General features: G+C 36.7%; 1 protein-coding gene across 2 annotated transcripts; it reads left to right on the plus strand.

The window, feature by feature from the left end:
- The first annotated feature begins 23,640 nt into the window (after positions 1–23,640).
- On the plus strand, positions 23,641–30,067 carry LOC103932721 (homeobox-leucine zipper protein ANTHOCYANINLESS 2). 2 transcript variants are annotated; one of them, XM_048576242.1, is made up of 9 exons: positions 23,641–24,086; positions 24,227–24,450; positions 24,578–24,695; positions 24,824–25,507; positions 25,664–25,765; positions 25,837–26,049; positions 27,894–28,068; positions 28,155–28,522; positions 29,101–30,067. In XM_048576242.1, the coding sequence occupies exons 1-9, from the start codon at positions 23,904–23,906 to the stop codon at positions 29,509–29,511; spliced, it is 2,478 nt and encodes an 825-aa protein (XP_048432199.1). In that variant the 5' UTR covers positions 23,641–23,903; the 3' UTR covers positions 29,512–30,067. The 2 variants fall into 2 exon arrangements, with proteins under 2 accessions (XP_048432199.1, XP_048432200.1); XM_048576243.1 differs by having other exon boundaries at positions 24,230–24,450.
- The last annotated feature ends 42,022 nt before the right edge of the window (positions 30,068–72,089 follow it).

The raw sequence follows: 72,089 nt of genomic DNA on the forward strand, positions 1-72,089 counted from the left end.
CATCCAAAAATTCCCTAAACCATCTCTGCCGCAGCAAGGAGAAGAAGAAAGAGGAGCTTAGACGCGCAGAAATTCAAGTGGATTCGTTGGGCGTTCTAGGTGTAATCAATCCTTTGTTCTCTATGTTTAAATTCAATTTTATTTCTCTTTCTGTGAACATGAGAGGCTAAATCCCTAGTTAGCTAGGGGGTGATTCGAAACCATGTTTATGCTTGCAATATGAATTGATTACCTTTGGTTGGAATTTCATGAATTGTGGATTCAATTTGTTTAACTGCTTGATTGATAACTTATTTGTGTATGTTTATTGAGAGTGCACGCTTAATTTTCATGCATGAATATGATGCTAGAATATAAGTAAGTTTCACCTAATAGTCACAAACTTATATTCACAAGTAGTGGAGGTTGCTTATAAACAATCGCGTTAAATGAATTCTTGGCACTAGTTTCATGCTCATCATAGTAACGAATGCCTCGTCAACACTTATAGTTTTCATGATGCTTAATGATCTTTGATTGTATCTTTTTTGTGCTTTTCACGTAAAGGACTTTTGGAGAATGTTTTGAATTGCGTATGCGCTGTCCCATCCAATTCATTAACTTAAGGAGAACTTGACGGTTAATTTAAGCGGACCTAATTAACCCGGGGTGTTGAGTTTCATAATTTATCGAAAGACCAACTGAAAATCATCTTGTATGCAAGTGTGACATGTGTGGAGAAGAACCTTCTAGTTAGCATTTCATCCATATTTTCATCACATTCGTATTTACATTCTGCCCTTAATTACAATCTGTGCATTTAGTTTAATTTCGTCAAAACCTCAATCCCCCTTTACTTTAGTGTCCAATTTAGTTAGAAAGTGTCTTAGTTTGTGTCTTTAAGTGTTTTGATTCAATTTATTACCCAAATTCGTCCAAATTCACCAAAGTGCTCAAAACTGCCCAGATTGTGTTTTTAAGGCAGTTTTGAGTGTTTTGGGTGCTGTTTGAGTCTTTTGGTGTGTTTTAGTGTTTTAATTGTTTAGTTTTGCATTCTTTGAGTCTAGTTTAGTGTTTTAACCTTTGTTTTACGTTTTTGAGTCAGTTTCCAAGTGATTTTGCAATCCCTCCTAATCCCCAGTTAAGAACGATCCCTACTTATACATATACTACAATTGTCACCAGAGGGTTTTAATTTGTGTGCTTATTTAGTTCGCATCACTAAACTACTTAGGAAATATGTTTGGCAGAATTATTGTTAATCAATTCACAACCCTAGTACCATTTTGAGTTTTATTTCCTCATTTTTTGGTAGATTCGTTTTCTAAATAAATTGATGTGTCATACTCTAATACTAATTATTTTATTTTAGTATTTATTGTAATTAAGAGAATTTTGAACTTGATAGCTTTTTTAATGTGAATGTGATCGTGTAACCCCCAAATATAAAATTTTGGGAGATGCTTTATGGAAGGTGATATAGCTAGTCTTTTAGAGATGCTTTACTAATGCAAAAAAACATTGGTTGTCGTGTTGCCATATTATTACAGTTAGGGTTATTATACAAAATGATCCTTGAGATTTGCATGATCAACAGAAATGGTCCCTGAGATTGTCCACCATCCATGATTTTGGTCATTCTGTTAAAAACTTTTTGGCAATTTTCAAAATTTCGTAACTCAATCGATTCTTAACCAAATTCGACCCATAATATATCAAAATGATGATAAAAAAGTGTAGAACAAGATTATACCTATTTGGAAGCCCAATGATTGCCGGAGATGGCTGGAAAATATCCTGAAAGGTGACTGGTCCGCGGGAAAACTAGAAAACTCGCCGGAAACTAGGTAAATTTTAAACGTTCATAACTTCTTCAATACTCAACGAAATCGAGTGATTCAAAAACGAAAATCATACTTCTCAACGAGACGAAGAGAATGATATCTTTATTTATGCTAACTCGCCATGGTTTGGCTGAAAAACGGCTTGAAAGTGGCTAACTCGAAAATGATTAGCCACTTTCGAGCTGTTGTCCGACCAAACCACGGCGAGTTAGCCTTCAAAAAAGGTACCATTCTCTTCGTCTCGTTAAGAATTATTATTTTTGTTTTTGAATCACTCAATTTGGTTAAGTATTGAAGAAGTTATGAACGTTTAAAGTTTACCCAGTTTCCGGCGAGTTTTCCAGTTTTCCCTCGGATCAGTCACCTTTCAGGCTATTTTCTAACCATCTTTGGCAACTATTGGGCTTTTAAATAGGTATAATATTATTCTACACTTTCCTATCTTCATTTTGATATATTATGGGTCGAATGTGGTTAAGAAACGATTGAGTTACAAAGCTTTCAAAATTGCCCAAAATCGTTTTTAACACAAGGACCAAAATCATGGATGATGGACAATCTCATGGACCATTTCTATTGACTTTCAATCTCATAGATCATTTCTATTGATTATGCAAATCTCAGAGACCATTTTGTATAATAACCCTTACAGTTAAGCTCATGGTACTCATCGTCTAGCTTGAAGCTTTTACTTATTGTGCTGACCGTTATACATATAAATTGAGAGTTTATTAAATATTTATGCATAAACAGTTTAGCCAACTAGTTAATGATATTTCTTTGCCAGCTAGTCAATGATATTTATATTTAAACTAGATTAATTTTTTTTTTAATAAGGAACCGTTATTAACATTAAAAAAAATCTCATTTCACACTCATCAATAGTGTATTTTTCTTTCTAATTATAGAAAGTTAGGAGTGTAAAATAAGATTTTTGGAATGCTAAGAACAATTCTCCTTTAATAAAGTTATTTTCTGAGAAAAAAATAAAATCAACATTAAAAAAATATGGACATAAAAAGAAATTAAAGTTTGTGGGTATTTAAAAGAGAGCCTTACATATAGAGAAAAAAAAACATATAATATACTTCTAGGAACTTTACCAGTTTTTAAACATTTTAAGGAGAGACAAAGACAATAAAATCACTAAAGGCCAACCCAAAACATGGAAACAATTTTTTAAAATACCAGCTATACCTCTAACAATTTTGTTTATTAAAAGACCTCAGCCCACAAAAGTTAATGAGATTAATGTGTGGCACCAACTAATTCCTCCTTGATCATTTTTGTAGAATCACTTTTGAAACTATATGTAGAATCAGTTTGTATCCTTTATTACTAGAATCAGCCCAACCGTCCTTGACCATTTTTGCGGAACCAGTTTCAAATATATATATATATATATAGAATTAGTTTTGTATACTTTTTAGTAAAACCAATCTATAAAATTTTAGTAGAATTAGTTTTGGCTACTTCCAACAAAACTACATATATGTCATCACTCCAACACCTCATCGACCATTTTTGCTGAATCAGTTTTAAATATATGTAGATTCAGTTTCGTAAACTTTTTAGTAGAACCAATTTGTATAGTTTTATAGGATCGATTTTTATAGTTTCAACAAAATTACATACATGCCATCAATCTAACCCTTCATTGACCATTTTTGCAGAATCAGTTTCAAATATATGTAGAATCCGTTTTGTATACATTTTAGTATAACCAATTTGTATAGTTTTAGTAAAATCAATTTTGTATATTTTCAACAAAACTATATACATGCCATCAGTCCCACCCCTCATTGACTATTTTTGCAAAAGCAATTTCATAATATGTAGATTCATTTTTGTATACTTTTTAATAGAACCAATTTGTATAGTTTTAGCATAAACAGTTTGTATACTCCCAACAAAACAACATATATGCCATCCGTCCAACCTGATAGGAGCATATTTAGGCGACTTAGTTAGCTTGTTTTCGTACATTTATGTTGTTAGTTCATAGTTATTTTAGTCGTTTAAGCTATTTTCGTGTGTTTTTAGGTTCATATGCCTAAGGAAGCAAAAAGGTGCATTTTGGAGCATTTTGGAGCAAAATTGGACTTGGAATGGATAGCATATGCTTGGAGCAAAAAGAATGGACGAAATTGAAGACCTAAAGGTGTTAGGATTCCTAATCATAAGAGGATTCCTAATCACAAGAGGAATCCTAGTCAAAGAAGGTTTCCTACTTGAAGTAGGAAAGTTAAGCCAAGGTTTCCTATTTTGGTTTAACCTTTCCTAATCCTTAAAGACCCCATGTTTCAGCAACATTGAAGACTTCTATGCACTCTAGGACACAAACCAAGCCTTCCTTGCAACTTAACATTCCTTGCCGTGCAACCCATTAACTTTTCCTTCCTTACCGTGAAAGGGGAGGTCCTTGTTTCCTATTTTATGTCATAAGACCACATTCCTTTTCACCCCAATCTCAGCCACACCTCACATACCTTTTCTATCCCAAATCCTTGCCTAAAATCCATGCCATTAAATCACATTCTTCTTCATATAATTTCTGTCGCAAGTTACTTCCCTTTTCCCTTTGATTTCTGATTTCATATCTCCTTTTCCTTATGGATTTGGGGTTAAATCCTTTCCTAAACTATGTAATAAACTTTTAGGATTCTTTCTCTCAAATAAATACCAAAGCCGCACCCCTCATTCAACCCTAATCACTCTCATACACAATCTGCCATCTTTCACAGAAACAAACCTCTTTGCCGAAGCCTTCAACCCATCTTTCCACCATTCTCTTACTTCCATACCTTCACCCAAACATCCATACACCATCCCCAACCTTTGCCGCACTACCCTACCAACCTAAATCCATTCATAACCCAGAAATCCATCCAAAATCACCCTAGAACTCTTGTGCCGCAACCTTGCAAGGAAGAAGAGAAGAAGAAGAAGAAGCCTTGGACGTTTGTGCATTCAAGTTGGAGTGTTGGAACGTTCTTAGGTGTAATCTATCTTTTGTTTTCAATATTTAATTCAATTTTCCTTTGTTTTGTTGTGAACATGAGAGGCTAAACTCGTTTTAGCTAGGGGAGGCTTTGAAACCATGATTATATTTATGATATGAATTGATTAAGTCCAGTTGTGATTTCATAAATTGTGAATGCAATTTACTTAACCGTTTGATGGATAACTTAATCTTGTATGTTGATTAGGGAGGCCTACTTAATTTGCATGCTTGAATTTGGTGCTAGAATATAAGGGAGTTTCACATAATCGTCACAAACTTATATTCACAAGTAGTTAATGTTGTTTTCACAATCATGTTCAGTAAATTCCTAACATGAGTATCATGATGTCATAGTTACAAGTGCTTTGTCAATACTTATGATTTTCATTGAACGTAATGATCTTTGATTGTATCTCTATTATGATGTCATGTAGGGAACTTTTGAAGAATGCTTTGGGTTGTCGTATGATGTCATCCAATCCAATAACTTAAGGAAAATCTGAGGGTTAATTAGTGATGTCACTGTTAATCTGGGGTGTTGAGGTTCATGGTTTATCGGAAAAGCAACTAGAAATCAATTTGTGTTTGAATATGTCATGTGTGGAAAAGTGTTCCCCAGCTATCTAAACATCCATTGGTTTTCCCAAATTCATCCAAATCTCTTCTAAGTCTTTTAATTACTTGTTTTTCTCTTAAATTTGTTCAAAACCCAATCCCCTTTACTTACTTATTTCAAATCTGTCTTAAAGTGTGTTTTTGAGTCTTTTGAGTCAAAACCAATTCTATTTTCGTCCAAATTAAGTCCTAGAGTCTAAATTGAGTCTTTTTTATTGTTTTGAGTTGTCTTGAGTCTTTTAAGTTTGTTTCAAGTCATATAAGTTTAGTTTAGAGTCTTTGAGTTTGCTTAAGTGTTTTTAAGCATGTTTTTGTGTCATTGAGTCAGTTTCATTAGATTAGCAAGCCCTCCTAATCCCCGGACTAGAACGATCCCTACTTATATCTATACTACAATTGTCAAAAACAGGCTTTAATTTGAGTGCTATTATTTATCACATCAAATTTTGGGCGCCGTTGCCTGGGATTAGCAACTTTGCTAATCCCCCGTTGTTTCTTTTTGTTTCTTTTTCATATCTCTTTGTTTTAGCTACTGACCTTGTTTCTTTTCTTGTTTGTAGGTACTAGTTTATGACTCGTAGTTCTCAACCTATTCGTGCAAACATCTTGGATTTTGATGACGATTTTGAGCGCACTTTGAGAAGGAAGAAGAAGGACCCAGAACTTCACCCATCAAGTTCCAGTTCGGCCTCTAACTTTGAGGAGGAAGAGGAGCCCACGGCAAGGGAGGAAGAAGAGGTCCACGCCATGGCAGCGGACAATCGTACAATCAAGGAGCTTTCCGCCTCGGGAATGGACAATGCCGCACCATTATGTATCCAATACCCAAGGGCGGCTCAAGATAAAACCTATGAATTTGAATTGAAGTCAAGTTTGTTGCACTACATTCCGAAGTTCCATGGGCTGTCCATGGAGGATCCCAACAAGCATTTAAAAGAGTTCGAGGTGGTGTCTTCAAGCATGACTCCAATTAATGTCGATAGCAATATTTTGAAGATGAAGGCCTTTGCATTCTCACTATTGGAGAAGGCCAAAGATTGGTTATACGAACTAGCACCCGGAATGGTCACTTCTTGGGAGAGCATGAAGAGGGCGTTTCTTGAGAAGTTCTTCCCTACTTCAAGAGTCATTCTCTTGAGGAAGAAAATTAACGGAATCCAACAAAGTCAAGGGGAGTCTTTTCTGGCGTACTATGAGCGTTTTAAAGCCCTTGTTGCATCATGTCCTCAAAATCAAATGAAGGAGGAGCTTCTACTTCAATACTTCTATGAAGGCCTTCTTCCCATTAAAAGGCAAATGCTCGATGCTTTGGCGGGAGGTGCATCGGTGGACAAAACTCCCATGGCAGCCAAGACCTTAATTGCAAACCGTGCTCTCAATGCACAACAATATGAAGGAATTGGGCAAAGGGGCCCCCCACGGCAACAAGTTCATGAGGTAAGTTCTCAATTCGACATTCAAACTTAATTAGCTAATCTTACTTCTATTGTGTCTCAGATGGCCGAAGGAATGAAGATACAAGGACCAATTGTATGTGGCGTATGTTCTATCCAAGGACACCTTTCGGAAAAATGCCCTCAATTGATTGAGAATGGGGGATGGGAGAGTGCAAAGCCATTGGATTTCCAAGCCAAAATCAGCCAAAGAATGATCCATATTCCAACACATAAAATCCGGGTTGGAGAGACCATCCAAACTTCAAGTGGAGGGAGCCTCAACAACCTCAACAACAAGGAGGCTTTAGGCAACAACCCCTGGGGTTCTACACCAAGCCATACGGCTCCAATCCAAACCCAACCCAATTTGCCCAAAACAATCAAGGTACGTCTTTGGACAATGATACACTTCTTAAGTTACTTACCAATTTGTCTCAAGGGCAAGAGAATCAAAACAAAGCCATGCAAAACCAAGACAAAAGGGTGGACCACTTGGAGAAGCAAATTGGGTAGATTGCGGAGTTTGTAGGGTAATTCCGAGACCAAGGTAAGCTCCCGAGCTCAACCATTGTTAATCTAAAGGGAGGGTTTGAATCTGCCAAAGCAATCACCTTGAGAAGTGGAAAAGAAGTTGGCACTACATCCAAACCATCCAAAACAGGTCCTAATGAAGAAGGGAAGCTGCAATTGGAAGAGGATGAGGCAAGCAAGGCCACGGCAAGGGAAGAAACACCTTTACCGCAACCACCTAGGGACCCTAATGCATCCAATTCCTCCAATTCGCCCACTAGAGGTAAGTTGGGTTCAAATTTGATTAATTCTAACCCCATTCCACCCAATGTTCCTTTTCCTCACAGATTTTTGCAAGCAAAGAAGGAGGAGCATGAGAATGACATTCTTGAGACGTTTAGGAAAGTTTAAGTCAATATCCCTCTCCTAGATGCCATCAAGCAAGTGCCCAAATATGCCAAATTCTTGAAGGAACTTTGCACCACAAGGAAAAGGGCTTCACATAAAGAGGTGGTTAGGGTAAGTGAAAACGTTTCCGCTGTTTTACAAAGAAAATTACCACCAAAGTGCAAAGATCCAGGTAGCTTTACAATTCCTTGTATTATTGGTCAAACTAAGTTCGAACATGCTATGTTAGACTTAGGAGCTTCAATTAACGTCATGCCATACTCTATTTATGCATCCATGAACCTTGGTGAATTGAAAAATGATGGTGTGATTATTCAATTGGCCGATAGATCTAACGCCTATCCAATGGGCGTCTTGGAAGATGTTTTAGTGCAGGTGAATAACTTGATCTTCCCGGTGGATTTCTACGTTCTTGAGATGGAAGAAACCACCCATACTCCATCCTCGCCGCTCCATCTTGGGAGGCCATTCATGAAGATGGCCCGAACTAAGATCGATGTGTTTAAAGGCACTTTAACGATGGAATTTGATGGGGAAGTGATTGATTTTAATATTTTTGAAACCATGAGATTTCCTAACGAAGATCATTCATGTTTCTCTATTGATATTTTTTATTCATTGGCGCAGGCACATCTTGATCAATTACATGAAGATGCACTTGAAATGGTCCTTACGAATGGCATAGAAATGATGGATTAAGTGGCTGCCACCATAGCACCCCATGGCACCAATTTGCACTACCATGCCGTGCCCTTTGATGATGAGGTGATTGAGACCGTGGCTGCCCTAGAGTCCTTGCCACGGCTCAATGGTAAGTCCCCTATTCAAATGTCAATTCCAATTTCAACTAACAAGTTGCTTCCTTCTATAGAACAACCACCTACCCTTGAGCTTAAACCGTTACCAAACCACTTGAAGTACGTGTTCTTGGGCGAGCAAGACACATTGCCCGTCATTGTGGCATCATCACTCATGGCACAAGAAGAGGAGAAATTGGTGAGGGTTCTCAAAGAGCACAAAACGGCCATTGGGTGAACTTTAGCCGATATTAAGGGCATAAGCCCTACCACATGCATGCACCGAATTCTCATGGAAGAAGGAGCCAAACCATCAAAGGAAGCACAACGCCAACTCAACCCTCCAATGATGGAAGTCGTGAAGAAGGAAATCATCAAACTACTTGATTGTGGTGTCATCTATCCTATCTCGGATAGTTGTTGGGTTTCACCGGTCCAAGTAGTTCCCAAGAAGTCCGGAGTCACGGTGGTGAAGAATGAAGAGGAAGAACTTGTGCCCACACGCATTCAAACCGGTTGGAGAGTTTGCATTGACTATAGGAAGCTAAATGCCGCAACAAGGAAAAATCACTTTCCTTTGCTATTCATTGATCAAATGCTTGAAAGGTTAGCCGGTCATTCTTTTTATTGCTTTCTTGATGGTTATTCGGGTTATAATCAAATTGTCATAGCGCCGGATGATCAAGAAAAGACCACTTTTACTTGTCCATTTGGTACTTTTGCTTATCGTCGTATGCCATTTGGTTTATGCAATGCACCGACCACTTTCCAACGATGCATGGTAAGTATATTCTCGAGTTATGTTGAGAAAATTATTGAGGCCTTTATGGACAACTTTAGTGTGTTTGGGGACTCATTTGATGATTGTTTGCATAATCTCACTCTAATTTTGAAAAGATGCATGGAAACTAACCTTGTTTTAAATTGGGAAAAGTGTCATTTTATGGTCAAACAAGGCATAGTTTTGGGTCATATCATCTCTGAAAAAGGAATTGAAGTTGATAAGTCTAAAATAGATCTTGTACGTTACTTACCCTCTCCTACTTTGGTTAGAGAGGTTTGTTCTTTTCTTGGACATGCAGGATTCTATAGGCGATTTATCAAAGATTTTTCCAAGATTACACAACCCCTATGCCGTCTCCTACAAAAAGAAGTGGCTTTTGAGTTCAACGAGGAGTGTGAGAAGGCATTCAAGCATCTCAAGGACATGCTTACCACGGCACCAATTATCATCCCACCTGATTGGAGCTTGCCCTTTGAGCTAATGTGTGATGCATCCAATTATGCAATAGGGGTTGTTTTGGGCCAAAGGAAGAACAAGCAACCGCATGTCATCTATTATGCATCTCAGACCTTGAATGATGCTCAATTAAACTACTCTACCACTGAAAAAGAACTTCTTATCGTTGTGTTTGCTTTAGATAAGTTTCGTTCATATTTACTTGGCACTAAAGTGATTGTCTATTCTGACCATGTAGCTTTGAAGTACTTATTTACCAAAAAGGAGGCCAAACCAAGGCTCATTCGATGGATGCTCCTTCTCCAAGAGTTTGACATTGAAATTCGAGACAAGAAAGGGAGTGAAAACGTGGTGGCTGACCATTTAAGCCGTTTGGTGTGCAATGAAGACTCCTTACCCATCCTAGAGACATTCCCCGATGAGCAATTGCTGTCCATTAAAGTAAGTGAACCTTGGTATGCCGATTTGGTGAACTTTTTGGTGTCAAAACGTGTTCCAAACACCATAGCCAAGCACCAACGTGATAAACTTAAGAAGGAGGCACGGTTTTATGTATGGGATGACCCATATTTGTGGAAATTTTGTGCGGATCAGATTGTTCGTCGTTGTGTGCATGATTGTGAATTTAATTCAATTCTAACCTTTTGTCACACTTATGCATGTGGAGGGCACTTTGGCACACAACGCACTGCCCTTAAGGTGCTAGAATGTGGTTTTTATTGGCCTACAATCTTCAAAGATGCTAGAACTTTTTGTTTAACTTGTGATCGTTGTCAACGCATGGGAAATATAGGTGTAAGGGACCAAATGCCGCAAACACCCATCTTTAATGTTGAAATTTTTGATGTTTGGGGCATTGATTTCATGGGTCCTTTCCATTCTTCGTTTGGTTTCACTTACATTTTGCTTGCGGTTGATTATGTTTCAAAATGGGTGGAAGCCAAGGCCACCCGTACTAATGATTCTAAAGTTGTTGCAGATTTTATCAAAACTAACATCTTTGCTAGATTTGGGATGCCTAGAGTGCTTATTAGTGATGGAGAGTCTTATTTTTGCAATCGTACCATTGAGGCGTTGCTCAAGAAGTATCAAGTCACACATAAGGTTTCAACACCTTATCATCCTCAAACCAATGGCCAAGCCGAGGTGTCCAATAGAGAAATCAAGCAAATCTTGGAGAAGACCGTTGGGCCAACAAGAAAAGATTGGAGCTTGCGTTTGGAGGATGCATTGTGGGCTTATCGAACGGCCTACAAAACACCCATAGGGATGTCACCATTTCGGCTAGTCTATGGCAAGCCATGCCATCTCCCCGTGGAGTTAGAACACAAGGCTCATTGGGCGATCAAGACATTCAATATGGACATAGATGCGGCTGGAATTCATAGGAAGCTTCAATTGAATGAACTTGAGGAGATTAGGCTTGAAGCATATGAGAATGCTTGCATTTACAAGGAAAAGACCAAGGCTTTTCATGACAAGATGATCCGTGGCAAAACATTGTCCATAGGGCAAAAAGTTTTACTTTTTAATTCTCGCCTTCGTTTATTTCCGGGTAAGTTACGTTCTAAGTGGATTGGCCCTTTTGTTGTTACTAATGTTTTTTCGTATGGTGCAGTTCAAATCCAAAGCTTGAGGAATGGCCAAGAATTCAAGGTGAATGGACATCAATTGAAGCTTTATTATGCAAATATTGAAGGGCAGGTTGTGGAGGACATTACCCTCCATGCCGTGGGGTCCAATTGATGCTAAGAAAAGAATTCGTCCGGCTGCAAGACGTTAAAGCAAGCACTTCTTGGGAGACAACCCATGCATTCAACTAGAGAGGATTTGGGCAATTCAACAATTCATTCCACAAAATCAGATTTGCGTTCCTAACTCTCTCTCTCTCTCTCTCTTTATTGTTTTTATTTTGTCAAGTTCATTAAGTTTATGTTGCTTGTTTGCATGTGAGTCTTTGTTTGAAACATTGAGGACAATGTTTGATTTAAGTGTGGGGGGGGGGGGGGGTAAACAAGTTGTTTTTGCATGATTTTCGTGGGATTTTATCACCTATCACTTCTAATGTTGTTTCTCACTGTTTTTAAGTGTTTTTAGTGTGTTTTGAAGTGTTTTCATGTGTTTGGATCAGAAAATACGAAAATTTACAAAAACGTTGCAAAATAGTTTTGAAAAACCCAAAAAGAGTTGTTTTAAAGTTGTTTTTGTGTGTTTGTTGTGTCTTAGGGTACCTTCCAACACAATGATGAGGATTTGGTTTTTAATTGCATGACTATTAAAGAATGTTGAAAACATGGATGGAAGTTTGATTTATGCTTGGTTATGGTTATAGCTTATGAATTCACATGTAATTACAGAGAGAAAATTAGTTTTTGTAACATGCTTGAAGGAAGGAACTCAAACTAAAGCTACATCCCTAAGAGACTTGAGCCTATAGCATTCTTTGGAGAGTATAAATCTGTGATTTCTTGTTTTCTAAAGTCGTTGCATGATCTCATCATTCTTTGCTTGGTTGCTACTTAGAATGCATTTCATCATTATAGTTCCAAATACTAGAACTCATGCCCATTTCATTTAAAGCATGATATTGATTGCATAACATACAATAAGTTGAAGTTGTTTAGTTAAGCCAAAGCCAAAAAGCCTTATCCTTTTGCATTTGTATTGTAGGATTAACCCTTTTGAGCCGTTTCAAGCCTATTTTCTTTGTTAGCCACATTATCCTCACCTAGCCTAGATTAGGACTTTCCATACCCTTGTTCTTAGAGGATAGTGAAGCATGACTTAGAATGAATTCCTTTTTATCAACATATTGCAGAAAACAAGTGTGGGGGAAGGTAATAGGGCACGGCAAAGAAGAAAATAAAGAAAAAAATTCGTGGAAAAATAAAAAGAAAATAGAAAGTGGTGAGAAGAAAGAAAAAGAGTTGAAAAATAAGTGAGAATGGTCTTACAAATGTTGGTTATTGAAGAAATGGTCCAAAAGTGTGAATTTGACCCTAAATGTTGCATGAATCTTCCCTTGTATTTAAGTTAGTTTCTGCCATCAAAGTGAATTCCATGTTTTGATTTCATTACTTTGCTTCCTATTGCTTTAAGAACCTTTGTTTATCCCTTACCTTTCTTTGTTAACCAATACCCTTAGCCTCGTTACAATCCTCAACTTCTATCTTGATGTTATGTGTTCAATATGTGGAGTTTGAATTTGGTATGAGCATATGGAATCACTGGTTCTCATTCTAAGTAGTAGCATTCCATTCATGAGATCATATACATGTCATTGTCGTAAATCCAGAAAATGCTTTCTTTGTTATAACATATGTGAGTGTTAGTCTCCATGTTTAAATCAATCTTCTCACATATACCTAGTGTAGGGTGTGTAGTTAGAAAATCTGTGTGAAAATAGAGAGCATTCTAGTAAGGAATTGAGGGAATTCTCTAAGGCATGTTACTACATTCAAAATGTTGTTTTAATTGATTAAATGTGAACTAGTAAGTGGTAACTATGGTTAAGTGTTTGCTAAAGTGTAAAGAAAGCCAAATACCGTGGGAATGATGTTCTTTAATGTGTCATGTTCGTTGGAAATCCCTGAGGTACATGTTGGAAGGTTTAGAATGTGTTTTGTTTTGTTTGTTGTTTCTTTTATTTTGTTTTGCTCGAGGACTAGCAAAAGCTAAGTGTGGGGGAATTTGATAGGAGCATATTTAGACGACTTAGTTATCTTGTTTTCGTACATTTATGTTGTTAGCTCATAGTTATTTTAGTAGTTTAAGCTATTTTCGTGTGGTTTTAGGTTCATATGGCTAAGGAAGCAAAAAGGTGCATTTTGGAGCAAAATTGGACTTGGAATGGATAGCATATGCTTGGAGCAAAAGGAATGGACGAAATTGAAGACCTAAAGGTGTTAGGATTACTAATCACAAGAGGATTCCTAGTCAAAGAAGGTTTCCTACTTGAAGTAGGAAAGTTAAGCCAAGGTTTCCTATTTTGGTTTAACCTTTGCTAATCCTTAAAGACCCCATGTTTGACACAAACCAAGCCTTCCTTGCAACTTAACATTCCTTGGCGTGCAACCCATTGGCTTTTCCTTCCTTGCCGTGAAAGGGGAGGTCCTTGTTTCCTATTTTATGTCATAAAACCACATTCCTTTTCACCCCAACCTCAGCCACACCTCACATACCTTTTCTATCCCAAATCCTTGCCTAAAATCCATGCCATTAAATCACATTCCTCTTCATATAATTTATGCCGCAAGTTACTTCCCTTTTCCCTTTGATTTCTGATTTCATATCTCCTTTTCCTTATGGATTTGGGGTTAAATCCTTTCCTAAACTATGTAATAAACTTTTAGGATTCTTTCTCTCAAATAAATACCAAAGCCGCACCCCTCATTCAACCCTAATCACTCTCATACACAATCTGCCATCTTTCACAAAAATAAACCTCTTTGCCGCAGCCTTCAACCCATCTTTCCACCATTCTCCTACTTCCATACCTTCACCCAAACATCCATACACCATCCCCAACCTTTGCCGCACCACCCTACCAACCTAAATCCATTCACAACCCAGAAATCCATCCAAAATCACCCTAGAACTCTTGTGCCGCAACCTTGCAAGGAAGAAGAGAAAAAGAAGAAGCCTTGGACGTTTGTGCATTCAAGTTGGAGTGTTGGAACATTCTTAGGTGTAATCTATCTTTTGTTTTCAATGTTTAATTCAATTTTCCTTTGATTTGTTGTGAACATGAGAGGCTAAACTCGTTTTAGCTAGGGGAGGCTTTGAAACCATGATTATATTTATGATATGAATTGATTAAGTCCAGTTGTGATTTCATAAATTGTGAATGCAATTTACTTAACCGTTTGATGGATAACTTATTCTTGTATGTTGATTAGGGAGGCCTACTTAATTTGCATGCTTGAATTTGGTGCTAGAATATAAGGGAGTTTCACATAATCGTCACAAACTTATATTCACAAGTAGTTAATGTTGTTTTCACAATCATGTTAAGTAAATTCCTAGCATGAGTATCATGATGTCATAGTTACAAGTGCTTTGTCAATACTTATGATTTTCATTGAACGTAATGATCTTTAATTGTATCTCTATTATGATGTCATGTAGGGAACTTTTGAAGAATGTTTTGGGTTGTCGTATGATGTCATCCAATCCAATAACTTAAAGAAAATCTGAGGGTTAATTAGTGATGTCACTGTTAATCTGGGGTGTTGAGGTTCATGGTTTATCGGAAAAGCAACTAGAAATCAATTTGTGTTTGAATATGTCATGTGTGGAAAAGTGTTCCCAGCTATCTAATCATCCATTGGTTTTCCCAAATTCGTCCAAATCTCTTCTAAGTCTTTTAATTACTTGTTTTTCTCTTAAATTTGTTCAAAACCCAATCCCCTTTACTTACTTATTTCAAATTTGTCCTAAAGTGTGTTTTTGAGTCTTTTGAGTCAAAACCAATTCTACTTTCGTCCAAATTAAGTCCTAGAGTCTAAATTGAGTCTTTTTGATTGTTTTGAGTTGTCTTGAGTCTTTTAAGTTTGTTTCAAGTCATATAAGTTTAGTTTAGAGTCTTTGAGTTTGCTTAAGTGTTTTTAAGCATGTTTTTGTGTCATTGAGTTAGTTTTCATTAGATTAGCAATCCCTCCTAATCCCCGGCCTAGAACGATCCCTACTTATATCTATACTACAATTGTCAAAAAGAGACTTTAATTTGAGTGCTATTATTTATCACATCACAACCCCTCCTCAACTATTTTTGCATGAGCAATTTCATTTATATGTAGAATCATTTTTGTATACTTTTAATAGAACCAATTTTTATAGTTTTTAGTACAATCAGTTTGCATATTTTCAACAAAATTATATAAATGTCATCAACTCAACCCCTTCTTCACTGTATATCGTTGCAAAAATATTTTAAACTATATTTAAATCAATCTTTACTTTTTAATAAATTCAGTTTGCTTACCTCTTAATGTCATTGTTGGGGCTCTGATATACCTAGAATGTAATCCACCATAGCTGAATACCACCCCAAAAATTCACAAATGCAAAACCAAATCTTCAAACTTTACACATTCAAGTGAAAAAAAAAAACTGGTAAAATAATAAAAAAGAATTACAGAAGCAAAAGCAAGAACACATAATTTCTTTAGACACTCTTGCCTTTTTCCTTTGACATCGACATTCGACATTTGAACTAATAAATTCCCCTTTCCTTTCTTGTTGATCTTAAGCTAAACCCAGAATGGAAATCTTCCATATTTTTTCCCCTGATAATAAAAAAATTGTTAGCAAGTCCTAACCCATAAAATTATTAAAATCTAAGCAAAACCCAACATCTAAAACCCACTCCAAACTTTCATTTTATCATCTAAATAGTCATATCACTGATTTTCTCCAAACTAAAATCCACCACTAATTAAATAATAATACAATTTTCTTAAAACAAACCAACCAATAGATATAATCAAAACCAGATCATCAAATTCAACTGGAAAATAAACAATGACTAACATACCAAGAAAATTCCCCTCCGCAACAAAACATTGGATGAAAAGCCATGTGTGGGACCATGATTTTTCAGGACTAGAGTAAGGCTGATCTGAATATAGTTACCTCAGAAGTCCAGTTATGAACCTACGAGCTCCAAACGACGCTGTATCAGACGAAGTGGAGGTGCCACCATCCACAATACTCCGGGGCAATAAGTGGAGTCCTTGCAACTCTGTTGGATGATTATACTTGTTCCGCAAGACACGCGATCTGATCTGATCTTGATACTGACCCAATCAAATCCTTATAAGTACCATTTAGGAATTGACGTGCACCATAAGTAATCACGACTACCACGAGGGTACAGTATCTACTTCTAAATATCTTCTAAGATTCTCCTGGCTTAGAATGAGGATTCTATGCTAAAAATGTATCTCTCCCACGGTATAAATACACCCATCTAGGGTTCATCTATGGTAACGCAATCTAAACACTTCAATTTTATTGCTCAATGCTTGAGTCTAAAATCATTCACTAACTTGACCGTTGGAGAGTCTTTGGCCAGCAGCCCCCAAGGGCCGCCTTAAGCTTGCTCATAATTGTTTATTGTTTTGCATGTTGCTCGAGTATGTGCACAATTACCATTCACAGTGATGCGCAAATTTAGGGCCAACAATTGGTGCTTTTATTAAGAATGAACTCCTATTCCTCTCTGCAATATCAATCTACCCTATGGAAGTTATGCCCAAGCGATAGCTTGATGGTCAAGCCATTAACCAGAACGTTGAAGATGCCTCTTTCATGAATCAGGTCTGGGATGCCTTACTGAAGATATACACATCAGTGAAGGATCTCCAGAAGAATCTACAAGCTAGGGAATGGGCAAGACTCATGAAACTAGACGAAAGGATGAGAACTATCGAAGACACCATCACCCGTTTCGAAGACTCCACCGCTCAAGCTCCTCCTCGAAAGGTGACATGTCTAAATCCAAGCAAGATGGTCCAAGAACTTGTTCCAAAGGTACGCCATGGGAAATCACAGAAAGCCTAAGGTTTACCCTCGATTCGGTATCCAGGAAGGAGGTTGTTCCTCGGCATCAATCGCATAGGAAAGAGGCATGAGTACTTCCAAAAGACATGGAAGGGAAGAAAGACAACGCGCGAAGGAAATCAACCCAAGATCACTGCGATGTCTAGACTAGAAACGACCCAATTTCCCCTCAATGGCCCTCTTATTGTCAGTCACGCTTAAGAAGGAATGACAATAAGGTCACTTACACAAAACGTCCATGACGTCAACTTACATGTGTATTAAAATTTGTCTCTTCTTCAAATAATTTTAAAACCTTGTCTCAATTCAAAATTAAAAACTAAATGTACACTTTGTGTGTAATTTCTCCTTTCAATTAATGAGAATGTAAAATGAGGGATGAGAACCTTATTTATTCTTATTTTAAAGTTGGATGGAATAAATTAAAGATAATTAAAGAACAAAAATGATAGGGGTATGTATGTGGTGGCATTAGTCTTGGCTTTAAATTTTGATTTTTACATTTTTTTAATGTTTACGTGGGCTAGATTGACACGTGGGGGTATAGTCATTGTCCACGTGGGTGTCACGTCATGGGTTAATGAACTTATGAACATTCTGACTAAAAGGCTAACAGATGTAAGAAAGTGTCCCACAATGTTCACTTTAGGTATGACACTGGGACGAAAAAAACTTAATGTAAGTTTGAAAACCACGATACTTCAAGATAGTAAATTGAAAACTACCTTTATTTTTATATGGTTTTATGTGTTGGTCAACCTGTGTGATAACACAAATATAAATGATAAATCTGAATACGTTAGGTCATCTCCAACCGAGCCGATCAAAGGGCTATAGGTTAAACCATGACCTGTTTTGACACAAAATTCATCTCTAATGGAGGGTTGGGCCAATAAAATTTGGGATCCACCAAGCCAAAATATAACCAAATGGCTAGAGGGCTGGGCAAACATAGCTAGCCAGCCCTAAAAGTTAGGCCCAGTTGTGCTGCTAGCTGACATCATGCAGCTTTTTTTTCTTTTTCTTTTTTCTTCAATATTTTTTTCAATATTTTTTTTTAATTTTTAAGACAAAATTTAAAAAATCTATTTTTTTTTCTAAAAATACCTAAGTCATTTCTACACTATTTTTCACATCATTTTCACCCTTCCATACTATCTTACCTAAATGTCTAAATTGTTAACATGTAAGTAAAATTAAAATATTTAATAACATGAAACTTAAAACAACATTTAGCGACAAGTGACCCTCAAAATATGTACGACAACCTTATTTTACTATGGTAGTTTAATTCAATTAACCGATAAAATTAAAGAACAAACTTAAAATAATAAATTATTGAGGGGACTTAAAAATAGCCCCTTCGGTTGGAGATTGTATATATATGTCCTGACACTGTTCATTAAAAAATAATTTCTGGTAGGGCTATAATCTGATCAGGAGTTAAACATATTCTCTTTGGTTGAAGATGGCCTTATTGCCAGTCCCTAAATGTGACCAAAGCTTTTATTAATAAAAACTGCTAACTATAAGATTTGAACTTCATGTGACGACACAAGTAAAACTCTAGTTAAAAAAGGTGGTGGAAAAATTTTGGAGGACTTATTTGTAAATTTTCCTTTTCTCTCTGCCAGTCAAGTATATATACAAATTATTTACATGCATCATTTGGTTGAGAGATTTTTCAATGTGATTGAAATATGGAGTGGTACATCATGTGTCACTATAGAAATAGTGGGACATATGTGTTAAAATGTTAATAACTTAAAAAATAAAATTTCTCACCGCTTATATAAAAACACGTGATGTACCACTCATGTTCCGATTACAATAAAAAATTCTCCCATTTGAGAACAAGTCAAATGAATGTTCAACCAGTTACATACTAACTTGGAGTTTCAATTGGTCGTGAAAATATGCAATGCATGGTTCAAATTTGACATATTTCTTGTGATTTTTTTTATGTAAAACGACACACTTCTCTGTGGATACTTTATTATAATGTCGTTTATTGTCAACATCTTTTGCTGGCAGTGGGCAGTTTTGTGTGGTTTTGGGAAGCCTTTGTGGGCTGTGGAGGTAAAACCATTGCAGGAAGAACGATGCAGTGAATTTTACTGGTGCGAGCTAAATGGGTAATTATTGGTAGTGGGGAATGAGGGGATTCAAGTATAACGACTGTGATTGAGAAATGAATAGTGGATATAATTGTAAGTTGACCAAACCCCATTTAGTATAAGAGTGTTTAAGGAGAAAGAGACGCCAGACAGAGCAAACAAGTGGAATTTGCAATTTTGAGACTTAAAATAATTATATTTCATTTTACAACAATAAGCGAATTCGAATTTAAAGCATCTTTTTGGATAATAGATAATAAACTTTTATGTGTGACTATAAAGACGATTTATTATCTAAGTGAGTTAGGACGCTACGGATATAAATGAATTAAAATGATAGATAGAATGGATAGGTATGGACTACTATCTCCTAGTGCGAGGAGAGGCTTGAAAACCCTATAAATTTTGGTTCTAGTACTAGCTTACAACGTAGACACTAGAAAGAATAAAGCAGCAGACTCTTACGAAGAGAAAGACACATAAAAACGAGTTTACAACTCAAATATCAATATGATAATTCAAACAACTTCTCCCCTTCTTTTTTACAAATACAAGTATTTATAGGCTTACAACTTAAAGTGAAAAATATGAAAAGACATAAAAAATAAAGGCTTACAATATAACTCCCAACAAACTAAATGATTTCATAAAATGCCATTAACCTAGGAATTTCATAAGCCACAAATTTAAAGCTAGATACATGCATTATAACTCTAAAAATGCATGTATTATATTATAAAATTTAAATCCCAGCTACTAGTAATTTTATGTAATAACGCATTCAGTCCTTGGCCTGCATCATTCTAGTGGGGTTGGAGAGAATTCGTCCTCGAATTCGGATCATCATCTGATTTGGAGCGATAAAATTGAACTATGCCGGTCCAAACAAATAGATATTTGGAGCATTTAATATTGATTGTTGAAGTGTGAAAAGCACCCTTAATAGCATACCTTGCAACCTTGACATTCTCTTTCATTTGATTTATAATGTCAACCAAAACTTTGGAAATTGTGAAGTAGAAGACATCAACCCCAATTAAATCAACATCTCCAGAAGTTTCCAATGAACTCATTAAATCATGAAACTCCAACTTCAAAAATTCTTTTTAATCAGTATTTTTCATAATTAGACAAGATTCCATATCAACATTTCGTTGAACCACACAAGAACTTTGACAACAACCGTGATAAGGGAGAACGATCAAACTCGGGAGGAATCACTTGAATAATGTTCACAACATATTGGACATGAACTATCCAAGCAACGATCAAATACTGGAGGAAGGTCCAAATTAAGATCTTCATCTAATGGCATCTGCGACATGCTGAATATAGCGTCACCCTTGGATTGAGTTGACGCTCTAATACCAACTGATGCAGAGCGTAGCAGACAAAAACAAATTAAAATGATAGATAGAATGGATAAGTAGGGTCCATTATCTCCTAGTGCGAGTAGAGGCCTGAAAACCCTATAAACTTTGGTTCTAATAACAGCCTACAACTTAGACAATAGAAAGAACAAAGTAGCAGACTCTTACAAAGAGAAAGCAACATAAAAACGAGTTTACAACTCAAATATCAATATGATAATTCAAACAACTTCTCCCCTTCTTCTTTACAAATACAAGTATTTATAGGCTTACAACTTAAAGTGAAAAATATGAAAAGACATAAAAAATAAAGGCTTACAATATAACTCCTAAAAAACTACAAATGATTTCATAAAATGTCATTAACCTAGGAATTCCATAAGCCACAAATTTAAAGCTAGATACATGCATTATAACTCTAAAAATGCATGTATTATATATAAAACTTAAATCCCAGCTGCCAGTAATTTTATGTAATAACGTCTTTAGTCCTTGGCCTGCATCAGTCACTAAGATTATCAAATAATTTTGTTTCTACTTGTAAGTGAGAGGTTAGGTTTAACTCTTGTGAATGACGAGTTTAATACCAAATTATTATGACTGTCTTATTTTGTTGTTTATAAAAATATTTCATTTATTAGTGTAAATATATCGTTGTATTGAAAAGAAAAATCTAACACTTTTACACACTTAAGAAAAAAGAATCGAAATGGAAAAGAGTTCATTAATTGAATCTGTGTTCATAATTCTTCCCTTTCAAACAATTAAAACGTTATACAGATATTTTCTTCATTTTCTCTTGAACAAAATTAATGATGTTAATTAAAAAAACTTACAACACATTAAATACGTGTACAAAATTCGAGTCTTAGCAAGACTGCAAGAACAATAACCCGTAAGGCAAAAATAAGAGCATCTATAAAGGAGATATCAAATTTTAAACATCAAAATGATAATTAATAGCTTATGTGGCAATTTGACATTTTGTACAATATTTTACTTCACCCGATATGTTAAATAATAATATCATTTAATAATTTTTTTTATCATTTTGTGGAGTTCAATTAATATGGCAACCAATCAAATATTTCAAAAACACAACAACATTTATTATGTATTATATTAATCTATTAAAAAATCATTTAATAAATTTGACATTTACTGTCAAATTTGACAACAAAAAGCTTTGTCTTCAAATGACTCAGCGCCAGGTAAGAAACTGAAGGCTCGGTTGGAGAGAGTTTGCTGTTATTTTTTACTGTTGTATGCCTACGTGACAATTTTGACATCTCCTTTAGAGATGCTCTAAAACATACAAAATCTGCAAAAACAACTAAATTGTATGTAATTTATTTATAATCAATCATTTTTCAAAAATATTCAACGAGATATTACAATAAAGCATCACTAATCGCAAAGCAATGAGTAATCTTCAAACACTAGTTCGAGCTCATCGGGATCCGCACGATTACACAGATAAATAAAACTGTTAAACTATGTGTTACAAGGAGATGATGTGAGAACAAAATCTCAAACCATAAATTGGGATTAAGAGTACGATGCCCATGAGTTTATCGCATCACCTAATCACCGCCACGATCCCAGAACACCAAATAAAGTAGATCCAGCAAATCAAACAGCTCCACCAAATTTTCCACGTCAAATTTTGAACATGGGCAACCACGCTTTAGCAGTTAGATTATCTCAACGATTCAAATTGATTCTTGATTAGATACGGTTTAGATTCGATCCAACTACTTAAACAATACGAATGTTTAAGCGCTCGCTCCTACAAGGTTCCGTAACTAACTGTCAAAAATATATTATGTCTATTTATTTCCTTCTCAACAAAATTTCTTAGCAGGGAAGTTAATTAACCCTCATTTAGGACGTGTAGATTTTAGATTGGGCTAAATCTAAATTGGACCAGATTGTTAAGATATTCTTCCATAATTTAATTGCATACCATATTTCTTTACCAAAACTACATACCATATCAAATGAACTTTTATTTATTTATTTAAGGAACTATAAATCATCTTTGTATTGTCTGAACAAAGGGACAGTAAGAAAGTTCAAATCACAGCAAATATCTTAGATTTTAGCTGGAAAATCCAGACCTCTTGTAAAGAAATAAACTTTTGTACAAGATCCCATTTACCAGTACCAAAGCTGAGACAGAGTCATAAATCCGAACCTCCCAGTCCCAGAAGAAAAAAGTATGAAAAAGTTACAAATGTTGGACTGTTTTTTCACAGACTTTCAGAGAGAGTGAGAGAGTCAACCGGCCTTTTTGGAGCTTTGTGTTTGTAAGGCTTCGAAGTGTCCACATGGTGCGTTTTATCTTCACCTCTCGCTCTCTCTCTCTCTCTCTTCGTCTTCTCTCTCTTGCTTTTTTCTTTTTTTTTTTTTGCTTTTCCTTTCTCTCTCTGCAACAAATCTTGGAAAAAAATTAAGCCTTTTCCTTTCCTTTCTCTCATTTTTTTTTAAATTTTCTCAGGCCCTTTTGGAATAGTCAAGCATGCAGTGGAAGCAGCGATAAACACTCTCACCTAAAAAACTAGGGTTCCCCCATTTAGTTTTCCTCCAAACCAAACAGCAGTCATTTGAGGCCCCCTTCTGGTGCTTAGCTGTTTTCGTGAGTTTTTAGAGAGAGAAAGTTTGAGAGAGGGATAGAGAATGAAGAGCTAAGCAGCTGGAGATACCCAAAAAGGGCTTGCTTGCCTTCTTTCTCTTTCTTTCTCTCCAAAACCAAACCCTCCCCAAACTGTGCAAGAGAGGGAGTTGGAGACACTTGGGTTATCCCTGAAACGTTTGTCTCCTTTGCCTCTCTGTGCTTTCCTTTTTCTTCCAATTTATTTTCCGTCCAAATATTTTTGAGAGAGAGAGCAAATTAAGTGGCTGTAAATTTGTTAAGAAATAGGAGCAAAATCTGGAGTGAGAGACGACAGGAGTTTGGTTTGATAGGGTTGAAGAACAAAAGAAAAAAGAGTCTGGGGTTTTTATTTTTTTATTTTTTGATGAGTTTTGGGGGTTTTCTGGACAACAGTGCCGGCAGTGGTGTCGGTGCAAGAATCGTGGCTGACATTCCGTACACAAACAACAGCAACAACATGCCCTCCAGTGCAATCGCTCAGCCACGCCTTGTCACTCAGTCTCTCACTAAATCCATGTTCAACTCTCCGGGACTCTCACTTGCCCTAGTAAACATCTCTCATTTTTTCATTTTTTTTGATCGATTTTTCTTTGTTTCTGATGAAATGGCCTGAAATCTGATCTGGGTTTTTGTTATTTTTTGGTTCTGATTGTGTATTTATTTTATTTTTTGGTTATATATTATCAGCAGACAAATGTGGATGGGCAAGGAGATGTGACGAGAGTGGCTGAGAATTATGAGGCAAACAACGGCGGGAGAAGGAGCAGAGAGGAAGAGCACGAGAGCAGATCTGGGAGTGACAACATGGATGGTGCTTCTGGGGACGATCAAGATGCCGCTGACAACCACCACCCTCGTAAGAAGAAGCGTTACCACCGACACACCCCTCAGCAAATCCAAGAACTTGAAGCGTATGATAATAAAACCCCCATTTTTTTTCGTATTTATTTATTTATTGTTGTTGCATAAACTGATTAACTTTTTGAGTTCTTGTTTAATTATTTTTTATTATCTGTTCGGTTTTTGGTGGGTTTTTAGGCTGTTCAAAGAGTGCCCTCATCCTGATGAGAAGCAAAGATTAGAGCTGAGCAGAAGGCTTAACTTGGAGACTAGACAAGTCAAATTCTGGTTCCAAAATCGCCGAACCCAAATGAAGGTAAAATATATACATCTCCTTTTCCCCCTTTTTTTTTATTTTTTATTGTTTTATCGCTTTCAGTCTCATTTTTTTATTTATATTTTGCTTTGATGTTGATGGAGTTTTGATTGTGCTGGACTTTCTAGACGCAACTGGAACGCCACGAGAACTCGTTGCTGAGGCAAGAGAACGATAAGCTCCGAGCGGAGAACATGTCGATTCGTGAGGCTATGAGGAACCCAATTTGCTCAAACTGTGGTGGTCCGGCGATTATTGGAGATATATCACTAGAAGAGCAGCACCTCAGGATCGAAAATGCTCGATTGAAGGATGATTTGGACCGAGTTTGTGCACTCGCCGGAAAGTTTCTAGGCCGACCCATTTCATCCCTGGCTGCATCCATGGGGCCTCCGCTCCCGAGCTCCACTTTGGAGCTCGGAGTTGGGAGCAATGGGTTTGGTGGGATGAGCAATGTGGCTACATCGATGTCCATGGGAAATGATTTTGGAGGTGGGATTGGGAGTGCTATGTCAGTTGTGTCTCATGGCAGGCCTAGTGTGACGGGGCTAGACCGGTCGATGGAGAGATCAATCTTTCTAGAGCTTGCCTTGGCTGCCATGGATGAATTGGTTAAGATGGCTCAGACGGATGAGCCCCTTTGGCTTAGGAGCTTAGAAGGTGCAAGGGAGGTTTTGAACCATGAGGAATACATGAGAAATTTCACTCCTTGCATTGGATTGAAACCGAATGGTTTCGTCTCCGAGGCTTCTAGGGAGTCTGGAATGGTCATCATCAACAGCTTAATTCTTGTTGAAACTTTGATGGATTCGGTAATAATCCAAACACTTTGTGTTGAAAGTGTTGTAGCAATGAATGAAGATGCTTTTCTGATTTGGTACTTGTTGGTGCTTCCGATGCTTGTTTAATTTTTTGCTTACTTTATGTTCAAACTTAATTCTCGTTTTGTTTGATTTGTTCTTTCACAGAATCGATGGTTGGAGATGTTTCCTGGTGTGATTGCAAGAACCTCAACCACTGATGTGATTTCCAGTGGCATGGGAGGAACTAGAAATGGTGCACTTCAACTCGTAAGTACTTTATTGTCAGTCGGTCCTAAAGAAAAAAAATAAAAAATTTATCTGAATTATTCACATTTCAGATGCACGCTGAACTGCAAATCCTATCGCCTTTGGTTCCGGTTCGTGAGGTCAATTTCCTCCGTTTCTGCAAGCAGCACGCAGAGGGCGTGTGGGCTGTGGTTGACGTGTCGGTTGACGCCATCCGTGACACCTCCGGGGTACCGACATTTATGAACTGTAGGAGGCTCCCTTCTGGCTGTGTTGTGCAAGACATGCCCAATGGGTACTCTAAGGTAAAATTAGTACTAATGTCCTTATCAGTCTATTAAATTAATGTACTTTCTCTTCTAATAAAATAGAAATCAAACTTACTAGCCTAAACATGCAATTTAGCGGTCAGAAATCACGCAAAAATCATCCATGCCCTCGTGATGCGGGCATGGATGATTAACCGCGGCACAACTCAAGTACACAGTTTCAGTTACATTACATGGTTCTTATTTGTTTGGTTCAAATTTATTGTGCTTTTCCCAAGTGGTTGTGTTCTTCCCCTTTGCTCTTTAATGAGTCTGTTGAAGTAACTGCAACATTGTGGCTTAGTTATTTATGTCAAATATCATGCAATTTTCTTCGTTCTCCAAAGCCACCACTTAATTAATTTAATTAATTAAGAAAAGCTCATGCATCAAAGAACTTTCTTTGTCTAGTGATTACTCACTAGATCACCACACTGTCTCAGTTTCTTTGATGGTTTTTTTTTTCACCAACCTAATAATTAATGCCCTCTCCAAGAATCGGAACCTTCCTCAAAATCTTATCATCTGGTCTCAAATCTTATTCTAATAATTTTAAACAATTCCGATCCCATTTTTTAATCAACCCTAAAATATTATTATTAATTTATTTATTACACTCCCTAGGATTTGAGCCCCCAATTTTTTATTCATGAGAAGCCTCCATTACCAAATTTTTGAACACATTAATTTCATATAATCCTCAATAACCCCAATTGCCTTGCAATCAACCATCGCGGGGTGGCTCAGTGGTTGGAGACGAATTTCAAGCTTGTATTTTACATGGCATGTCTTGGTTCGAATTTTGATGTTAGTGAATTACACGATGGTGACCAGGAGGAGGCTAAAATACCTCTGTAAGTTTTCACGGTCACCATAAAATGGATTGCCGTGGTGAAACCAGTAGCTGGTCCATGTTTTTTAAAAAGAACTGCCTTGCAATCCTCAAATCAGGTCAAATTAATTATCCATTTGATGTTTCTATTCCAATCTTTGATGCTTGTCATTTGGCCTTGTATTCCAGCCCTTTCTTAATCCAAGACTTCCTATTGAAACTCCCAAGACTGCCTTTCTTTTGTTTCTACATGGCTCCTTTTCCCTCTCCCCACACTCCTCTCTATGGTTCTGTGTATAGTTGTCACACACACACACACGCACACATATATGCAATTTATAATATACATATTTGTATTATAGACAACAACGTCATTTACAAATCTCGATGTCACCCTCTCTTCCTTTAAATGTTGCGCAACTATATCTTCGCCCAAATATTTTAACTCACTTTTTGCTCGATGGCCGTGTGATTGATTCCATGTCTCTGACTATTGTTATTATTATTTGGTCGACTTGCTGTATTTGTATTTTCTCACATTCCGCAACTATCCTGCATGATTTCTTCCACATCAGAGAAAACTGCTATGTATGTGTCATGTGTCACTGACCCCACAATGCTGCAACTACTAACCATATTGGAAACAACTTGAATTTTGATAGCTGGCGTCGGCCTACCTTAGCCATAAACTATTATTGCTTTGTAATTAAATTTGCCACATTTTGGTTTTTGTTAGGTGGGTTGGGTTCAAGTTTTTTTATGTCAAACGATAGATTTGTTAGATAAGATGTTAGATTAGGAAGTCGACGGGGTTCAAACCCACACCATGGTGCAAGGGCATCAATTTTCTTCACCACTATGGTAGAGGGCCACTTGCGGGTTCAAGTTTTCTAACTCTGCAAATATTTACCACATTAATATTGTGATTATGTTAAGCTAATTAAGATAATTACTAATAATCAAGGTAATTAAGATAATTACTAATGTGATTTATAATATAATGTTGCAGGTTACATGGGTTGAGCATGCAGAGTACGATGAGAGCCAAGTCCACCACCTATACCGACCCTTGTTAAGTTCCGGCATGGGCTTCGGCGCCCAACGGTGGGTTGCCACCCTTCAACGCCAATCCGAGTGCCAGGCCATTCTCATGTCCTCCTCGGTCCCCTCCCGCGACCACACTGGTAATTTATCAATCTAACATTTTTAATGAATTGATTAATGTGGATAATGTTTGTTGATATAATTAGTTGTGTATTTTTTGTAATAGCTATCACTGCCAGCGGAAGGAGGAGCATGCTGAAGCTGGCGCATCGGATGACGGACAACTTCTGTGCCGGGGTGTGTGCGTCGACGGTGCACAAATGGACCAAGCTGAACGCCGGGAATGTCGACGAGGACGTCAGGGTCATGACTCGGGAAAGCCTAGACGACCCTGGTGAGCCGCCCGGTGTCGTGCTCAGCGCTGCCACTTCGGTCTGGCTGCCAGTCTCCCCACAGAGGCTATTTGATTTCTTGCGCGATGAGCGACTAAGGAGCGAGTGGGACATACTCTCCAACGGTGGGCCTATGCAGGAGATGGCCCACATCGCCAAGGGCCAGGACCCCGGCAACTGCGTCTCCCTCCTGCGCGCCAGAGTACGTTTCATTTTCTCTACAAAATCGAATTATTTATTTTTCAAAAATGTTATTTTTACCGTCTAGTTATACTATTACTTGTACTATATTTCTAATAGTGATAAGACCTACATAAGATGGTGAGTATAAATGATAGTACAACTAGATGGTAACTGTAGCATTACTCTTTGTTATTTATAATGACGAATGTGTCCTTGCTGGGGAAGGGGTGAGTGAGGCAATGTGTTTATGGGTGGGGGTGTAAAAAGGTGAATGTGGAAAGGACAAGGTTGGAATTTGGCAGTATGTATAGGGACGTTTTGGGGTGGCAGAGAGCAGACAATGGAGACGGTGTTTGTTTCGGTAGTATCCAAAAAAAGTCAAAATTCAAGGACGGGGATTGTCAACTTCTTGTGTCGTTACTTTCTGACCTCACCTTTTACCATTTATTTATTTAATTTTATTTAATTTGAAAAAAAATAAATAAATAAAAAGTAAAAAAGTACGGCTAGTGAGGTCAGGGTTTGACTCTTAAATCATAAAGTGGCATACGTGTAAAATAATGGGATACTGAGGGTATTGTGTTTGTGATGGTACAGGCAAACGCAAACCAAGGTAGCATGCTGATCCTACAAGAGACATGCATAGACGCGGCAGGGTCTCTTGTTGTGTACGCGCCTGTTGACATTCCGGCCATGCACGTGGTTATGAACGGCGGGGACTCCGCCTATGTGGCGCTCCTGCCATCCGGGTTCGCAATTGTCCCTGATGGCCCGGGCTCGCGCGGGCCCATGTTTGGCAAAGGTGGCAGTCACGGCAGCGGCAACAGTGGCGGTGGCGTTGACGACGGTGTCCATAGAGTGAGCGGGTCCCTCCTGACGATGACGTTTCAGATCCTGGTGAACAGCCTGCCGACGGCCAAGCTGACCGTGGAGTCGGTGGAGACGGTGAACCACCTCATATCCTGTACCGTCCAGAAGATCAAGGCCGCCCTCCATTGTGAGAGCTGATCATCTATCCGATCGTATATCCTGTGTGGGGTCACGTGGGCATCACGTGATCCAACCTCACCCTGTAGCTTTTGTGTTTTTGTTAGGAGACTTTTATTAATGTGGTTGTGCATGTGCTGGTGGCGGTGGCGGTGGCGGTGTAAGTTATATTAGGCGGCGGTGCATGATGAGTGAATGTGGTGGGGGTATTGAGTCAAGAACGAACCGCACTGGAGAGTCCTTGCATGGTGATAAGGATACATGAAACTTGCACGCACGTGTGATGACTTGCACACGTGTTTGGGGAGTGCGTTCTTAGCACAAGGCAAGGCTGGTGGTTCGGGTATTGACTCGGGTCCACCCCTGGTTTTAAATCCAGAAAATGAGTCTGGCTCGACATGGATTGTGAAAAGCTAAATAGTGTTGGAGAAATTGACCCTTTTTGGAGTTATATATTTTAGTTGTTTTGTGAATTTAATTTTTGGGGTAAATTACATTTTACATTCTTAGGTTTGGGATGAATTTCAATTCCTTACAACATTTGTAAAACATTTCAATTTTATACATTTATTTATCATTTTATTTCAATTTTATGCATTCGTTAGAAAATCTGTTAGGTAAATCGTTAAATGATGATGTGGCAAATATGAGATCTACATTTGTTTTAACGTAGTTGTCAAAATTGTGCTACATGGCAAAAAAATTAATTTTTTATGCATTTAAAATATAATAATATTTACCCTATTTAAATTTAAAAAAAAAAAAAAAAACCAAACAAACTTGGAAAACCCAAAAACCCATCTTCTCCTTCCCTTCCTCACTTTCACCGAGCCCAAACCCCTCCACCTCCGATGCTCTTCACCACCACCATGTCCAACCCTTTCCTTCTCACACTCCTCCACCTAGTTGTCGTAATCAGGGCCCACTCCGACCATCCTCCCTTCTCTTTCCCCAGAGACCCACTATCTTCACTACTTGTTCAAGCCCAATCGGGACTCGCAAACCCCTTCACATCAAATCTGAAACAAACCCACCAACCCACCAACCAAATCAGAAAGAATCACAAAAAAAACAATGAAAAAATTGCAAGTAAATGCAAAATAACAAGAGAGAGAGAGAGATGTCAGAGATAGTGAAGGAAAGGGAGGTGAGGGGTTGAGTGGCGGTGGGGGGAGGGGGCTAAGGGAAGGGAAGGAGTTGGAAGTGGGGCTCCATAAATGGTTCGGATAGAAGGATTTGGGTTCCGGTTTGGCGTCGTCTTCGGCGGTGGGGCTTGGCCAAGGAAGGGGAGATGGAGAGAGTGGAGGAGGGAGAAGGTGGGTCAGGAAGGTGAAGAGGGAGGAGTGGTCTAGGGGCTGCGATGGTGATGGGGAAGGGCTGCGGTGGTGATGGGAGGAGAGGGAGGTGGGTCGGGGGGGGGGGGGGGTTGGGGAAGGGGGGAGGTGTAGGTTTCTAGGTGGGAAGGTGGGTTTCAATTTGGTTTTCATTTTTTTAAAATTTTTTTAGGGTAAATTATTATAATATTTTAAATGAATAAAAAAAATTTGCCACATGGCACAAATTTGGCAGCCACATGGCACAAATGTGGTCTCCACGTCAGCTCTTAACAGATCAATAGATGGAAAATGTAATGGATGTATTCTATTGAAATAAAATAGTACGTGAGGTATAAAAGTGAAATGTTTTGAAGATGTTGTATGAAATTGTAATAGATTTCAAACCTAAGATGGTAAAGTGTAATGTAATTTACCCTAATTTCTATGTTAATATGTGATCATTTTGATGTTGATGACACACAGTTCATGTTATCAGATTCGGTTTTGCAATTTGTGTTAATCAAAGTAATTTAAAATATCGTAATTATTCTCTCACTTTCTAAGTTTGAACAAAAGAATTAAGGGCAAAAATAAATTCAGTCTATGCAAAAGTAATGTGCAGAAATTATTTGCTACTTGTTACATTTTTTTTTTTTTTTTTATGTTGACAAAAATTGGTGACTATTGTTATTTAGTAGTATTGTTTAGTAATATTTTTCTTTATATATAAATGAGAACTCCTTAGTTTGAATTTTTTTAGATGACGGGTTTGATATTAAGTTTTTTTTTCCTCTTCTAATGTAAACACCTCAATGTATAAAAATGTAATTATCTACTATTTTTACTTTTGTACCATCTTTTAGGGAAAAAGTTAAAATTTAAGTGGTCATGGTGGGTGAGTGAATGTGGTGGAGGCAATAAAATAAGGGCAAGAGGAAAGATTATTCGATGTGTTGTGAACACGGTCTGGTACAACATGTGTAATAATATAATTGGCTCGAAACTTGAAAAAAGAATTCAATTAATTGTATTATGACATTTGACATATCAGGTCGTGTTTATGGCATATTGAAATGTTTCTCCAAAAGAAGGTAAGGCGAAGAAATGGGGAGGCAAATTGTCTGCCCTCTTGTTTGGGTGCCCTTTCCATCTTCTCCTATTTTTTGCGGTCACGGTTAAGCCACGTCAATATTTTATATTGATTTTTTTTTTTATAGAGATAATAAGACAAAAAACAATAAGAATATAAAATGTTGACGTGGCTTAACCGTGATCGCACAAATAGGAGGGGATGGAAAGGGCATCTAAACAGGAGGGCAGACAATCTGCCTCCAAGAAATGGTGCTTTCAATTAATGCCCAGTTTTTTGTGTTGTTGCCTATTACATAAGTAGGCATCAACTATTTCAGATGTTGACACATGCGTACATTTGTGAAGCGTTATCTGATCATCTCACAACTACTCATAATTCACGTATGATAGTTGACAGAGAGTATGGTACCGTTTTGGTATCAGAGAGAGAGAGAGAGAGAGCACTGTTAAGCAGAATAAGCATGAATTGTTGTTGCTTTGATTGGATACAATCAATAGATATGATGGATAAGCCAGATGGATCAGATCCTGTAAAGTTTGGTCAGTTGGAAGTTGGACGGTGAATATATTCTGTGTGATTTGATGAGTTATTTTCCTTTTTGCAAATTATAGTTCAACGCATACGTAGTAAATTCGCATAAAATACATATTAAAACTAGATTTGCGCATCATTGTGGAGAGAAAGTATGCACAAACTTGACTATCTGTAAAACAGAAGATAACCGTAAAGTAACCTTGGCACCCGTAGGGTGCTGTCAAAGTCACTCTAATGGTCAAGTTAGTATGCAAATTATGAGACTCAAGCAGTAGGCAAGAAAATAAAGTATGCGATAATTGCATAACCAGTGATAAACCCCAGAATGGTGTTATAGTCGTCGAGAGAGATGGATAGAAAATATATGTTAACTAGGAGAGTCTCAGAGGATATATGAGAGTAGATATTGCATCCTCTTAGAAGCTTAATTACTTGCAGTCCACACCAAATCCCTAAATTGTTGGAATCTCCAATAATATAGGAGACTTGGTTGATTTCGTACTTGATCAAGTATCCCTATCCACTTCTCTCCCTCTCTTTCCTTTTTCATGAAAAACACTTAATTGTTTGTTAATTAAAAAAAAAATATATATATATATATATATATAATTTCATAACTTATTTTCACAGATATAGTGTCAATTCTAGAAATCGTGATCACTGCTAGATGCAATGTTACTTCAAGAAATCGTGACTACTATTTCTAAAAAATCGGGATTACTATTTCTAAAAAAAGTGAACTATTTGTATAAATAATGTCATTGTCTATAAATGGTGACTACTGTTTCTTTAAATAGTGACGACTATTTTCTAGAAATTTATTATTTTGAAGAAAAAAATATTTTTTTATTAAAAATTTGTTGATAAAAAATGATAAATAATTCATATTATTATGTCTTGAAAATTATGATTAAGTATTCAATTTTATACATAACAAAAAAAAAAAACAAAAAAGCGAGGGACGGAAGGAGTGACATGAGAAAGAGAGAGGAGAGAGATGTTGGTGTTCCGGTGCAAGAGAAGATAATGATGAATGAAGAGAGAGGGGTGGGGACATGCAAATCTTGCATGTCAGGTTTTTTTTATCCCTCTTTTTTTTTTTTTTTTTTTTTCATTTTCATTAAAGTTCCAGTCTTTTTCATTAAATAAAGTTATTAAGTTATTTTTTGTTAAAAAATGGTTTAAAGAAACCCTTTTCATTAAACTCCTTAAAAAAAAGGGTACTAAAACAGGTAACGTGGCTTATATTCAGTTATAAGATAACATTAGCTTTGTAGTTACGGTGAGGAAAGGTGGGGAAGAAAGAGGGGCAGGGACATGCGGGTCCCATGCGTCAGGTTTTTTTTCCTTATTATGTTAAAGTTTTGTCATTTTCATTAAAGTTCAAACCATTTTCATGAAATAAAGTTATTAAGTTATTTTTTATTAATAAAAAGTTTAAAGAAACCCTATTCATTAAAACTTCCTAAAAAGGTAATAAAACAGATAACATGGCTTACATTAGCTTTGTAGTTAATTAAGGGTATTTTTTTAGTTTTAGGGGAGTGTATCCAATTGAGATTTTGATGGGTTTTAAAAGAATTTAGAAATCTAGGTTATTCAATTAAGATTATAAATGAATATGTCAAACTCTATATTCAATCTTGATTTTTAGAGAGTCTGTCAAAATCTAGTGGTATTCAATTTCCAGTTTTTTAAATGTTCCATAATCTAGTTGTATTCAAAATTTAGGAGTTGGAGGATTTTAGTGGATTCTAGAGTGAAAATTATAAATACCAAAAGCCCTCATAAATCATGCCTCTACCCCTAAGATTTCATCATGATTTCTCCCTCTACAAAATATGAGCAAGCAGGTGAAGGTAACACACCCAGAAATCTTCAAACTTTTTTTTTTTTCTTTCAATTTTTCTATCTTCTATGTATAGCCAAGTCTTTATCTCATTTCACTTCAAGGAAGACAACCAGTAATCGATAATTTTCTTATCTTCCCCTCATGGCCAATTTTGTTTATTATTTGGTTTAAAGAACTCTAAATCTCAATTCAATTCAATCAAAGGCTAATCATCAATTTTGTAGCGACCGTCCCTAAAAATTATGATTTTTATAATTTTAAATGTGAATTTACGGAAATGCCCTTTGAGGCAAAGACGTTGACTTTTGTTGACCATCTTGTCACATCATGTAAGGTTTGTTTTCTTGGCATATACTGGTAGTACTCGTCGCTACGGACGCGTGGGCGCAAACAGAATGCAATTTGGAGTTATAATGAAGGAGATATTATCGTTTAAAGTTGGGGGCATTTTAGTAAATTAATTATTTCTAGAAAGCTCTAGATTTTTTAGCTTAATTTGGAAAGCCACGTGTGTGGCCCAGATTTAAAGACAGAAATGATGGGCGGTGGAGATGGAGTATAAAGGAGAGAAATGAGGGAGGAATCGGACTAATCAAAAAATGATAGATGAGAGGGTGACCAATCAAAGAAGAAAGAAAGGAGGGGAACGGAAGGAGGTGCAGAGCACCCAACCAATTTGACCCGTATACCTATGACAACCTGGTTTCGAACAGGTGGAATTTTCCGGCGATACTCATCCAATTTTCAAGCAATTTTCACCCATTCACCACCACCAAACCTCATCACCACACCCCAACATCCATTTCTAGCTAGAATTGACACGGATTGGGTGAGATTCACGAAGAAATACCTATGGGTGCCGTGGAAGCCATTGCCCAAGATCCACCAATCTTGAAACGTTTTCCTTCAATTACCACCACCAAAACACTCCTCAAGAAGTTAGTATCAAATCCCAATGAATGGTTGGAGCGTCGGAGTTGATTTGAGAACGAATCAAGAACACCCAAATTCTAGGGTTTTGACGGGGTTCTAACGAATCAAAAACACTCCTCATAGGTATGAAATTGCTCCACTCACTGAGATCTTCATTTCTGTGAAGTTTGAGAACTTTTAGAAATAGTTGAATTTTCCAGCGAGTCGGGACGGCCGACCGCCACCGGCAGTGATGCGTGCGATGGGGCATGGCCAGGGGGCCGTTGATGCCATTTTCAGGATATATTAGATGCCTTGAGTTCAGTTCTGATAAGTGTATGACGTAGGTTGATTGTTAGAACCTAAATTCTCTACGATACGTTAATAGGTCATTATATGAATTGACAATCTGACCGTTGGATTGTCACCAAACTTTAATACATTATAGTACGTAATATTAGAGGACTATAGGAACTTATGGATCAAGAATCTGTAGTACGGATCTTCCTGAATTGGATTTGTAAGTTCGTAAAATAAAATGTTAACCGCCACTTGGGTTTAGCAATTGGCGAATATCCAACCGTTGGATCGTAATGGAACTTTAGGATGTTGTTCTAGAAGCATAATGTGGACCTTTGGAAGTAACGGATCAAAAATCCATGATGCAGACCTTCCGGATTAATTTATGAAGGGATGTGTTTTATGTAAATTATGTATTCTATCGATAAGAATTCTAAAATGTAGTTTGATAATTGTTCTAGGCGTTGATCATTCGAGACATCTCGATAAGTGCTAAGGAGTGTAGCGTGGACCTCAAGTGAGTGGGCTTTTGGTTATATATGTATATATATATATACATACGTTTCCCAGAAACTGTTTTAAATGGAATTTCGTTTAAAATGTCATGTCATATTTGCTTTATGTTTTAGCATATGCATTAATATAGCTTGCATAATATTGCATGATGCTGCAGAGGCCCAGGTAAGTTCAAGTGAGTACATATTGATGGTATGGTTGCATGGTAGTTGGTTATGAGTTTATGCACGTAGAGCTTATTATCCTGTACCCTGGTGTTAGTGCTTCGCCCGAGGCCAGGGCCTAGCCTTCAAGTGATCATTCACCTCCCACACTGCATGCTCACCTTGGATCCAAGGCAGGTGCCAGCCTATCGTACAGACCACATTAGGTGGTTCCGACTCGTAGGTGACCTGCGATTCGTCGCACAGTCTTCACATGATCATAGCAGTTGAGCGTACTTATTTACACCCAGCCTGTCGTACAAACCACATTAGGTGGTTCCGATTCGTGTGCAGGTTTAGAGTCGTATAGGTCACATTAGGTGACTCCGGCTGGCATATCATTTTTTCATTGATTTATATCACCTGACTTACATATTTACCGCTGAGATACTTGACATGGCATATACTTTGATTTACACTGTTTTTGAACAAGATTTTTAAATATGTATGTATTGCTATTTTTTGGAAAAATTATACGGGTTTTACGGTAAGGGGTTAATATATTTAGAAAGAGAAATGCATTTTCAAAAGCTTTGTTTTTGCCCACTCATGTTTTATGTTTTTGCGCCCCTCCAGGTTTTAACTGCTGAAAGTTCGTATCGACGAGGATTCTTGGCAAATCTCAATATATGTGCTACCTCTGAGGGTATGATCCTTACCCACACTACTGTACTTTACTTATGCTTTGACGTTGCGTGTGAGAAATGAGTTCATCCCGGCTCACAACGCACTCTTGGTTTTAGATACTTTAAGGTTTAAATTTATTTAGATTATCCACATTACTATACTTTATGACTTCGTCACCCTCCAAGTGTCGGCCATCACAGCTCGATTTGGAGTCCTAATGGACATTCCGGATCGGGATGTCTCAAATTTCCTTGCCTGATCTTGGTATCCCATAACCACCCAATATATGTTCTACTTGCCAACAACACTCCTCTTCATCACTGTAGAAATCTTCATTTCTTTTCTGCCATCCTTTTGGCATCTTATGTAAATGCTTTTAAAGCTCCATTAATATCCATTAAACTCCATAACAAAATCGTATAAAATTCAGTTTAAATCCAAGTGGGGTATATATGAATCCATTGCAATTCGTGTGGAGTTTTGTATGAATTCATTAAAATTCATAGACTCTATAGGAGTCTATAATTCCATTAGAATTCATCAAAATCTCAATTGGATACACCTGCTTAGAAAATTTCACACTTTTGCCCCTCCGACTTTATATATATAGGGATAGGATTAAGGGACAAACATTTTGACAAATATTTTTTCATTTCTTTTGAGCCTTTAGATTTTTTAACATCCAATGGTCCTAATTAAGAGTGATGAATTTTAGTCATTAAATAATATAGTTGATGAAGTGGATTATTAACTAATATAATAAATAAAAAATAAAGAGTAAAACTTAAAATGATTAAAAACTAGGAATTTCGCTAATAAAGTAAAAAACCCTAGAAGCTTATTTGACTCTTGTGAACTCGCATCCAAAGTCTACTACTATGGAGATTTCCCTGAATTCCAACGATGTGATCAACTGTACAATGTTGAGTAGTTTATTGTTTGCTATTTAATGGTTGCAAAAATTTAAAATTGGGAGGAAAACTATAGTGGTAAACTCTGCAAACGTGAACAAAGATGGTTGGATAATTAAAATTTCATGAGGAAAATTGTAATTGAATGAGGAAGGCAAATCATATTTTCATACAGATGGAAGAAGTTTTTGGAATGACATCATTCTTGTTTCAATTTCTTGTTTTTATTTTCATGGCAAAAAAATAGTATTATATAGCCATGAAGAAGTATTCACTGCATCAAAGACAATGATGAATTTCGTCAATGTCATATTTCAGACCTTTTTATTGTTGTTGGAGAGTTGCAAACTTAAACAACAAAGGGATCAGGAAGGAAGCTAGATCTATTTTAACTTCACAATATTCCTTTATCAAAATATTTATTTGAAATTTATTTTTCTTTCCATGTCATTGCCACATCATTTAGTAGTCATCTTAACTTTTAATTAGAAGCGTTAGATGTAAATAAATCCAAGAGCTTATAAAAAGTGTAAAAATATTTGTCAAAATTGTTGTCCTTTGATTCAATCCTATATATATGAAGCCTTTAAGGGAAGGGATACCCAATTTTGTTTTATAAAAATGGGGATTAATTATGGGGTCCACACTACATCGAACTTTAATGATCCGAACCGTCTATTTTTCAAGTTGTACTTCATAGATCATTCTTGCAAAATATTAATTAGTCAAATCGGAAATATTTAAAACATCTAATTGGGTTCAAAGAAATGACCGAATACTTTGTTATATAAAAAACAATGAAATTTAATCTAGAAAATTAAATAGGCAAATGATTTCGGATTGAATTGAATTTTTGCAAGGATGATCTATGAATCTACACTTACAAAATAGATGGTTCGGATTGTTGAAATTTGATGTGGAGTGTGCCCCACACCTAATCCCCATTTTTTTCAAAAAATGGGAATCCATTTGCAAAAGGGCATGTGTATATATATATATGGATGTATAGAAGAAGAAGTTATAAATTGAGAAAATAAAAGTGTACCCTTTTATGTTTAGGCTTTCAAAAGGAGAAAGAAAGGCTAAATCGCCAAAATGGTCCTGAGATTTGTATAACACATCACTTTGGTTCCTGAGATTTCAAATCAATAGAAGTGGTCCCTGAGATTGTCCACCATCCATCATTTTTGTCCTTCCGTTAAAAACTCCGTTAAGTGTCCCGGAGCTCTTGGCTGGAAGTTTGGGCATTCAAGGCTTTGTAACTCAATTGTTTCTTAACCAAATTCAACCCATAATATCAAAATGAAGACAGGAAAGTGGAGAATAAGATTATACCTATTTGGAAGCCCAATGGTTGCCTGAGATGGCCATAAAATAGCCTTAAATTGACTGGTCTGAGGGAAAACTGGAAAACTCGTCGGAAACTGGGTAAACTTTAAACATTCATAACTTCTTCAATACTCAATGAAATCAAGTGATTCAAAAACGAAAAATCATACTTCTCGATGAGACAAAGAGAATGGTTCCTTTTTTGACGGCTAACTCGAGACCAAGATAGCCACTTTCAAGTCATTTTCTAGCCAAACCACGGCGAGTTAGCCGTCAAAAAAGGCACCATTCTCTTCGTCTTGTCGAGAAGTATGATTTTTGTTTTTGAATCACTCGATTTTGTTGAGTATTGAAAATGTTATGAACGTTTAAAGTTTACCCAGTTTCCGCCTAGTTTTCCAGTTTTCCCTCAGACGAGTCAACTTTGAGGCTATTTTCCAACCATCTTTGGCAACCATTGGGCTTCCAAATAGGTATAATCTTATTTTCCACTTTCCTATCTTCATTTTGATATATTATGAGTCAAATTTGGTTAAGAAACGATTGAGTTACAAAACTTTGAAAATTGCCCAAACTTTCGACCAAGAGCTCCGGGACACTTAACTGAGTTTTTAACGGAATGACCAAAATGATGGATGGTGGACAATCTCAGGGACCACTTTTATTGCTTTGAAATCTCAGGGACCAAAATGATGTGTTATGCAAATCTCAGGGACCATTTTGACGATTTAGCAGAGAAAGAAATATTTTGGTGGCGTCCGGATTACAACATTCCTTAATTCCATAATTACAAAGTCTCAACGCATATCTCAGTGTGTAAAACAAATTATTTGATCCAAATGCGATGTGATGGTACCTAATTCACGGACCCTTTATCTAAAGAAATTCTCTTTTTGGGTAAAAATAAGGACTAGTCGTAATGTTCACTCCACGTCGAATTTCAACGATTCGAACGTCTATTTTGTAAATCTTGATTTATAGATCATTTTAGCAAATATTCAATTTAATCTGAAACCCATTTGCCTATTTAATTATCGTGATGAAATTTCATTGTTTCTTGTAGAATAAAGTGTTCATCAATTTCTTTGAACTCAATTAGATGTCTGAAATATTTTCGATTTGGCTAATATTTTGTAAGGATGATCTATGAGGTCCAACTTGAAAAATAGACGATTTGGATCGTTGAAGATGTGTTTTGGGCCCCACAATTAATCCATATTTAAAAAAAAAAAAAAAAGAAAAAAAAAAGCTGCTAGACTCACCCCATTGCCATATTTCCTCACCTACGTTATAATTCCACCCATCATGAAAAGTTAAAAAATTGAAATATTATTTTCTCACCCACCATTATTCCTAATATATATATATATATATAAACTTGTCTCTTAGGAAAAAGAGAATAACTTCTTTGCCCCGATTCCACAATTGTAATGTCACAATAACAAAACCATTGATCTTCCCAACTTCTCGAGCTCATTATATTAATTCTTCTATACTCTTGAATAATTACGTACCGAAATTTTACATTATGAATAAGCATACAAGAGTATAATTTTTCACACAAAACACTAAGAACCTTATTATAAGAAATGCGAAGGAAACTAATAGCTGCATAGAAAATCTCGAAAATGATATCACGGGGATTGAGAGAAGAAAAAGCCATTGGACTAGAGAAAGACAGGCTTTTCAAGGTTATAAATGAGAAATATGAGAACGTAAAAAATCTCCAAGTAATGGCATCGTCATTAGAGCAAGACTTGACAATTGCATTTATATTGTTCTTCTCAGAAGTTGTAGAAAATTTGGTTACAGTTGAAAAGCTTATTGAAGATTTGGAGAAGGCCAAACATATGATAGAGCTAGAGATTAAAGAGAAGAACAAGAGAATTATTGATTTAGAAAAGGAAGTATCTGGTTTGAGGAATAGTATGACAAGTTTGGAGGAAGCCATGTTTACTGAAAATCTACAAGCAGATGAACTTCTAGTCTTCAAGCATTATTGGAAGCCAACAAACTCGAAAATTATAAACTTGAAACCATTCAAACAAACCAAAATTTCACATCATGAATAAACACCAAAATCTTTCAATTGAGCGGGAAGCAAAAATCTCAAGACCTGCTGCTAGTGGCATAGGTGTGGCTGTGAAAATATTATTATATATCTTTTAAGGTCTCTATCAGTCATTTTATAAATAAGCAAAATTTTAATTAAATTTTTTATTAGAATGGTGGGTGGAGAGATAAGACGTTGGAGTGAGAATAACAGCACTAAAAGAAAAATGGGAATCTCTTCCCTTAAATGTCTCCCCTTCAATACTCTAGAAGGTTTTACATGTATAAGACAATCCTAAACTCCTAACATTAATTCCAACTCATGAAAAATGTTAGGGTTATTAGTTGCCATTTTCTTTAAATCATGGAAACATGTATGTATGTGTTTTTAGATATACGCAACTCTCCTTAGCTGCTCATTTGCCCTAATTGTTGCCCGCAGAGCCAACTCACTTCTATGATACTGATTGCTTATTCATATTTGTACAAATAGGCAATCAATATCATGAAAGTGATTAGGGCAAATGATGGAGACATGAACATGATGAGAGCTTAGAGGATGGGATGGGAGGTTTTCAATCTTGCCAGGAGACCAAGGCCTCTGAGTTTTTGTTGGAAATAAATAAATTAAATCCCACAAAATTTTCCTTATAATATCATGTGCTCAGATTGATGCATCCTGATTCGGAATGTTCATCTGGAATCCAAATCAAGCTATGATGATTGACACCTGGAATGTGACGAAACCATAAAGTGTAGTGAGGTGGAATATGTGAATAAATTTAAATCTAAACATGCCTAAATGTAAGAGTGCGTATATGAGCGGGAGTGACCAATCACACGTGATATTAGAGCATAAATAAAGTATAGTAAAGGTAGGATAAGAATTATACCATCGATGGTAATCACCTATACCAAAGTTTGCCAAGAATCCTCATCGACAAGAAAGCTCAACTACTAAAACTTGGAAGGGCGAAAAATAAGGATGGGTGGGCCTAAAAATAAAGCTTTGTAAAAACCTTTTTGAAAACATAATAACCCCTCGTCGTAAAATAAGTATAGTTTCCAAAATATACGTACTAATATAGTATGAAAATACTAACCACAGTCTAATTCAATACATCACAATATTTCATAAATAAATATTTAATGTCTGGTAATCACATAATCTCACATAAAAAGGCATAACATATTGAGTGCTCATCGACATATGCTGACACACGAGTTCATGCAGAGATATTTTGACATGAATAGGACTGGGTGTAATAATGATATACGCTATAGTATTACAATCATGTGAATACTGGTGCTATGCGCATCACATACGAGTCCTAATTGCCTATAACAATCTAGGACATGACTGACACCTACAATGGATCCAAAGTGAGCGTACGGTGCGATGTGAACATATACGTGAAAGATTGACCCTGGTCGGGGCGAGTACTAACACCAGTGCAGCAATGATGAGCATATAACATAAATAAAATCATATAGCAGTAAATCAATAATTTATATCGACATAATACTCTTCATTGCCGTAAATATAAATAAGGCATCCCATAATAATATGCATACCTGTGCATCTTGTGGGATTCATAATAATCTCACAATTTTCATCGTTGTGACAATTCTTATAACGTCAATTTAATTATGGCAATCACATAGAAAAATTCTTTATTAAATATATAGCTGGAAACTAAACAAATACACACACACACACACACACACACTATATAAAAGACAAGACTCACACACATATACTTGCGAAGTCATAATCGTTTGAACGAAAAAACCCGAAGTTTCCGATAGTAATCACACCTAAGTATAATAATGGACTCATTGGTAAAACTCAACTAAAACGATTAAATTTGAGAAAACGGAGTGCATTTGGAATCAGGGTGTTGAAATACGCTAAGAAGGGTCCTAGACAAATATGGTAAAATAATAGCTCATTCGCGTCACGAAATGACGGTCAACGAAAGTCAATAGCATTGCCACTAGGGGCATTTCTGTCAATTCATTCTTTTAAAATTAATAAAATCGTAAAATTAGGGATGGGTTGTTACACAGATTGCTCACACACACGTGAGTTAATGTATGAACTGTCCTCGTAAATTTTCCTGTTTGACAATTTCGTCGTCACATGATGTCACAAATTCACGCTTAGACTATAACATTTATATTTATTTCTTAATCATACACTTTAATCCATGAAATATAAATCATGTGTTTTATCTATATTATAATATATTAATATATGAATTAGTAAAATCACCTGTGGTTGTAAGTTGTAACTACTACAGTAACCACACCCAAAATTTACAAACATCCTCGCACATTGCTTATTGTGTAATTTCAATTTACTTGCTATTTCAGAATGCGTTGTTCAATATTGTGTTAATATGAATTATGAAATGAAAATTTTTATTTGAACTTGTATAATTTTTTTTTCTACACTCAATTTAAACTTTAAATGTGAATTATTTTTTTCACCTTATTGAATAACTATCATCAATACAAGTTGAAATTAATAATAAAATTACAATTTATCAATATACCCACACCCAATTATCAAATTTTTATTTATTTATTTATTTATTTTATTTAAAGATTTAGGAGTGTATTGCCTGCAAAAATGGACTTTTTTATTTCAATTTTTTATAGGACGTAGGAGTGTATTTCCTGAAAACAAGGACTTATGCCAATCAAGTTTTTTCCCATTTGGTTTCAAGCTTTTTTAGGGTGTAGGAGTGTAAGGTTGCATCCATATGCGATTTTCCATGAACTGTGCATGCGTGCTTTTTTGTAAGGTAACCACGCGATTTTTTATGATTGTAGCCGTGCGTTTTTGTATATGTATAATTTGTTTTATCGAAATAGAGTTTTAATTTGGAAGTGACATTTTATTACATTAGTAGAAAAAAGTTGAGCTCTTATATAACGATATGTATCAATTTAAGCAATTTCGAGAGCTAGAGAATGTTGCCTAGCAGTTTCTACCATGTGGCACAAAAAGAGTCAAATGAGAATTGTACTCAAAATACCAGGGGCGTGTGGAACAACTTAAGCAACTTTGAGGGTTAGAAAATATAGTTACCAATGATACTGTGGCTCTTGAAGATGATTAAAACTACTTTGATAGATACCTTGAGAACTTGAGATTTCCTTATCTTTGAAAATATTGGGTAAAGTACAAAAAACTACCTCAACTATTGGTGTCACGACACTTTCATACCTCATCTTTTAAAATTGACAATGTCATACCTCATCTTACGAATTTGTGTCAACGTTATACCTTCGTTAGCTGGGCCGTTTATTTCTCAGTTAAATGCTGATGTGTCATGATCCGAAACCCATTTTTTATTAAAAAATTATTAAAAACTAAAAAAAATCATTTAATATTTTTTAAATATTAAAATAATAAAGAAAAGTTATTAAAAAAAAAAAAAAAAAAAACCCAACATCATCAGTTCGTCCCCTTCCCCCCATTCTCTCTCTTCTCCCCATCTTCATCTTCTTCCCCGCAACTGCAACCCAGAAAAAAAAGAAGAGAAAAAAAAAAAAACCAATTTGTTTTCCCCGCTCCCCACCCCCTCTTCTCCCCGCACCCACTCTCCGCACCCAACCTCCCCACCTTCACACCCACCCTATGCACCCAACCTTGCATTCATTACCTGCACCCCAAAAAAAAAAAAAAAAAAAAAACCCAAATCCCGTTGAGGTGGAATCGGGAAACCTTCGCCAGGCCGATTCCGAAGGTTAAGAACCTGGGCGCGAAGAGGGGGGGACGGACGAACTGGGTTTTTTTTTTTTTCCTTTTCTCTTCTTCTTCTTGTTATTCTTTTGCAGGTTGGGTGGGGGGGGGGGGGAGGGAGGACGAACTGGGTTTCCCATTTTTTTTTTTCCCTTCTTCTTCTTCTTCTTCTTCCTCCTTCGGGTTGGGTTGGGGTTTTTTTTTTTCCTTCTTCTTCTTCCTCCTCCTTCTTTCTGGGTTGCAGGGGGTTGGGTTTGTGGTGGGGGGCGGGGAGACGAATTCGATTTGGTTTGGGTTTTTTTTTTTTTTTTTTTTCTCTTCTTCTTCTTCTCTTCTTCTTCCTCTTCTTCTTTCTAGGTTGCAGGAAGATGGGGAAGAGAGAGAGGGGGGAGGGACGAAAGGAGAGGTTTATTATTTATTTTTTATGTACTTTTTTTATTATTTTAATATTTAAATAATATTAAATGATTTTTTTTTTGTTTTTAATAATTTTTTAATAAAAAATGGGTTCTGGATCAAGTCACGTCGGTATTTAACTGAGAAATAAACGACCAAGCTAACGGAAGGTATAACATTGGCACAAATTCTAAAGATGAGGTATGATATTGTCAATTTTAAAACATAAGGTATGAAAGTGTCGTGACACTAATAGTTAAGATAGTTTTTTGTACTTTACTCAAAAATATTTGATAGATATGTTGATGTTGTTGCTCTTGAAGATGATTAAAAGAGCTCATATGTGCTGACAATTCTTGAAAGTCTACATTGTAAATGGGAGATATGTCATACAAAGATGGTACACGTGTGAAATGCTTCCCATGTCGTATGTTTTTGGTAAACATGTTTTCCGATCTTTTCCCTTTGCATCATTGAAGGAAGAAAAGAGCTGGTTTACTGTTGTATCTTCTTTTATTATCAGTAATATGGCCAAAATGTTTTCTCTGCAGGAGCATGATAGCTCGGCTTATAAGTCGGGAATCATTATGAATTTATGCTAACGAAAAGCTATTAATTAGCTCACTTTTTTTAACAAATGATATTATTTACATTAAGGAATAGAAGGTGAGCTTAGCCTCATAATGTGCTAACAATAATGTGTTTTGACTTCGCCTTTGGCGAGAACCGAACCTAAGAGCTCTTATTTACAAATGAAGAGAAATATCACTAAACCGTAATACTAAATTACATTTTTTATTTTATTTTAAGGAAATTGTTCATTCTTGACATGAAATTTCAGGTAGTTTTTTATTTTGTTCTTTTAGTCCATTGGACAGATGACTATTTGCCGGCAATTACATATTGCTAGCACGCGGTAAGTTTAAAAGTTCAATGAATTTACATGGCTTTTTGATATTTTTGAATGGGTGTAAAGATAAGTTTACATATTGAATTAGGTTTATAAGGGTAGTTTAGGTAGTAAATTTGAATTTAAAGAAATATTGATAGTTTAATTAAAAATACTATAGGTGTAAAGAGTAAACTGAGTATAAAGGAATATTATATGAGTTTTAATAAATTTCTCTTTTGAAATTATGACATGATATTTCAATCACTCATATTTTGGGAAGAAATGCAATGTAACCTTCCTCTTGGCGCAACATGTACGCATGGGCTCTGATTTTTCCCACGGCCCAAGAGTATGCTGACCCATTTTATTGTTCTTGTGAACTAGGTAAAACCCAAAGTCAACAACAACTAAAAGAGGCCATAACGGCAACAAAGTCGAGCCCAGTGGTCCGAACGAGACAAGTAAGGGGGCACAACTAAACCGAGAAGCCTTAGCCCAACAAGAGGCATAGCTGGACTGGACAAAACCTAATGGCAACCCATCCATTGATAAATGTTATATTACTGAAAAGTTGAAGTTTTACCATAAAACAAATTGTTAATAAAAGAAATTGTTCAAGCATAGTTGGTGCGGGATTGAATTGGATTGTATAATTCTACCTTCAAGCTGGACAGCATTTTATCATTTCTTCTTTTAACATATCTTTAATATAGTGAGTTATTCAATCTTAAAAACCAAACCAGCTAATAGTTTAAGGAAAAAAAATTATATTCCTTCTCAAGGGTGAGTTAGATGTAACGATCCGTCCTTAATTTTAGTATAATTTTTCTGTCACTAAGGTACATTGACCAAAACACTCCTTTAGGGTGCACGTTGACTTTTGTTGATTTTATTTTCATTATACGTGTGATGCATTAATCAGCATATTCTTGTAGCACTCGTTGCTACAAATGCTTATGCAATTATGGCCTCAATGGACTTTCTTATAATTTGGATATGCTATTTTGGGGTTAATCTATTAAGAATAGGGTTGCATAGTTATGGTTCATTTACATTAACATCTAATTGAATAAAAGACTTGATGAATATAAAGGTACAAACAGAATGAGAATTAGACTTAAGGCGAAACTTTTATGGGTTGTTAAATGCAAGGGTATTTATGTAAACTTAATCAATTTCAAGAGAATTGTATTAGTTATATGGGATCCACGAGGATACTTATTTTCTTGTCCTAGTTCTCTTTTCTTCTCCAGCTCCTCCAGAAGGATATTTCCTCCATTTCGCATTTTTTTGTTTTCACTCGATGACACGACGTTGAATCCTCGTCAATTTCTTGACGATGTCACCACCAATCACCATTGTGGATGCAAATTTCTGCCTCCTTCTTCTTGGACAAAATTGCACCTACAAAACAATTAACACCTTAGGGTCAAGGCCAAGAGCCTTATGCGCCCACGATGAATTGGGGGGGGGGGGCTTTGGCCGAAGAACCTCCTGATGCCAAAGTTAGAATTTAGAGAGTTTTTGGAGTTTTGCAAGAGTGTGGACCTAGGTTTTTAGAGGAAATGAGGTTGAATATATAGTGCATGGCCAGTCCCCCTCTTGAGAAAAGGTAGCAAGCCCTTTGGGGTATTTTTGTGTGAAATGGGTGATTTAATTGGTAATTAATGGATTAATTAGGAATAAATCCATTAATTAGCCAATTAACTTGATTTATATGGAATGCTTTAAAGGTTATGAAATAATGACCTTGTGGAAAATATAGGATGAGGATGGATGAAATAACTTTGAATTTGTTACCTATTTTGGGCACTTTTGACTTGATTGTGGGATGTTTGTCCATTGCTTGTGCGTAGGAATTCCGGTGCTCCTCAAGGGTAATTTTGTCATTTTTGCCCAAAAAACCATGTGTTGCCTCTTGATTATTTTTGGCTCCACAAATGCCCCCACACCTGTTGGGCTGCTTGTAGGAAAGGGCAGCAGGTGTAGAGATCTTTTTGCTTTAGGAAATGTACGATTGTTTCCTATTTTGATGTTGATTCCCTCTTTAATAGGAAATTAGATCCATCTAGGAAAGGGAAATAAATTTCTCTCAAAGCCAATTTAAGTGGGTTATTAAATCAACTTTGGAGAGTGATTTATTCTACCCTACAAGAGAGAGAGAGCTTAGAGGATATTTGTTCCCCCTCCTTTAGCAATCTTCTACATCTTGCCCGTGTAAATGATCGTCTTTCGTTGCTTTCTTCGTCTTCTCCGCACCGCACCGAGGTAAGAAAAAATTAATTTTCCTTGTCTTTTTCTTGGATAGTGTTGTCGTGGGGCAGCCGTCGGGGTGGTGCGACACGTTGGCTGGCAGGGGCTAGGAGTCAGCTCGGCATAGGCTAAGGAGGTGTTGTGGCAAGGACCACTGCTTAGGCTGCTCGGCTTGTCCTTACCACTATATGCATGCCCTCACCACCATAAATTTCGTTGTGATATTTGTTTCTTTGAAAACGAACCTGAAACACGAGTTCGAAGAACAAGGTTTTGGGCCGAGAATTCTAGGCGTGATTCAGACAATTTTTAGCCATCTTTTAGACTCAAAACAGGTATAAATCGATTCCTGTTGTTGATTAGATAAATTTTCATGTTTGGATTGTGTGATTTGGTTGAAAAATGAGAAAGTTATAACGATTTAAGGTTTGCCCAGTTTTGCGGCAAATCGTGACCTTCCAGACCATTTCCCGCCCAAACCACGGCCATCGGGAAAGGTACCAATATGTTCGTCTCGTTCCAAACTATGATTTTTGTTTTTGAATCACTCAATTTCGTTGAATATTGACAAAGTTATGGACATTTAAAGGTTGCCCAGAAATTCCGACGAGAACCCAGTTTTTCCGCGGACAGCCGTCTTTCAGACCATTTTCCGGCCACCTCCGGCCACCGTTTGGACTCCAACCAGGTATAATCTTGTTCTACACTTCTGTAACTTTGTTTTAGTATATTATGGGTCAAATTTGGTTAATAAACGAGTCAGATATGGAGTTCTAAAGATTGCTAGAAAATCTGCAAAATCTGCAGAATCCGGCGACCGGAGAGGTTGAAGAAGAGGAATATTCTTTGGAGTATTCCTTGCATTGACGGTTGACTTTTGTTGATTCTTTTTGGGTTTTGACCCAGGATCTAACATAGAGTAATTCGATGTTCTGAATCCATTTTTGACATCCGTTTAGTGAAATTCTAATGTTTTAATGTAGTTCATAGGTGCTCGGCTAATTGACTGCCACATGAATTTGTGAGTGGTGGAGATCCAACCGTTGAATCGTAATGAAACTTTAGTATGATGTTTTATAAGCACAATGTGGATATTTGGAAGTTACGGATCGAAAATCCTAGGTGCAGATCTTCCAGATCGAGTTACGTAGGATTGTAGACTCTACCGTCGATCTTTGACTGATGGTTGACTTTTGGTCAATGGGTCTCAAATCATTCAACAACGTCCTTGGGAGATGTGTTTTATGTAACTTACGTGTTCTATCGATAAGAATTCTGAGACGTGATATGATAATTGTTCTAGGCGACGATCGTTTGTGATGCCTTGATATTCGTGCTAGGGAGTTGTAGTGCGGACTCCAGGTGAGTGGACATTTGCTTTATATATATGGTTTCCAGAACGTTTTTCTTAAATGATTTATGCTTTGAATGCCATGTCGTAAATGAGTTGCATTTTGAATATTGCACTGTTATACTTGTGGATTATATTGTGTGATGCTGCGGAGACTCAGGTAAGTTTCAGGTGAGTTTAATGTGATTGAATGGATTGTATTGCATTGGTATGCATATATCTATTTAGAGCTCATCAAGGCTACACCCCGATATTAGTGCTCTTGCCCAGAGGTTAGGGCTAACCTTCCCGTGATCGTTCACCTCCCACACCGCACGCTTACCTTGGATCCAAGTCTAGTGCCAGCTTGTCGTACATACCACAATAGGTGGTTCCGACTCGTAGGTGACTTGTGATTTAGCGCACAACCTTCACGTGATCGTAGCACTTGAGCATACATATTTATACCTAGCCTGTCATACAGATCACATCAAGTGACTCTGACTTGTGTACTAGCCTAGGTTGATGAGCTATAGTTCTAGTCGTATAGGTCACATTAGATGACTCCGGCTGGCATGATATTTTATATTAATTACACACCTGGCTTACATGATTTAGAACTGATACGTTATGACATGGCATATTTTGGGTTTCACTGTCCTTGTGCATTGTTTTACATATATAGTATTACTTTCTGGAAACTATACGGGTTTTACAGTGAGGGGGTTTTATGTTCAGACAAGATATATGTTTTCAAATATTTTGTTTTTGCCCACTCACCCTTCTGTTTTTCGCCCCTCCAGGTTTTAGTAGTTGGCTTCCGTATCGACGAGGATTATTGGCATATCCTAGTATAGGTGACTATCTATGATGGTATGGCATTCATCGGAGACTGTAAAAGAGAAGGTCGGGATAAATCTCGACTTTGATGAACCACAAAACTTAACTAAACGTAGCCATGTAATATACCAAATTGAAGATCGGAGAACAAGGAATCGGAATATACCTTCACTAGGTCTTGCCGTGGTCGGAAAAGTCTGCAACAACCCGCAAGTTCGCTGGAAATTTGGGGAAAAGTTCCTTATGCCATTTCTGCATCATAACGTCGCTAAAACATCTCAAAATTTCCCTAATCATACACCAAAACAAGATTTAAGAATTTTTTTTTTTGGGGGGAGGGGGGTGGTGTTTGAGGCTCACCTTCATTGGGAATGGTGAGAACTCGCTGAAGTTTGAGAGGCAAAGTGGTGGTGGTGGTGCCTATGTGCTTACAGAGTGAAGGAGAGATAGAGGGATGCGAAAGGAACATCATGGCTACTGGTGACTTGCTACGAGGCCTGTAGCAAGTGGGTGATTCAGCTGGGCTCATCGAAGATGGCAAATGGTGATGGGTCGCCAGTTCTGTGTTACATAAGTGAGAGAGAAAGAGAGAGATAATGAGAGTTTGAGTGAGAAAGAGAAAGAAATAGGATGAGATGAAGGCCTGGTTTGGTACTGAGGTGATTCTGAAAAAAGCTGGTATCAAAAAAAGCTGGAAGCTATTTTTGTGTTTGGTAAACATTCAGCTTCAGCTTTTTTTCACAGTTTTGGGTGAAAAAAAGCCAAAAACAAGAAGCTGCAAAACCCAGCTTTGAAAAACTGGCTTTTTTTTCACATCTGTTTTACATAAAAGTTTACCAAACACTATAATACTATTTTTTTTTTCAAAAGCACTTTTACAAAAAAGTTTACCAAACACTTTGCTGCTTTATTTCACAGCTGCTTATTCTCACAGCACAGCAGAAGCAGCTTTTTTTCAAATCACAGCAATACCAAACCAGCCCAAAATGGGAGTTAAGGTGGTGGTCTATAGGGTAGTTCGCCAAAGAAGGGTGTGTGGTCCTCGGCTTCTCAGCCTATCTGTTTACAGAGATGAAGAAGATAATGAGAGAGAGTTTATTTATTTATTTGTATTTTTATTTATTTATTTAATAAAACTAGAGGGAGGAAATAAGGTGGCAGTAAGAGAATGGTCCAAGAATGTGTTGGAAGGGAACCCAAGAAAAGATAGAGAGTGATGTGTTTCATAAAATCTTCGTTTTAACTCCAAATTCAACTCCACTTGCACCTATGTGTTCGTATCGTTAAGTACCTCGAGAATACGATAAAATAGTAGCCCATACACATCATGAAAAGACAGTCAACGAAAGTCAACAATCTCACCTCTATGGGCATTTTTTCAATTCACTCTTTTAAATTAATAAAATTAGGGATGGGTTGCTATATTCTACCCACCTTAAAAAAAAATTCGTCCCTGAAATTTGAAATCATTTGTTATACATAAACTATTTAATGATAGGAAGCATATATATATATATATATATATATATATATATATATAAGAGGAAGAAATCAGCTAGAGCGGTTGCATAAAAGAGGATGTCATTCCGTCGCAATCGGATTGCAATGATTCCTCTTTCATGCTTCCAAACTAAAATTTTCCTTCTCCTTCAGTATAATACTAAAATATAAATTCTTATAAAAACAAAATGTTAAAATTATATATATATATATATATATATAATAACATAATGTCAAAAGTACATATTTAATAATGTAAAGTTAAGATAGTTGTATTGAAATCAAAACTGAATATAGAAATAATTTTCACCTACGCACTCGTAGCGTCACTTAATCCGAAGATATACGTGTAGTATCTTTGGGTCAAGCCCAAACAATAAATAAATAAATAACAATACTAACGTAGATGGGCCTACTTGTTTACTTGCTTAACGAATCCAACAAATAAGTTATCTATATTACGATATGCAGCCCGTAATACCGACAATTCATTGTTGTCTCGATAAGCAGGTAATAAATTCTCGAGTGTGCAGTATTACTATCTTGCCCCTTATTGGGAAATACACATACATCGTCTAATGAAAGGCTCGATCATGCTCACACACAACCCTATCGGGCAACAACATCAAACGTACACAATTTCCTATCAATCATGTATTATGCATAGAATCTCTATACCATGTCTCAAATGGTGCTGTACCCAAAAACTGAAAGTGTAATTGCAATTACACACAACTCTAACGAAGATAAGTGTCTATCATAACCATGCAAAAACTATAGTACATACAAAACACAACATGTACAATAAGGTCTGAATGGTTCGTTCAAACTGGCCATTTGTCTGAGGGTAAAATGTGATATCAGACAACAACGTAGTACTCATAGCCTTCAAAAAGACTTCCAAAGACTTGTAAGTGAAACGCGCATCATAGACAGATATAGTAATGACATGCACACCATGTGGCCAAACAATGTAGTACACAACGCCTTAGGGAGTAGATTCATATCGAATTTCTCTTGGATTTAGTGAAAAACTATGTCAAGAAGGCTAAAAGAACACTCAAGAATTTGAGGATCAAAACAAGTCCATCAAATCTAGAGTACAAGATAATTGGATTGAATGCATAACATCTTACTACAATGGTAGCTTCAGGAATATTTAATCACCAACGATAAAGATTCGTTCAGCAGAGTATTTGTTAGGTGATTGAGGAATTAATGGTCACAATTAAAACTTCAATGTTCGAGCGATTCTCCTAGACGATCTGTCTTTCTCATAAATAATACGAAATGCAGTAAGGTTAACACGTACTCAAGGTTGATTGGAATACCTTCCAGCACAATTAGGTGAATATGGAATCACAGTTAGAGTACATGATGATCGAAACGCCACAAAATTTGATAAATTCAAGAATGAAAAATTTAACCAATTGTTCCCAAATGTAGTCCCTTTGGACCAACAAAAAGTCAGTTGACTTATCAAGTCGGTCGATAATCACCGAAGCATCATCATAATCTCCATATGTATAAGATACCTCGTACCGATATGGTGATATTTCCCATCTCTATTCAGATACAAGAAGTGATTATAACAACCCGAACGATTTCTTGATGATTCGTAAATAACATCATATCAAAACGCGTGAATTCCAACTGAAACGAAATAGGACAGGCTGAGAGTGTTCAAGGGTAGATATGTCTTTTGCTACGGTAAACATTAATTACATTTGCATGACTGAGATAATACATGATAGTGCAATCGTAGACGTTGATTTTGTTTTTTCATCACCGTAATTCGAGCATTAGCTCATTTTGAGTGAAGAGGTTTTTGGAAAGTTAGCGTGGTTGGTAAAGATTTTGCACGTTTATTTTCAAGTAAAGAAGGTAACCTTCGACTCTAGTCATGAGTAAGATGGTTCATTTTGTATGATCCCAACTGTTGGAACCAAAAGCGATACTCCATCATATTGTATCAGTACTCAACAAATACATCCAGAGAAACATCACTGTGGATTCTTGAAATTATCAATGTCATCGAAATATATAAGAATAAAGCTCGAGAAGAGACAACACTTCAGTTGTCAGAAATTTTATTCATAATCAACATCACAACTAAACTAACTTTCCTTGGTCAACAAGTGAGGAAAAAGCCATCATTGAAAAATCGCAAATAAATCGCTAAAAAAAATCGACAAAACCAAAGATATCTTGTAATTCACAACACTTTGTGAGGATTTCAACTTTCTTCCACTACAACCTTTTAGGGAAAGAAAGGAATATCATCTATTAAGATTATGTCTCCCAAGAAAAGTACCAATCTAAATAAAGCTAAAATTTGATGAATTTGGTATAAAGCTAACTGTCAATATTTGGAGAATTTGATCTCGATTTTGGAGCAGGTAAGAAAGTCGTCGGTAAGATTAGTACAAATCCGTCAAGCTACGGAAGAAAACTTGGGCTTTAAAAGTTGGTCGGAGAAACATCAACTTGAAGTAGAGGTTAACGGCTTCTAATCGTCACCCAATTGAGTTGCTAAAATCTAGGTAAGATCTTAAGGTTCAGTCTTCTGCCCTGCAAATAGGTTTGAGGTTTGCAAGATAATGTGTTGGATTGAATGATTCCTAATCAAAAAACTTTTACAACTAGGTTTCTCAAAACCGAAGGAGTCGTTCAATATAATGCAATGAGAATTTGTGTAGTACGAGAAAGTGGATCTATGGTGTATTCTACTTCCCGGCTCAATGGTATCCTAGGTAAAATTTTGGGAACCGATGCCAAAGATATTCGTCGTCGAAACTTACCATACAACTTCCTTTCTCTATGCCGTGTACTAATAAGTCTTCCCAGCTTTCTTGATACTCAAATTATTCTTACAACGGGAAAATAACTCATGCTTTGATTTTAATGTTTACCTATGGAAGTAGTCAGAAACGTGATTGGTTCGAAGATGTTTTGGTTATCTATATGGGTGGTAAGGTTAAAACAACTACGAGTTTATTGTCCTCATCTAATGCTTGCTCCTAAGTTTCCACGACTTAATTTCTTCGGCTCATGTAATCATTGTTAATCAGTTTATCAGGTATGCAGCTAATTAACACATTTATGATATTTTGATATTGTTCGTTATCCTGAAACTGTGAATCGGCGTTCTAGCACAAAGGTATCACTCCCAGATACTAGTATATGTGTCTGGTATCAGAAATTATACTGCTTGAATACTGGTTGACAATTTCTGGATATCGGACAATATTGTCAATTAGTAACGCCACCGTAGACTGATTACATGTTAGAGCTCGTTCGGGTGGATGGTTTCAGATGATTGGTAAAGAATTGGTCCTATGAGGTGGTTTCATTGATTTTAGGGAAAATCGATTACTGTTTCTGGGATTTCTACTAAACGTAGGCATAACAACTATTACTCCCAAACTATACTCATCGTATACGGGTACAACTTTGAAAGAAATTCTGGGAATTAATATTGGTTGAAATGTCCTAAGGTCGGAAAAAGGAATTTGTTAATAACCTACCTTAGAATGGACCAAAATGGAAATCGATCTTCCACACGAAGATCCAGAATTATACTAGTACATTTAAAGGACTAATGCCATCAGGGACCAAAAGTGATTGTCTCCCAAACGTTTTTCTGTCGAGTTCTACCACTGTACCACCACACCATCACTCGAGATATTTTGGAATTTTCGACAAAAAGTAAAACTTTGTAAGAATTCTAATAGGTGTTATACTAGCAGGTATTGCCAAAGAATCGAAACTAATTATGGTTTCCTATCTTGAAAGGTTTAGTAATGATGGCTAGAGAATAATGATGGGATTGATTGGTAATTCTTTGATCATACACAACTATCGATACATTAGTCCGGCTTCAAGGACAACAATTCGTTCCAAATCGAGATTTTCCTTGATAGTGAGGTTCTTCGTTTAAAATATAGAAGGTCGATAAGTCGTCTAAGTAACCCATAACTTAGAAAAAGCTAATACATTTTTTATGCTCAACGAGGTGGCAAGATTCGAAAATTAGGCTCAAGAACCGAGAATGCTTACATCACGCGTGTGATGAACGTAATACTGCCCAAACTAGGCTCTAATACCAAACTGACACACCCCAATCTAGAAAGTCCACCTAGACTCTGAATCAAGCTGTGTTGGCCGACACCAGGAGGGTGATGAAGCCATAAAGTATAGTGATGTGGAAAATGTGAATAAATTTAAATATAAAGTGCCTAAATACAATAGTGCGCTTGTGAGCGGGAATGAACCCATTTCACACGTGATGTCAAAGCATAAGTAAAGTACAGTAGAGTAGATTTAAGAATTATACCATCGAAGGTAACCTCCTATACCAAGATTTGCCAAAAATTCTCGTTGATACGAAAGCTCAACTTGGAAAGGCGAAAAACAAGGGTGAGTGGGCCTAAAAAATAAAGTGTTGTAAAAACCTTTTCAAAAACATAATAACCCATCGTCGTAAAACAAGTATAGTTTCCAAAATATAAATACTACGTACTGTCTAAAAACACTTACCGTAGCCTGCAATATCACAAGAATGCCATACATCACAATATTGCGTAAATAAACACATAACGACTGATATCATATAATCTCGCATAAATGAACATATCATATCTAGTGCTTATTGACATATGATGAAACACGAGTTCATGTAGAGATATTCTGACTTGAACAATGCAGGGATTTGATGTTAGAATATAAGGGAATTTCACCTAATCGTTATGAGCTTATATTTGCAAGTAGTAAAAGTCATTAGTCATGATTGAATTAAGTAAATTCTTGGCAGGAGTATCATGCTTTTCATAGTTACGAATGTCAATGCTTATGATTTTCACATAACGTAATGATCTTTGAGATGTGTCTCTATTATGCTTTTCATAGTTAGGGAACTTGAAAAGAATAATTTAATTGCGTCGCTGAGTCCAATTCAATGAACTTAGGAAAATCTGAGAGTTAATTAATGTTGTTCACAGTTAATTTGGGGCATTGTCATTCATGGTTTATAGGAAGAATAACTGGAAATCAATTTGTATGCATATTTTTCATGTGTGGAGAAGAATCCTTTAGCTATCCTTTCATCCATATTTCATTCACAACTTAATTTACTTGCTACCCTTGACTTTTGTTTTAATTAAATTCGTCCAAAATCTCCCCCTCATTGTTTTAATGTTAGTTTAACTTAGTTTTCAGTTTTATAAGTTTAGTTTGTGTTGATTAGCATCCCTTTTAATCCCTGGAATAGAACTATCCCTACTTACTTATACTACGATTGCATAATTTATACGGTTAATTTATGTGTTAGTTTCTACCACATTAGTGGCACACTCCCATTGGCCCAAAAAGAAACGTGTTCCAAGTGGCAATTACCAAAACACCCTCGCTGTTCCAATTTTCGTGAAATCTTCGTTATAATTTTGAATCACATTCCATTTGACGAGTACTATTCAAATATGTAAAGAGAAGTGGAAAAATATGTAAGGATCAAATACGACCTTGTAGAATTCCGTTTAGTCCATTAGGCGCGTTTTTGTCTTTTTACTTATCGTAAAAGGTATATGTCGTAAATATAAATGCATCAAAGCCACATATGAAATATGAAATACGTAATTTTAAACAATAAAATCTGGGGGCGGAATTTCACACAATATGCTCGAGAAGTTGGATTTAGTGTCAGAATGGGTTCAAGTAAGAAGAAAAAATGAATGAATGAAATCACTTGGAAACAATTTGTTTGTTCAAAGGAAGGTGAACTAGATGAGACTTATCAGAAAACAAAGAAGAATAAATCAACCAAGGAAGAAATGAATCTTAAATCAACACGGGTTGTAAGGCAAACTTAAGCATTTCTCGTGACAAGTCGGGGACGAAGTGGTCTATTTGTAACTTTGAAAGTGTCATAATCATGTACTTTCAACACCTACAAAAATACACCTACTACTTTTTGAAACGTTTCGAAAGTAAAGAAGCTTTACATGGAAAAACTAAGTAGTGCAAATGCACCTACAAGTCAACAATTCAGAATTATGGAAAATGAGGCAGGTGGAATTGCAAATGTTGGATGTGTTGACAAAGATTTGAGAAAACTTGAAAGAGATTTGTAGAAATCAAGGGATACGATGCTGACATGCTTCTTGAATATTTTGATTCAAAAAAGGAAAAGAACCCATCTTTTTATTTTGAAGTTAATAAAGATGAGGAAAATAGGTTGAGCCATTGTTTTGGGGTTGATTCCACTGCAAGAAAAGCATACTTTTGTTTTGGTGATGTAGTTACTTTTGATGCGACTTACATCACAAATAAGTATAGTATGATCTTTGCTTCATTCGTAAGGGTTAATCATTACAATAAGACAATTGTATTTGGATATGGTTTTTAAGTGATGAGAGAAAACAGAGTCATTTATTTGGTTATTTGAGCAATGGCTAAAAGCTATGCCTAGCGGTCCACCTCAAATGATAATAACGGATCAAGATCAAACAATATCAAAGGTGTTGGAAATGTGCCCTAAAACCAATCATATGATGATACTTTACGGACATTTCAAACTAATGTAGTTTAAATGTAAAGGGCAAAGATTATTGTTTAAGCCATCTCATATAAATGTTATATGCTTAAACGATAAGTCCAAGGAATATGTGATTGGAAGAATGCGATCTAAAGAAGTTAGATTCATGAGACCATTCTTTCGTTGACACATCCTAAACGTTCCTGATCATAGGATTGTCAATTGGGCATTGACAGTCCGTTAAGATCAGTACGTGCTATGTCTTCTCTCAGGGAGAGTGACTAGTCTCGAGTCATTGGTGTGTGTGACATCAAGACAAGTACGTAGGTGCTCAATAGAGAATGAGTTCACTGAACACGATCAACGAAGAGTTCTCATATTCATGTCACATGAGAACTCATGGTTGGGATAATGCAAATTAGTCTTTTGACCTGAGGCATCACAGTTGTCTTGTGGTTAGGTCCTTAATCTTTGATTATGTCAAAGTCACTCCATCAGGAGGGTGTCCATGGCATCGTTGGGGTTAAGCCACTTAGCCATGGAGGCAAGTGAATGCGCAACAAGGGATTTCTAACCTTCAAACTGTTTGAGGGAGAATACTCTATGATATGATTAAGAATCTTTGGCCAAAGTATGAATGAGATTTAGGAATGTGTCCCAAATCACATTCAAGGTAATCATATAAGCACAAGACTCACATTGGATAGTAGACATGAATAAACTATCAAACCAAACAATGTGGTCAAGAGTATTGTATTAGAGAAAGACCGTATTGCATTTGTAATCCTAAAACTGAATAGGTTCTCCACCTCTTCTGATTAGCTTGGGTAACCATGACATGCTGCTAGGCGTCAACCATGGTTTGTGGAAGCCCTAAAAGTGTATTATCACTAACGGGAGAATTGAAAGAAAGTTTCAATTCACAATCGATTTGAAAGAGTTTGAATCGCCCACTGCCTCGCTAAAAGGAACCTAATGGATCGTACACCGTGTAAGGTAGAGATTGAAGATTCAACGGAGATGAGTAAGAATAATTAAATGGTTTAATTATTTATGGCAAGGATTAATTAATATGATTATTAATCAAACGAATAAGTTCGTTGAAGACCTCGGGATAGTTTTGGACCTTAAGGCCCAATGGGCTTCGAACGTCAAGTCCATTGACTTAAGTTGTATGACAACTTAATGAATAATGATTCACAAAGGCCCAAATAGCCCAATAAATCCCATATGGCCGGCCATTTAGAGGAGGGTAGTGAACTTGGCTTAATTGCAAGTTTGCCACTCCATTGTGAGGTGGTATAAAGACATCTTTATAGCCATTTCATCCTAAGGGTTTTTTTGGGGGAAAGGATGAGAACACAAGCTCTCTTTTCTCTCTAAAATTTCGGCCACCCTTGAGGAAAACATCTAGCAATCTTACTTCCTCAAGGTCACTCATTTCTTCTTCAATCTTACCTTGGTGTGGAGACTTAGAGGTTCTCAATTTTGGGAACTTGGAGAAACCTTTTCATCCATCCAAATCCATGGATCTAAGATGCAAGGAATGAAGGCCCTCTCTTTGGGTGATTAGCCTTTGCTTATGCAAAGAGGAATCTACAAAGGTATTGATTTCTCAACTCACTTTGTTTTGAGTTGAGTCTTGGTTCACCTATCTACTAGGCTTTGAATTTCATGGGTAAATGTTTTGTTTTTAAGTGCATACAAGCATGATTCCGCCTTTAATTGTTAATTGCATGCTATTGATGTTGCTTAAATGAACATGTTTTTCACAAATCTTCCTTCAAAAGGCCACTGCTAAAGTTTTTCCTTTAGCTTTCCACCGGTATTGTATTTGGTATAATGGATAAGTTTCCACAAAAGCTTGGCCCCAATGCTTTCAGTTTATATGCCACAATTAGCGTTAGTATATACGGTTCCGAAACTATAGAAGAATATGAAGAAAGTTGGAAGCATGCATTATTGCAACATAGTGCATTGGAGAATCATGAACAACTGCTACCAATATTCAAACTTCATAAGCAATGGGTTCATTGCATTTTGCATGCTTATATTTTTAGTAGGAGTGTCGAGTAGTCAAAGAGTTGAAAGTGGGCACTCTTTCTTCAAGAAATATGTTTCAAAATGCATCTCTTTGTGGGATTTTGTAACACGATTTGAATGGGCACTCAAACATCAAAGACACAAAGAATTGGTTTCTGATCATGTGGATGTTAATGAAGTTCCAAAGTTGAAGACATTATTTCCAATTGAAAAGCAGATGCGTGGTTTTTATACAAAAACAATATTTTTAAAGTTTCAGATGAAGTGATTCAAAGTACTGCCTATTTAAAGCGAAGCTATAAGGCAGTATGAAAAGAATGTGTTTATGTTGTTATACGTGCTAATGCAGAAAGCTCAAAATTGTGACATATTGTTCATGATAATGTTTCTAGTTTTGCCAAGTGCAATTGTAAAAAATTTAAGTTTGAAGGAATTCCGTGTAGACATATTATATTTTTTTCTCAGAAGTATTCATATTGTAGATTTGCCAAGCCATCATGAAAAGATATACATAAAGTGTGAAGGCTGAAAGAGTTGAGGATGGAGATGGATTGGAAATAAAAATTGTGCAAGATAAGTCATTAATGATGAGGCATATTTAGTTATCTCAACTTTCACAGTGCTTAATTGATAAATCATCCATTTTGGAAGAAACAACTGAACTTGTAAGAAAATGAATCAAATTGCTTCGTATTGCAGTTAAAAAGATTATGCTCCAATTTAGGTGTTGGCGAAGTGCCAACAAAAAGAAAACTTCAAAAACATATGATCAATGAACCGGCTCAAGTAAATACCAAGGGAAGTGGGAAAAAAAATGAAGTCTTCCAAAGAAAAGGCAATGAGGAAAGTTAAGAAGTACAAGGCATGTGGAGGACTTGGGCGCACCATAAGAAAATGTCTAGTGTCAGAAGACAGGTAATATTTATTTGCTTTTAATTAGTATGTATAATTCTGATTTTTTTAATTAACTTATGCTTGGTCAATCATTGCATAACATTGTAGTTCATGTATACTTATATATCAAGTTTATATTTCATAGATCAAGCATACACAATGCCGAAGCTTCTCATGACTGAATATGTTTACCAAATGAAACACCACATATTGCTGGTATACATGTTAAGTGCTTTATAGTAAATTTACAATTATCTCTTTGGCATAATAGCACTAATTTAGTTGGTTCCAATCGTACAATTCGCTTGTATCTTATTTGCCAGATCACTGAAGTTGCTTCTAAGTCTTACAATTCACCGCAAAAAGTACATTTTCGTAACTTGAAAAAGAATTTCAATTTTCCTAGGACCTTGTGAAATTTGAAGTCATGTCGCTCTCCTTTAACCTGCAACTATCGAAAATTTGAGCGTGAACCTATTTTTAAATTTTGGCGTGTTTTGATTTTGTTTAGGTGTAAAAGGATTATATAGACTCATCAGTTTTTTGGACCGTTAGATTAATCCTATGGTTAATATAAAAGAGGTCCTCACAGGTCCTAAAAAAGCGGACCTTAGGAGAGCATTCCTGTTGGATCTAAACTAAGATAAACTTGTGGTTAATATGCATTTGGTCCTCACAGGTCCTCAAAATGAGGAGCATGACTGTTGAAATTGGTACCAAGTGGAATATCCTATATATAAAAATTATAATCCTTTGGATTGACTAGTCAAGCATGCTAATCAACTAAGATATATTTGTTAGTCAATAAATCAAATATTCAATCACCAATTTCAATTCCCAAAAACTGTCCTAGTCAGTAAGGCCTCAGTTCATTGCAAGTTATTAATATGTCAAGTGAGCGTGACTATGAGCACATACCATTTAAATGTTCAAGAGATATGTGTACCATGTATGTGTATGTATGTGTAGGTGAGATGTGTGACACAATATAAATAATTTTGAACACAAGATGTTTTTGGTTGAAAAAACCCACCTTTGGGTTTAAAAACAAGGGATTCTTCACTGAGTCTAATCCACTAGTGTAAACAATGGTCATACAAAGACCACACAAAATCAATTCCTAGATCACTATCTATGAGGCAGCTTACCTTTGTGCAACTTTGCCTTACATGAGATGAACTCATTTGGTCTTCACAAAGCGGCAGCTCCTCATGAGCTCTTCATCTTGTGGCACCAATACCAACTCAATTCATGAAATGATATGATGTTATGATATGCATATAACATCTGGATTCAAACGACCAGTCAGATTCTCCAGTCAAATAGTTGAAAGAAGAATCTAACTTGAATCCAAAAGCTTGGTCTAAAAACATATTTAAAGCTTAAAACCAAACCAAGAATTTAATGCAAAACCTTAAAAGAATGCAACCCAAATATACAATGATTCGGTGTTTAATGCATGAACTTGGTTTTGCAACTAGGGTTTCATAAATGAGGAGGAGGAATAAGGTGGAAGCATAAATGCTCTATTTCTCTCTAATTTCTCCCTCTAAACAATATGCACCAACAAAAACCCCAAATGAAAAGAAACCCTAGCTAGGGATTTTAACCCCAAAAGTATCAGTTTGTTTTTCTCACCAACTAAGAACACTTGTTGTACTACAAACTGATAAAAAAAAATTAAGGGCTGAGATCTGACCATCAAAAGAAAGCTGTCAGGAATCCCATATGGGCAACTCTTAATTTGCGTGCCTAGCCAGCTAGAAAGCAGTGAGCAATACTAGACAACAACACTAAACAAAATGCACAAAGAATATAGACGTGAAATGCACATGCATGACCAAACATTTTGAAGTGAAGTGAGCCACATCCTTGAACATTTAATCCCAACAGCAGCAACCCATAACCAGAGAATGTAGTCTAAAACTAAATTGAGCATGTGGTACACAAATTCAATATTTGACAAGGAAAGCCAAACACTTAAGACTAGACTTTACAACTGTAAAACAACATCGACGCATTTAATTGAAAGTTATCTTTCTCATTTTGTTACTAATAATGAGAAATTGTTTAAGTTAATTCTTAATAAAAAAAAATCACAAAAATAAAATTCCTAATTTTTGGGTAAGAGTAATGTTAGGCTGACTAAATTTACAAACTAAATGATGTGCCACCAATAATAAATAAGCATGTTATCCTCTCTAGCATTACCCTTTTGGATAATTAGTTGTGACTTGCTATGTGAAACCCCGTTCTTAGATTTTACTATTCAATTTCCTATTTCATAGTTACAAGAATTAATTTTTATTTGTATTTTCATTAATTTTACAATTGTAGTTTGTTAGAAAGTTTGATTTTCTATAAGTAGTCAATAAAAGCCATAGACCTTTATGGGTCACTCGTAATATTTTCGGGTACAGCTCGATCCCACAAACACGTAGGCGAAAATCATTCATGAAACAAAGTTTTAACTTAGGAATTACAAGACCCTAAAGAAAGGGGCATTTTTGTCAATAAGACCCGATATATTTGGAAAGCTTCAGCCTTGCTTGCTAGAGCAACATTTCTAATTTGGGGAAACCCAAGTCGTGGGTTAACCTAGATACCACTTGACTCGATGAACTAACCCAGCTCGCTAAGGATTTTTTTATCGCTGTTTCTAGCATTTCTGATGACTACGACTGTGATCACCACTACAATTCGACTCCCTTCATCACCATAAGCATAACTCACCCCTCAATTTCTCCAGTAACTACCATCATGGACTCCGACGCAAAGGTTGTGAATCACTGCCATTGTGCACCGGTGACTCGTCGTTCTGTTGACAACACTAGCAACCACTACCACTTCTGAGAAGCCCTTTATTTCAGGAGCAAGACCCTACCTTCTGATCCTCTATTGGTGCAATATCGGAGATGCGGCAAGCCCGTGTGTTTTCTGGCCACCTGGAGCTTTTTCAACAAATTTCGTCGGCTTCCGCCCTTATCTGGCCTCTAATACAAGTATAACTTCTTATCCTTGTGCTGAGATCTACATTGTGATATAATTTTTGTGTATTTTAGGGTTGACCAACATCCAGCGATGGCGGTGTCACATGGCCAGTGATCCGACTTTGTCTCCCTAAGTTAAATTTGATATTGTGAATCCATTTCTGATATCCGTTAGATGAGATTCCATTGTCTGAACCTGGTTCAATAAAGATCTGCCACGTGCCCTTTGTAGTAGATGAAGAGTCGACCGTTGGATTGTCACAAAATTAAAGTATGTGGTTATACGTAATATTTTGGGGTCTTGAGAATTTACGGATAAAAAATCTGACGTATGGATTACGAAGGTTGTTGATCATACTGTTGACCACATTGACCGAGGGTTGACTTTTGGTCAAAATGTTCCGAATCGTTCTTAAATACTGAAATTAACATTACTAAATATCCAATAAAGCCCAGTGAGCCTATCTTGGTCAGCGAGCCATCATGAGGGATCTGTGCATCGATTTGCATGCAAGTGGCACCTTACTAAAATTTACGTAATTATTGAACTTCTAAATGATGGATATGTGTGACTAGTATGAAAATATGAGCATGGAACCATATTAGAAGTATTATGTAGAACTTATATGTATGTATGACAAGACTTTTGGTTAGTCATATGATGCGAGAATTATACGCACACAAATTAAACCCTCTTTTTGTCAATTGTAGTAAGTATGTAAGTAGGGATCGTTCTGGACCGGGAATTAGGAGGGATTGTTAATCACTTGGATTTGACTCAAAAACGTAAAAACAAGTTTAAAACACTATACTAGACTCAAAGAATGCAAAACTCAAAATAAGATAGATTAAGACTAAGACCAAACAAAATATGGGGGGGATTGAGGTTTTGACGACATTAAACTAAAATGCACACTTTGTAATTAAGGGCAAAATATAAATATGAATGTGATGAAAATATGGATGAAACTAGCTAGAAGGTTCTTCTCCACACATGTTACACTTGCATACAAGATGATTTTCGGTTGGTCTTTCGATGAATTATGAAACTCAACACCCGGGGTTAATTAGGTCCGCTTAAATTAACCGTCAAGTTTTCCTTAAGTTAATGAATTGGATGATTGCATGCGACAACCCAAAGCATTCCCCACAAGTTCCCTACATGAATTGCATAATAGAGATACAAGCAAGAATCATTAGGCATCATGAAAACTATAAGTGTTGATGAGGCATTCGTTACTATGATTGCATGAAACTTATGCCAAGAATTTATTTAACGCGATTGTTTATAAGCAACCTCCACTACTTGTGAATATAAGTTCATAACTATTAGGTGAAACTCACTTATATTCTAGCGTCATATTCATGCATGAAAATTAAGCGTGCACTCTCAATAAACATACATAAATAAGTTATCAATCAAACAGTTAAACAAATTGAATCCAAAACTCATGAAATTCCAACCAAAGGTAATCAATTCATATTGCAAGGATAAACATGTATTTCGAATCACCCCCTAGCTAAGGGGGGTTTAGTTCCTCATACGTACAAAACAAAGATAAGTAAATTTAAGCATTGAAATCAAGGAAAAGAAAACACCTAAAAATTCCAACAACTCAAACTTGAATTGTATGAACGTTTAGGCCCTTCTCCTCCTCTTTGTTGTAGTACAAGGTCTAAGGATAGTTGGTTTGGAGGGTATTTGTATGTGGAATGAAGTGGGGAGTGGTGGAAATGGAAGAGGATAGATAGCTGGAATTGGAAGAGATGCACGGCAAAGGGGAGTTTTCAGGATTTGTGTTTGTGTTGTGGTGTGTATGAATGGAGGTGTGGAATGAATGAATTGTGTGATGGGATTGCATGGTTTTATAGGGAGAGAATGGGTGAGAATGTGAGAGAATGTGGCTGCAATGATTAAGGGAATGCATGTGAAAAACAGCTAGGTTGGTTGGTGGAAAGCTGGAATTGCAAAAGGGGAATGCAAAGCCACGACAAGGAAGGTGTTTTGGGTGATGGGTGCATGTGTTGGCTGATTTATTGAAGGGAATGCATGTGAGTGACAACTAGAGTGAATGATGATGAATGCATGTGGATTAAAGAGGGAGAATGTGGTGTAATGATGAAGTGGAATGCTGGAAATGCAAGGGGAAGGTACGGCTAAGGGTTGTTGTTTGTGTGAAGTGTGTGTGGATGGTGGTTTTGCATGGCTTTGATGGATTGTTTGATTGGGCTAGAGGTTTTGCATGGCTCAAAGGATTGTTTGATTGGGCTAGGCCCTTTGTTTTATGTCCAAAGTGCATACATGGCCTTCAATTTCGTCCATCCTCTTGGCTCCATGGTTAAGCTATCCAATCCATTCCCAAAAATGCTCCAAATAGCCTCAAAATGCACTTTCTTGCTCCCTTCGCCATTAGGACCTAAAAACAAACGAAAATAGCTTAAACTACTAAAACAACTATGAATTAACAACATAAATGCACGAAAACAAGCTAAGTAAGTCGCCTAAATATGCTCCTATCAAATTCCCCCACACTTAGCTTTTGCTAGTCCTCGAGCAAAACAAAATAACCAAAACGAATCAAACACATTCTAGACCTTCCAACATGTACCTCAGGGATTTCCAACGAACATGACACATTAAAGAACATCATTCCCACGGTTTTTAGCTTTCTTTATACTTCAACAAACACTTAATCATGGTTACTACTTATTAGTTCACATAGAATCCATTAAAACAATGTTTTGAATGTAGTAACATGCCTTAGAGAATTCCCTCAATTCCTCACTAGAATGCACTCTATTTTCACACAGATTTTCTAACTTCACACCCTACACTAGGTATATGTGAGAAGATTGAAGTAAATATGAAGACTAACACTCACATATGTTATATCAAAGAAAGCATTTTCTGGATTTACGACAATGACATGAATATGATCTCATGAATGGAATGCTACTACTTAGAAAGAGAACCAGTGATTCCATATGCTCATACCAAATTCAAACTCCACATATTGAACACATAACATCAAGATAGAAGTTGAGGGTTGTAACGAGGCTTAGGTATTGGCTAACAAAGAAAGGTAAGGATAAACAAAAGTTCTTAAAGCAATAGTAAGCAAAGTAATGAATTTGACACTTAAACTCTCTTCAAATGGCCGAAATCAACTTGTACACACAAGGGAAGATTCATGCAACATTTAGGGTCAAATTCACTCTTTTGGACCCTTCCTTCAACAACCAACACTTGTGAGTTCATTCTCACTTATTTTTCAACTCCTTTTCTTTCTTTTGAACACTTTTCTATTTTCTTTTGATTTTTCCACGAATTTTTTTCTTCTTTTCTTCTCTCTTTTTTTTCTTCTTTTGTTGTGCCCTATCATCTTCCCCCACACTCGTTTTCTGCCATATATTGACCAAAGGAGTTCACTCTAAGTCGTGCTTCACTATCCTTTAAGAACAAAGGTATGGAAAGTCCTAATCTAGGCTAGGTGAGGATAATGTGGCTAACAAAGAAAATAGGCTTTGAAAAGGCTCAAGAGGGTTAATCCTACAATACATATGAAAAGGGATAGGCTTTTTGGCTCTGGCTTGACTAACAACTTCATCTTATTGTATGTTATGCAATCAATACCATGCTTTGAATGAAATGGGCATGAGTTCTAGTATTTGGAACTATAATGAAATGCATTCTAAGTAGCAACCAAGCAAAGAATGATGAGATCATGCAACGACTTTAGAAAACAAGAAATCACATATTATACTCTCCAAAGAACGTTATAGGCTCAAGTCTCTCAGGGTTGTAGCGTTAGTTTGAGTTTCTTCCTTCAAGCATGTTACAAAAACTGATTTTTTTTTTCTTTGTGATTACATGTGAATTCATAAGCTATAACCATAATCAAGCATAAACCAAAGCACAAATCAACTTCCAGCCATGTTTACAACATTCTTTAATAGTCATGCAATTAAAAACCAAATCCTCATCATTGTGTTGGAAGGTACCCTAAGACACAAACACACACACAAAAACAACTTTAAAACAACTCTTTTTGGGTTTTTCAAAACAATTTTTCAAATTTTTATGGGATTTTCGAATTTTTAAGTCAAAACACACTAAAACAGTTTAAAAACACTTAAAAACAGCAAGAAACAACATTAGAAGTTATGGTGGATAAAACCCTACGAATTTGCATCAAAACACTTTAGTTACCCTCTCACACTTCAATCAAACATTGTCCTCAATGTTTTAAGCCTAAATTCACACCAAACAAAAGTAAACACATAAACAGAAACTAAACATACTAAACATGGCAGAATGTATCTAACAAAGAGAAGAGTTTAGGGATGCAAATCTGGTTATGGAGTGTAAATTCCATCTTCTCCTTGGTGATTGCATTGAGGCTTGATCTTGAGTTTTTCCACAGGCTAATCTTGAACAGGGCTGGAGGATTCTGACACATGGCAGGCAAGCACGAGGTGGAGGTGATGACCTATTTCTTTGTTCAATCTTTCCAATTCGTATTGAAGAGGGTAGATCGGAAGACTGACTCCAAGTACCGGCTGATTGCTCTTTTTACTTTGCCATGCGAGTAATAACAAAGGCAAAGGAAAAGACAGGGAAAGATCATGATATGAGATACCTTTGCTTTCGCCCTTGATGATATGAGATACTTTTGCTTTTGAAGAAGCAGCGAATGAATCAGCACATATATTTGTTGCGCTTGTCTCCACATGCTTCGATCCACCGTTTCCTCTTGCCTCATCTGTACTCCAGGCATCTGGTATCCTCTTTGGGGGTACATCAATGGTAGAATAGGTGCTCTCAAGGGAAGAAGAAAACTGAGCATGTTTGAGAGGTTTGGTTGCAGCTACATTCTCGGCCGAGAAGGAAAGTCATGCGTTTTTGGGTGTATGTCTTGCCATGAATGTTGATGTATATAGGAATTGTAATGGCAAGTGGCAGTGTGGATGCGGCAATGACCTCCACGCGTCTTCAACTTTGTCAGAGATCTTTTGACAAAGTTACACGCGTTTTCTGAAAAGCCAGGATTTCGGCTTTGTCACCCACGCTTGTCGGCAAAAGTGTGTAGCTGCTTTCTCGGCCTCCACGCGTCTTCAACTTTGTCAGAAATCTTTTGACAAAGTTGCACGCTTTATCTGAAAAGCCGGGATTTTGTCTGAAGAGTTGGCGATCTTTACGCAGGAAAATCCGACTTTGAAGAATGGTGTCTCTTCAATTCTGAATCGGTGATTGTGTCGCCTCTCCTTTTATAGAGGTGATCGATCACCTCTAACATGCACACTTTGAAGATTGCCTATTCGTGAAAATCTTCTCCGGCCCGTTGAGATTTTACTCCATCCAACCATTCTCTTTTAACTTCTTGAAAAATGGCTAACTCATCTAACCCATCGAACATTTGCTTAGATTTGAGTCTCAGCAGTGATCCGGTCGCGCCGCGTCAGGGTAAGGTATGGTGCCCGTCTTTCTTATCTTCTCATGGCCCTCTTACAGGTGAAGACTCTGTGATGATGGATGCAACAACAGCTACGATAGTAGCTCGGAACCTCCTCACTCCTAAAGATTGTCAGCTGCTTTCAGGACGGTCCGATGAGTTGGCCGTTCAAGAATCCCTAGCTCTCAGTGTTCAGTGCGCGGGCTCTGTGTCCAACATGGGCCAACGCCTACTTGCTCGCTCCCGTCAGGTTGAATCATTGATGGCAGAGGTGGAAAATCTCAAGCAAGAGATCAGACAGCTTAAGCACGAGAATAGAAGTTTGCACGTGCTTGCAAATAATTATTCGACAGGCATGAAGAGGAAGCTTGATGAGATGCAAGAATCTCAAGGTCGAATTCAAAATGACCGTCAAAGGCTTGCGTCTTTCTTCCAGAGGCACCTTTTTCCTGCGTCATCTAGCGTTCCACCAAGGATTGGGGCCTCGAATGATCTATCTTCGGTGCCTCCCGCTCCTATGCCTCTCGCTCCGATGCCTCCTGCTCCGATGCCTCCCGCTCCTAGAGTGTTGCCACGTAGTGGGGCTTCACGTACACAACCCTTGTGAAGGCTCCATCTTTCTCTTTCTTTGTTAGATACAATTTTTTTTTTTTTCGCACTTGTAATTCTCGAAAATCAATGAACCTACTTTGTTTTATTCAGTGCATTGGGTTGCCTCCCAAGTAGCACTTTCTTTTACGTCTTGCAGCCGGACGAGACCTTCTTAGGCTCAATTGGAACCCACGACATGGAATTGATCTTTGAATGGGGGGTGATACTTGAGATGATTCGGTAATGGTTTAAATTCTAGAGTGGGTGCCTGAATCATTAACAACATATTAGTATAAAACAAAATTGAAATTCGGGGAAGTAGCTTACCTATGTGCTCCAATAAGAACTCAAGGATAAACACATCTTCTTTGAACGTTTCAGGGACTTTGCACTCGGCCAGATGTGGTGTGAGGATTGGTCCTTGTCCTGTGTCATAAAATTCAATTTCTTTGGGGTTGTTTGCCTCAAGAACATCCTCTTTGACGAATTCTTGATATTCCATACTTTGCACCTTTGGAAGGGCTTCCAAGATGTCTTTTTGACTTTCTTCTTCCTTGGAATTCATGAACCTGCAAGGAATAGGGATATTGGGTGGAATGGGGTTAGAAAGAATTAAATTTGGAACAACCTTACCTGAATTGGATGGCGTAGGAGCAATAGGTGTCTGCGGCAAAGGTGTTTCCACCCTTTCCGTGTGTTGGGTGTGTTCCTCTTCCTCAAATTGCAATCTTTCATCTTCCTTGTGATTTGATTTTGATGGTTGAGGGTCCGTTCCAACCTCCTTGCCACTTCTTAACGTGATATCCTTGGCAGTTTCAAATCCTTCCTTCGGTTCGGATTTGCAATGGTTGAAATAGGGAGTTTGCCTTGGTCTTGAAATTGTCCTACGAACTCCGCTATCTGCCCAATTTGCTTTTCCAAGTTGTCCAACCTTTTGTCTTGATTTTGCCTTGCTTTGTTTTGATCTTCTTGCCCCTGAGACAAATTGGTGAGTAACTTACTAACCGTATCATTATACAAAGACTTACTTGAATTTGTTTGGGCAGGTTGTGGTGGCTGCATAGGTGTTGTATAGAACTCCTCATATGGTTGCCAATATTCTCCTTGTTGAGCCTCCTCGACTTGGTTTTGTGAGCCCTGCACCAAAGAAATTAATTCATTAAGAACTTGATTATAATCTATTGACAAACCTGAGTTTGGTTGGGCATATTGTATATGAGGTTGTGGTGGATGCATAGACGTTGAATAGAACTCCTCATATGGCTGCCAATATCCTTCTTGTTGAATATGTTGAGGTTCCCACCACATAGAGTTTGAATGATCACTCCAATCTGAATTGTAAGTATTGGAAAACACATCATTCCTTGATTGATTATGATCAAATGTACCAACTTTTTGCATTTGGGACCTTTCCATGAGCTGTGCCAAAAGAGAAGCACTATCAAGTGCCATGTCTTGCTTCTCTAATACCTAAAATCAACAAAAC

This window comes from the organism of the source record quoted next, unplaced genomic scaffold (genome assembly GCF_019419815.1).
Source record: "Pyrus x bretschneideri cultivar Hongxiangsu unplaced genomic scaffold, Pyrus_bretschneideri_v1 Contig87, whole genome shotgun sequence".
Taxonomy (NCBI): Eukaryota; Viridiplantae; Streptophyta; class Magnoliopsida; order Rosales; family Rosaceae; genus Pyrus; species Pyrus x bretschneideri.

What these genes read in the sequence shown, in the direction of transcription:
- LOC103932721 (XM_048576242.1), top strand. Translation starts at nt 23,904, where the DNA reads ATGAGTTTTGGGGGTTTTCTGGACAACAGTGCCGGCAGTGGTGTCGGT. An exon ending in CAAATCCAAGAACTTGAAGC is followed by an intron (nt 24,451 to 24,577) that starts GTATGATAATAA and finishes GTGGGTTTTTAG; the next exon opens with GCTGTTCAAAGAGTGCCCTC. An exon ending in TGCCCAATGGGTACTCTAAG is followed by an intron (nt 26,050 to 27,893) that starts GTAAAATTAGTA and finishes ATAATGTTGCAG; the next exon opens with GTTACATGGGTTGAGCATGC.